Here is a 72,089-nt window from a genome sequence, read left to right as displayed (position 1 = left end):
AGGAGCCAGTTCTTTATATCATAGCCTATGAGTTCAGCAAGAAATGAGAGTTTAAAATTCATTTCCTCATAAGTTAAAAGTTCTGACTGAGGCTTTATTTTGGAAACATATCACAGAAATGCTGAGAATCAAAGGATTTCTTTTGCATCTATAGAAGATAGTGACTCAGCTATTCCACTACCTTCTGTTCTGGTGGCCCCAGGCTCTCAGAACATGCGTTTCTGTCTCAGATGGAGTCCTGAGGGTGGCTTTGGGAATTTCTGTCTTCTGCCTGGAAAATGAGTCACTTTGGACTGTTTTCCCATGAAGGGAAACATTCACCACCTCCTCCACTATAGAACATCTAGGCTGAGTTTAATTTCTCTACAATTATAAATCATGTTTCTGGATTTTGTTGACAAAGTTTTATTTCACGTTGTATCCAAGTCAGATGACTGACATGACAAGATGCTACAGCAAAGATTTGGGGTCAGGAGACTTTGGTTCTTAGCATATGACTTTGGGTAGGTCATTCACTCTTTCCAAGGTTCAGTTTCACTTGTAGAATCAGGATGGTGAGACGCCCATCTTACAAGGCAGTTGACTGGATCAAAAGGTAGTGTTTGTGAATGGGCTCTTTCAGCCTGTGAGGTAGGCTATGGAGGACTTCTGCCCTAGAGATAGGAGACTGGGAGAGAGCCTTCCCAGCATTGCCCTTTGAGGCATTATTGTTTGTATCTCATATTTTCTCTTTGTTTTGATCAAAATTCATTTTTATGTGTATTGTGCACATGCATATATGTGTGTCATTTTATCTGGGATTCAACCATTTTTTTGTGTGCCATGAATTGCTTAGGTATTAGTGAAGGAAGATGAATTTTTCCAGAGAATAATGTTCAAAAGTACGTAAAATATAACAATAGGCTGAATAAGAAAAATTATGTTGTAATATAGTCTTACCTATAGATTTCTTGGGAACTCATGCACTACAGCTTAAAAATTCTGAGAGTGTTTTAAAAATTTAAAATCCAAAATGGAACTTAAGGGTCACAGATCCCTGTGCTCTCACTTTACAGATGGGAAAAATGCAAACCCAAGCACAGTTCCCCAGGACTGGTCCAGAACCACACAGGGAGCTTTGTCCACTGGATACCTACAAGAATATAATACCTCTGTTTACTTTGCATCCAACCACAAACAACCTTTGGAATTATTTGTGCCTTGGTTCTTGTTTCTAGCTCATAACACTGTAGACTTGCTGGGTCGAATGGTATTTGGAGTGATTTACTGACTATTTCAACCCAAAATGGAGATCACAAATGGAGACTTCCTAAATATTCAGTATACCCCACCAAAGTGCATTTGCTCCATCAAGGTTATCCTGGTATTAATTATTCATAGGCAGAGCACTGTCGAATGAATTCTAATTGCAAATAAGTGCAATTGCTATCAATTGCATAATTTATGATTCCATTTGTTAAACTAAGACAATGGGAGTTGATGAAAGGCATTAAGTGGCCCCAAATTAAAGGTAATTTGGGTTCAAAAGCTTATATCTGTGTTAGCATAACGTGAAGTTGTCAGCTTTTCAGAGACCCTCTCTTCACACTGGTGGTAAATACACGAGTAAGTTGTGTCCTATCGGACTCTGGCTGGAGATGCAGCAGTCTGGGCTTCCTGGGGACCTGTGATCCAGCCCATGAGGAGATATTCTCTTGCTCACGTGGGGCTCAGAAGTTTCCATCTTTCTCTGTGGCTCAGGGTCTGTCCTCCGGAGTTTGGCTTCATAAGAGCCTGGCTGGGCAGCTGTGTCTGCATTGCACGCTGATGCTTTGCAGAGGAGAGCTTGGAAAAGATGGTAAATAGGCACTGGGGAGGTTCATTGGAAATGATGTCCTTGAAAATGAGGAAGATGTCTTTCTTTCCATGGGACAGACGCTCCCACAGACCAGCATCTCACAGAGGTCAAGTACCATCTCTGAAATTGCTCACTGCTCTTCCTACAACGCAATATGAGACGAAGACTGTACTAAAGATGGAATCTTTTTGCATACTAAATTTCAAGATAAGTCTGTTAAAGAAAAAATGGGTCTTGGGAAATAATTTATAGTGTGTGCAATGTGGTATTTGAGATTCAAAATATGCATTGTGAGAGTCATTCCACAAGTCTGGCTTCCCTTTCTTTGAAGAAACAGAGATGTTATTGGGAAATATTTAGCCTTCGAATCTTACAGAATTGTTCTCTAAGGGGGAAAGCTTATCTAAGAACAAGGGAAAGGTCTGGAAACAATGAGCTTTGATGTAACTGTGTTTGTATCATGTTCTGTGATTAATTAATGAGCAAGATGATGACTTTGTTGTCTTTTGATGATGTGTCACGTACTGAAGTGGGAAAAACTGCTGACCCAGATGGGAGACTTTGTCTTGCCAGGCATCACAGGGCTGGCAGCTACACAGGGATTCTAGTCCCTCCCTGGGCAGATTCCATGCTTAATGGTTCTCTGACACCCAGGCCAGGCGAGGCAGTCTGAGTCCACCAGAAAGATGGGGAGACACAAGAGAGGTCAGCACAGCTAGAACTTCTGGCTTCCAAGGAACACAGAGTGGAGAGCAAGCATTTCAAGGGAAGGCTGCTGGCAAAGAGAGAGTCCAAGGCCCACCCTGACTGCCTTCTGTGAATCTGAAGGGGAAGATAACATATTCCCTACTGCCTGGTAGTTGTTACTGTAGGAGAATGGATTCATGAAGGGACATGGGAAATCCTTCTGTACTGCCCCACGGCTAGCCATGCTGTGCTCTGCTTTGTGGCCAGTGGCGTTACAAAGATGAGGCTGAGCCCCACAGCCTTGACTGGTCTTCAGAAAGTCCTGTCCATTCTACAAATTGTTATTTAGTGCTAATCACTGGGAATACCAATGTGAGCTAGGGAGTGTTCCGGTGCTTGGGAAACTCACAGTCCCATGATTGACCGTCTTCATCTGCTGAGTTCCCGGTGTGCCAGGTTCTTTCCAGCGTTATCTCACTAAATGTTTACAACTGCACTCAGGATAGGTAAGACTGCTCCCGAGACTGAGGGTTGGAGAAGCTCGCTCACAGCTGGTAAGGGTGATTGGCCTCATGCTCCGTCTTATGACTTTGAAACTAATGCTTTGAAAAGTGCAGGGGGGCAGAGGATGGAGGCTGTGCAGTCTCAGCTGCCCAGGAATGGGGACTTTATTACAGGGCAGGAAGCATGGCCTACAAGTGGGGAAGTTAAGTGGTATGTGCTTGAGAGGGTGGCAGGTGAAGCAGTGTCTCAGCTTCGCCACCCACTAGCTAGGTAGACTCGGGTGAGCTGTCCATCCTCAGCTTCCTCATCTGTGAGAGGGACTGTGATAAACTGGGGTTTAGCAGACAAATGCGTGAAGATCAGGTAAGATAAAGTGCTGATATGTTGAGGGGCCCAAACTGACACTCAGCAGATATTGGTCACATGCCTGGTCTTCAAGGAATCCTTCCACTTGACCTTTCAGTAGCATGTGGCATCTGGAAAGCATAGAAGAGGGGGATGTTAGAGAAGACAGTGCACTTTGTTTGTATGACCTTGCAACTAGGAGCCAGGATAAGCTCGTGTGATCTTGGCTAGGTCCCCTAACATCTCCTGTGGCTTTGTCCATGTGGCTGAGCTTCAGATGTGATGGAATTGGAGCATGCACATTGTGAAGGCTACTGTCCATACTCTAGCACTGGGCTGGTTTTTCTCAAGTGCCCACCCCATCTCTGCTGTGTTTCCTCACGAGCACCCAACTTTTCTGCTCTTCTGCTTCATCTCTAAGGAGCCCAAGTCTCATTGTCTTATTCGTCTATAATGAAAGTGTCTGGGGCACCTTAGTGGCTCAGTCAGTTAAGCATTCAACTTCGGCTCAGGTCATGATCTCACAGTTCATGGGTTCAAGCCCTGCATTGGGCTCTGTGCTGTCAGCTCAGAGCCCGGAGCCTGTTTTGGATTCTGTGTCTCCCTCTCTCTCTCTGCCCCTCCCCCACTCACACTCACTCTCTTTTTCTCTCTGAAAAATAAATAAACATTAAAATTATTAAGATGGCCATTAGCATTAAACTTCTAGAACTAATGAGTACAGAAAGATAGAAGTTTGCTCTGCTCTGCTAAATGTTGTTGATTTGTTCATTTGAGCCAAAAGGATCAGTAGATGAGTATTCTACTTGATTGAGAATGTGGAAAGTGAAAGATAGCAGAGTCTTGGGTACAGAGAGCACAATATATTGGGGGAGCTAGGGAGTTAGGCCAAATCATGGAGGATTATGTATAGCATGCTTGGACTTAGTGTTAATCATTATTTGTATGGTACTTTTAAGCATGGAAGTTGTATAATTAAATTTTTGTTCTGGAAGTATCCCTCTGGATGTCTGTGTAGAAAATGGATTGGAGGGAGTGAGCCTGGAGGCAGAGAAGACAATTTGGAGGCAGCAAACATAGTCCAGGACAGAGATGATAATGCCTAGCCTCGGAATTGCCAATGGTCTCAGAATGGAGAGGGAAGCACAGATGGAGAGGTTATTTGTGGTGTCAAAATGATGGTATGGGTTGGCCTGGCATACCATAAAAAGTTTGGATAAAATCTGTGGGAATAGAAACTAGAGCTTGACCCTTAAGTAGAAGTCAGGGCAGGAATCCCAGAAGAGACAGAACATGGCCCACGAGAAGTTGACAGTGGAGTAGGCAGTCCTGGTGTCCTGGGGCTGGACAGTAGGCCTCTGCCACCATAGATGGAAGCTTAATACTCCATAACTTAATTCCATGAGCTCAGAGCTTGCTCAGGTTCATTTGGCAAGTGAATTACACTCCTTCCTAAGCCCTTGGAGCAGAATGGGAGCTCCTTTTAAGAAATCTGGATTCTGAAGTGACTGGTGGCTGCCTCTTCTGCATTCCTGGTTTGGACTTTCACAAGAGTCCTCTTCATCTTCCCTGGACTGAATTTTTGACACGGGGCTTACTGCTCCATCTTGGAAACAACGCTGCATTTTGCCTGCAGCCTTGGGATGGCATAGCGGATGGATGGATCTGAGGAGGTCACCCCATCAGGGAGTGAACTACACTATGAGCATGTGTGAGTGTGTGTACCTGGGTGCAACTGGAATATTACCCTAGACCCCTTGACTGATGGTCATCTAGCCATCATGTACAGAGTTTGCTTCTTTATTCTAAACAATTTCAAAGTACTTTTCACATTTTCTTAAGTGGTAAAAAAAAAAAAAAAAAAGTGGCTGATCTCATCTGGAGACAGAGAGGGTTAAATTAAGTCATATTGTGTTAGGTCATCCCTGGGACTAATGAACTGATTGTCCCCATGGCGACTTAAGGAGTCAGCTATGCCTAACACAGAAATACTTGATTAATGCATTCAAATGCTATCAGTCTAGTGATTTGCAGTTTACAAGGTTTTTGTTTTTAAATATGAAATTTATTGTCAAATTGGTTTCCATGCAACACCCAGTGCTCATCCCAACAGGTGTCCTCCTCAATGCCCATCACCCACCCTCCCCGCCCTCCCACCGCCCATCAACCCTCAGTTCATTCTCAGTTTTTAAGAGTCTCTTATGGTTTGGCTCCCTCCCTCTCTAACCTTTTTTTTTTTCTTCCCCTCCCCCATGGTCTTCTGTAAAGTTTCTCAGGATCCACATAAGAGTGAAAACATATGGTATCTGTCTTTCTCTGTATGACTTATTTCACTTAGCATAACACTCTCCAGTTCCATCCACGTTGCTACAAAAGGCCAGATTTCATTCTTTCTCATTGCCACGTAGTATTCCATTGTGTAAATAAACCACAATTTCTTTATCCATTCATCAGTTGATGGACATTTAGGCTCTTTCCATAATTTGGCTATTGTTGAACGTGCTGCTATAAACATTGGGGTACAAGTGCCCCTATGCATCAGCACTCCTGTATCCCTTCAACCAACGGAATGGGAAAAGATATTTGCATGGGTTTTAACATTATTCGATCTTTTCAAAAGCCCCAAGGGACAGGTGAGATTATAACTATTTCATCAAGGAGGAAACTAAGGTTCAGGATTAAGCAGTGTGCCTCAGGGGACCCACCAGCCCTTCCCTGCTCCCAAACTGTTGGCCTCTCTCAAGACTAACAAATCTCCCTTTGACCTTATACCAATGTATCAAGCACTCAGTGCTGCTTACCTGCTCTCCTAAGAAAGTTCAACCCCCTTGGTTTTCATGATACCATCCCATCTCCATGCAGTGTGAAGGACATGGTGGGTGAGATGATCTCCAGCATTTCATAAAATTCCCTCCTTCTCTGGCTTAGGAATCTTGGCAGAGAACATTGTCCTTATCAGTGCCTTCTCGTCTTCCTCATCCAGTGATTCTGGAAACTGGACCTCTCCTCAGAAGGCCTTCTGTGTCCAGGCTACTGCTATTGGTATTAACTTTTCAGAGAACTCATTAATAGGGGTTTTGTGCCTGAGTGTTCAATACCAAAAATAATTCTAGCTATAGTGAGATGCAGAAATTTTTGTTTGCTCTTCTGTGAACCATAGATTGCTGAGCATAGCAATGATTCTTATACATTGTGCTTTCAAAAAGTTATTATTCTCAAACATCTGGGGGGATAAACTGGAGAAAGCTTTAATTAGACAAGATGATGGGTCTCACTCCACAAAAGAGGCCATTGCAAATAGGACTGATGTACTGGTGTGGTGACTGATGTACTCAGTGAACTCCTGGAAGAATAAGAAGCAACTGGTGTGCCTGGAAATGCAGCAATACAGACCTTGGGTGTAATTTTTCTGAAACCATTGGTTCTGGACCCTGAGGACAAGAGCCTGTGAAGATCACATCTGAGGTTGATAGATATTTATCTTCCATTAGTAGACATTGTGCTTGACTCAAGGAGGCACAGACAGGAAACCACTTGATCCCATGTCTCAAGACTCATAATCTAGTGGCAGAAGTTGGCTGTGCGCACAAAGGATGCTGAGCAAGAACACATATCAGGCATGCTCCATTATTTGAACAACCTAGTTTTGGTCAGATCCCCTCCCCTCACAGCTGCAATTAACCCCCAAGGTCCCACGTACAATTGGTATATTCACTCATTCATTCCACAGGCATTTATTGATTACCTGTGATACCACACCTATGAGACAGAACACTGTAAAAGAAGGAACTTGTCTATCTTATTTGCATTCCCAAAAGCTAGCAAGGTGGTGGGCACTCAGTAAATACTTGAGAAATGAATTAATAAGTGAATAAAGAAATCAACAGATAAATTCCAGGCACTGGGCCCAGCTAAGCCCTGGGGATGCGGAGCTCACCATGCTAGGAGTATGGGTTGAAGATATGAGTCCAAGACTATGCTATGGGAGCTTAAAGAAAGTAATGACTAACTCTACATGATTGAGGAAAGTAACAGGAAAGAGTGTTTTCAGGGAAGAGATGCCAAAGCTCACTCACTCCTTAGACTGACCCCGTGGCCTGCACTGCCACACACTTGGAAAATATCTTGGAGTCGATTCCATCCAAACATGGCGTTGACCCTATACTTAATGGATTTTCAGTCAACTGTAATGTGAGCATCTTTCCATTCATAAACAAAGAAGCTGAAGCTTAGAGGACTTGTCATTTCTCTGTCACCCACCTAGTTAATGGCAGGTCTTTTCACTCAGAAGGTATTTCTGTAAGAAGAAAAATCACATTTTCATTTTTCTATGAGAAGTCTCCACAAATGACACTATTATGAATTATGAAACTATAATCTAGATGCAAAAGGGAGGTCTGGCAGGGGCATCTAAAAATCATTCTGCCTCTATTGCAACTAGGAAGCCACAGCATGGGATGTCACAGGTTTCTCGTGCCACTGCTGGTGACTTCTTAGGTGCCCAGGCATCCTGATTACACCATGTGGCTCAGATGAATCTGCTTACATTGTGTGAAAGTGAGGCACAGCAGACAGATTCCCCAAAGGGTGCCAGCCATGTTCCAGGAAGTGTCCTCTGTGACCACTTCCTGGGTATGAAAGAGCCATAGAATCATAGGGCCACTGGGGTGGAAAAGATGAAGAGCTTTGGAGTCAAATGGGTTTCTCTCCAAACCCCAATTCTGCCATTTTCCAGTTGTCTAAACATGGCGGCTACCTTACTCTCTTTGACCCACAGTTTCCTCAATGGGAAATGGGGCTGTTAGAAAGTCTTTAAGATAACACATAGAAACCCAAGCAAGGTAAGGATTATGACGACTATCAGAATTATTTCAGAGATGGTGGGGTCACCTCCCTCCAACCCTCCATTCTCACATGCAGAAATTAAGGCCTATAGAGATTATGTTCTCTTTCTAAGGTCACAGGTAAGACTCAGAAAGACTAAGGATTAGGAAAATAGTCTTTTTGTTTGTTTCTTTTTAAGTCTTGCAGTTATGAACTGGATTAATTCCAGTTTTTCCGGCCTAGCTGTGGAATGGAAAAAGCCATCATCACTGAGAAATGATTTTTCTCTTACAAGTGTGACCTCCTAGGACATCCATGGCCCTGCCCCCTCAGATACACAGCTCTGTGTCTTCTGGAGTTCCTGTTGTATACCTGTCATTGCCTCCATGTCGACATTTTAATGGGCCCAGGAATCTTCAGAAACATTAACTGGGGAATATTTAAGGCCCTTTAATCTGTAGATGGTTTTCACTCAAGTGGTGACTGACCCACAATTCATGCGGCTCCTATTGACTTCCCTCCTGCCCATTTGGCCCCGTCAGGTCTCAACCTCTCTGAAAATCACTGATGTCCTCACTCTCCCTTTTCTGCCTTGTACCCACTCTGTTGCTTGGCCTGGGAGGCATCTCTAATTTTGGAGGTGGATCAGAGTGAAGGAGGCTGAGAGCCCTTCCCGTGTAATAATGTTTCTGCCAGATTTTGCCTTGTTCCAAGTCTTCTTAGGCTTTTGGAAGACAACATCTAGAGTCCTTGATGTTCTTTGGTGGCCCTGTCACATCCATTCTTAGATAGACTGTGCACTGAGTGGTGGGGCAGCTTCATTAGGATCTACAGCACCAGAGAAGCAAAATATTCAATATTGATAATAACTGCCATTTAGAGGCTGCTTAGCATGTGACTGAATTGTGGCTGCACTTTCTAGCCACGATCTACTTGAACCATCATGGTAACCAGGTGAGATGAATATTTCTAACCTCATCTTACAAGAGAGGAAGCTGCCCTAGACCGCATAGCTAGTAGGCGGCAGAGATGACACCCAGACTACGGATACAAAAGTCTGGTTCTTTTTGCTGCACCAATATAGCTTTCAGTTGAATATGAGAGAGAGAGAGATTTATGAAATAGAGGTGACATTAGCCTAATGCAAGCTCCTCTAGGCTGCTTTTTCTTTATTGGTTGAATCAAAGTGGTCCAAGCATGTGTGGGAAGTCTGAGTGCTTAGGAGCCTGACACTGGGCCAATTCATTAAATGTGCAAAACTTAACCTAGCAACATTTTTGTAACATATGAGCAGCCTGCATCGATGTGGATGTTCTAGTTCTAGTGAATTAAAAGGATCAGTTCTTTGAGTTTGGGAGACTACTAGAATAAAATATTGGAGCATTCTTCATGAGGGGATTAAAAGAGACACACCAAAAGTGTTTTCAGATGCTGGCATTCTGCAATTCTAAATCCTGTAGATACCCACTTTTTTTTTCTTACAGTCCAGAGTTCTTTTGATACATATATATATATATATATATATATATATATATATATATATATATATATTTTACACCTACTATGCCATGAATTCATAGAGAATGGTTTCCAGCAACTCAGGCACCTTTCCATTGGCTCTCACGAAGTGTGCTTCTCTGGGCAGAGCAGGCTGGTGCTTTGCTTGAATCCAAGTACCCTTCTCTTTGGCTTCCCTCTTTTTTTGATAATTTCCCTGCACATGCTTCAGGAAGCTATCTTGGCTCTTTGAGTGCTTAATATGCTTGATATGTACGTTAATTCTCTTGGCAAGAATCTTGCCCTTAACCTGTGTGTTTACAATAACGCCAAGAGCTTGTGGAGTAATGTAGACTCTTCCAGTTTTGCCATGGGAACATTCATGAGGCATTCCTTTTTGAATAGTGCCCACTCCCTTGATGTCTACAATATTGCATTTCTGGTAGATTCACATGTATGTGGCCAAAGGAACAACTCCACACTTTCTAACAAGACTAGAGAACACTTAGTGGGTACCTCCCCTCTTTCCCTTCACGTTGGACATTTTTGCAAATTACTAGAAGTTGGTGGTTTTCAGATGCCCACTATTATATTAATTTTAATTAAAAAGACTTAGGTCTAGTGAAAATGTGGAGTAGATGTGGAGCCTAAGAAAAATGTGGAGTAAAACTTGAGGTGGAGGTAAAATGGGAGAAAAGAGAGTCGCACACACTACAAACATTGGCTCTGGAATAAAGAAATTTCTGATACTTTGTCCAGAAAGAAGAGGCATAAGAGTACAATTGAGAGACCCAGGTGTGAACAGAAGGGCTAAAATTATAATGGGAAGGATTAGTAGAAGTAAGGGCAAATTTTCAGGGGTGTAGTGTTGAGAACAACCTATAGGATCTTGATTTTTTTCTGCATATATAAGAAGCGCCTTCCCTTTCTTTTCTGGGGGCAGTTGACACCACCTTTGGAGCAGTAGACAAGAAACTGGAGCCTTGACATTCGTGAGGGCTGGAAGTGAGAAGGTCTTCCCTAGTAAGGAACAGAAATAGTGCAGTTGAGGGGGCTGGGCTAAAACAATGCTCTCCTGCTGCAAAAGCACTGCACTCCTTATACCCTACTAGGGCCTCCCAACATGGGTCTGGTTTTGGAGATGCCCTGCGCACTTTTCTTCAAGATTATATCTTACAGGGTTTATCTACCAAGCAGATACCTACAGAACATTCAAACTGTCCAACAAAAGATTTTAAACTTAATGAAAATGAATAATAGTAGCAGGGAGAATGGATAAATATCCACTCCTATCAAAAGAGGCAAAGTAAAACCCCATGAGATGAGAACCAATAGCCCCAGAACAATACAAGAAATTCTGGCTCTCATTAGAAGCATAGCCAGCTTCAAATCTGCCTTTTAAATGGATTTTGTTTTAAGCTAGATTTTATTTTTTCTACTTCCCCTCAAGTCCATTTGTAGGGTGCAGTACATCTCTTCCTAGCTACCAGACAGACACATCTGGGCACAGGGGACTCCTATTCAACAAGTTGGTTGACTTGCACCGATAGACAAGGAAAACATGTGATAGGCAGAATAATGGTTCCCAAAGATGGCCATGACATAATTTGTGGGATCTGGGAATATGTTAAATTACATGGCAAAAGGCTTTGCAAATGTGATTAAGGTTAAAGATCTGGAGAGGGAAACAGCATCCTGGATTATCCAGGTGAGCCAAATTTAATCACATGAGTTCTTAAAAGTAGAAAATCTTTTCAGATTTCAGGAAACCAGAGAGATGGCTGTGTGAGAAGGACTCAGTCTGCCATTGCTGGCAATGAAGACAGAGCCAAGGAGTGCAGGCAGCCTTTGGAAGTTAGAGAAGGCAAGCACACTAATAGAAAGATTCCTTGCCTAAACCTAGATTTTATCCAACTCACACCTGTATCAGACTCCTGAACTACAGAATGATAGGGTAAATTTGTATTATTTAAGCCATCAAGTTGGTGGCAATTTGTTACAGCAGCATTGAAAATTAATGCAGTGTGGGAGCAGAAACTATGTCTGATTCATCTTTCTATTCCCTGTTCTCTGTAGAGTGATGAGTACATGTACGAGCTCAGTGAATGTTTTTTGGAAGGAAGGAAGGAAGGAAGGAAGGAAGGAAGGAAGGAAGGAAGGAGGGAGGAAGGAAGGAAGGAAGTCTAGATTGGGCAAAATCTCATAGCATCTCAGTCTAGAAACCTCCTAGGAAGCTGTACTCAAGGACAGGGCTTGGAGAGGTAAGGAGCTACACATTTTCTTGAGCTGTTAATATTACATAGGAAGGAAGGAAGGAAGTAAGGAAGGAAGGAAGGAAAGAAGGAATACAGGAAAAGAGGAAGGGAGGGAGGGAACGAGGGAGGGAGGAAGAAAGGAAGGAAAGAAGGGAGGGTGGGAGGGACAAAAAACAATTTGAGTTTGGCCAGGAGCATTTCTTATAAGACTCATTGGCATTCATTTCTTCCAAAAATATCCTTTGAAGCTCCATGCACTGAGTACTGTGCCAAATACTAGTGGGGAGACATGCAGGGGTACAAGTATAGTGCACTCCCCCAAGAGCTTCCATTCTAGCACATAAATGAATAAAAGAATAATCAATAATTAGTAATTTGTGCATGCCACGGACATTAGAAAAGGAAGAGGAAGGAGAGAGGGCCTCTGTTCCTCACTGGCTGTTGGCTAGAGGTCTTTCCAAGTTCCTTTCCATGTGGGCTTCTTCACAGGGTATCTTGACAACATGGCAGCTGGATTCCCTCAGAGAGAGTGAGATAGAGAAAACAGGAGAGCAAGAGGGAGAGGGAAAGTGTACTCAAGACAGAAATCAGTCTTTTTGTATCCTAATGTTAGAAGTGACCTTCCTTCACCTTTGCTGCATTAATTCCTTAGGAGTGAGTCACTAGGTTGAGCCCACACTCCAGGGAGGGGTTATACCAGATGTGAATACCAGAATGAGGTAGAGGTTGCCCACCATAGCTGGAAAACTTTAATGCCCCCCCTTTTCTCCAGACAGTAGACAAGAGAACTTCTCCAAAGGCTGCAGGCAAAGAAGTAGACACACCCCATCCTCATTTCTCTGGGAGCCACCCCTTCCGCCATCGCCTGCATGGTCTGCGTCACAGTCCTCGTGGGACATTTAGAAAGGTATTAACTACCGATGATTTTGCCCTGAGTGACAAAAGTCTCTATTGGGCAAAATCTCATAGCACCTCACTCTAGAAACCTCCTAGGAGGCTGTACTCAAGGACAGGGCTTGGAGAGGTAGGGAGCTACACATTTTCTTGAGCTGTTAATATCACATAGGAAAAGAATATTGGCTCAAGAATAAGAGAACTTGCGTGTGAATTCACACGACAGGAATGAATTTAAGCAGGTTGCTTACACTCTCTGAGTTTGTTTTCTCATTTGTAAAATGGGCATCTACCTGTGGTGTAGCCATTTAATATGCTTTGTGGTCACTTCTGTGAATACATGTCTTGAGAATTTCACTAATTCCTAATTCCCTGAGAAACTCATGATCTGAGCTTTCCTGGAAGCTCTGGTACCGGCCTATGATACAGGCACTGCCAGTCAAATGGCTGGACAGACATGCTGAATTCAAAGTATACTCGTGAGAAAAAGGGCCTCAGGAAAAATACATTTTCTGGAGACTGTGGTGGCAGGGATTTTGCTCAAGGATGCCGCATAGTTCTTGTGCCAGATCAGCATCAGTGGTACAGACACTGTGTATTGTGATATGTTAAATGCAGGGGGGTCACCGTTGGCGTATTCTTACAGGGTGGCTTGGCATGGTTTCCAGCTGCCAGGTTCCAACTTAACCTTCTGGCAGGCCTGGAGATCCAGTGAGCTACCTAATATCATAAATTAAATTCCACTTCTACTTAAACCACCTAAGATGTACTATTTTAGCAACTGAGAGCATTGACTGATCCACTGCCTCTCAGGGTATGATGGGGATAAAATGAGGTAATGTATGTAAAGCACTTTTATACAGTAGGCACTAAGCAAATGGTATCTATCTGTTAATGTTTATTTTATTACTATGCCTTTCTTTCAATGTCACGTGGGGACCTCATGAGTGAAAATCGAATCTCAACTGTATGCTTCTACTGCAGACCAGGAATCTCAACACCGGGTGGTTTTGCCCTCAAGGGGTGTTGGACAATGTCTGGAGACATTTGTGGTTGTCACAAGCAGGGGTGGAGTGCTACCGCCATTTAGTGGGTAGAGATGCCAGGGGTGCTGCTAAGCATCCTACACAGGACAGTCCCAATGCAAAGAATGATCTGGTCCACTCTCCAGTTAACAGAGCTCAAAGCCGAGAAACCCTTCTGTAGGCTCAGAAGCAGAATGCAACCTGGCCATCGCTCTTCATTCTGTCAATAGCAACCTGCCAAATTTTGCCAGGACTGGTTCCAGCATGGACAAACTCCAGATGCGGGAACACCAGAGTGTAAATTTAATCACACAATTTCATGTCCCTGGAAAGCACTACCAAGGCTATGAGAGGAGCACATGGAATGGGACAAGTTTCCATAAATATATTCCCAATATCCTGGATTAAGGAATGAGGAAACTAAATAAATAAATTAAGAAATAGCAGTCTCTGCTTGATTGGCCAATAAAGTTGGGACATTTCATTTCTTTGTTCAATTTTGCTGATGCTATTTTAATGACTGGGGCTTCCTATGTCAGAGAATCTTGGTATTTCCCTCACAGACTATAAATCTGTATTACGCCCACATATAGCAATATAGAGTCTATGCAGTTATGCCCTTTTATTAGTGCACAGAAAATTGAAACATAAAACATCAAATAGGCTGTTTCTTTTAACCACAGATACGAGTTGAATTCATTGCCATTTTGTTCTTCAGCTTTATAATGACTATGGCTCATTGCAAATGGCAAATGTGTCAAGAGAAGAAGACATTCGTGATACAGTACCATTGATGAGCATGTGACCTCACCAGACGTCTCCCTCAGCTTCCCCTTCTAAAAGGGTGAACCAGATTGACCTCCAACATCCTCCCTGATTTCTGGGATTCTTAGGGGTTGCCAAGCTCCTAAGGTCCTCTCTGGAGGGAAGCAGTCTTGAGTTTGTTGGAGCATTGCACAATGCAGCTTCAAATTCAAGGTCATGACCTTTTCTAGACATAGACCAAGATCACCTCCACCTGACAGGGTGCTTTTCTGAAGATCACGTGGGACACACTAGTTGTTTTTTTTAGTTCAGGGCCAAAAAAGAGCTTCTAGGAAATGGGAGTGCAATCTTGTATCCAGGTTTTATCTTTCTAGTTGGATTATCAGACCCCCATAAAAGTTTCTGCCTTTTCAGCTAGGATTCTTATACCCCATCTGGTTTTAAAGCCCTCTAATAGGTCAAAATCTCCTGGAGAGGAGAAATGGTGTCTCATGCACTATTGTGTGCTCCCACGCACAGAACCTTCTATATGTATATGTACATAGATCCATAAATGTTTTTCAGAGCAATATTTTATTTAGCCAACATTTCTTTCAGTAAACATTTTTACTAAAGCATAAAATGTATAAAAGTGCACAAATTATAGGAGTACAGATGGACAATAGTCACAAAGTCCTTTATCCTTTTTTTAATGTTTATTTATTTTTGAGAGAGAGAGAGAGAGAGAGTGTGTGTGTGTGTGTGTGTGTGTGTGTGTGTGTGTGTGAGAGAGAGAGAGCAAGGGAGGGGGAGAGAAAGACGGAGACACAGAATCTGAAGCAGCTTCAGTCTCCGAGATGTCCGCACAGAGCCCGACATGGGGCTTGAACCTATGAACCAAGAGATCATGACCTGAGCCAAGATCGGACACTTAACTAACTGAGCCACCCAGATGCCCCAAGTCCTCTATCCTTAAGCAACCACTAATATAGTTTATGTCCCAGGAGATTTGACTGTTATGGACATTTCATATAAATGAAATCATACAGTAAGTGATCTTTTATGACTGACTTCTTTCATTTAGCATAAAGTTTTCAAGAATTGCCCATACTGTAGTATGTATCATTATGTTATTCCTCTTACTTTTAATTCCTTTAATTTATTGCTGAATAATAATTACCTGTGTAGACATACCTCATTTCATTTATCCATTCCTTAGTCAGTGGACATTTTGGCCACTCTGAATAGTGCTGCAGTGAACACTCATGTAGAAGTTTTGAACTGTCTTACGTTTTTAACTCTCTTGTGTATATACCTATGTATGGAGATGCTGGATTTTATAACTCTTAAGTTTAGCTTTTTGAGGAATGGCCAAACTGTTTTTCAAAGCAGCTGCACCATTTTATCTTCCCAACAGTAATATATGAGGGCTTCAATTTCTCTACGTCTTCACCATACTTGTTATTATTATTAGTTTTTGATTCCAGCCATCTGTCATGGGCTGACTGATGTCTCCCCCCACCCACTCCAAATTCATAAATTGAAGTCCTAATCTCCAGTACCTCATAATGTGACTGTCTTGGAAATAGGGTCTTTAAAGAGGTAATTAAGTAAAAGTGAGGTCCTAAGGGTGAGTCCTAATCCAATATGCCTGGTTTCCTTATAAGAGGAAATTTGGACACAGAAAGGTACAGAGGGAAGACCATGTAAAGACAGAGAGAAGAAGCCCATCTACAAGCCAAGGAGAGAGGTCTTAGAAGAAACAACTATGCTGACCCCTTGATCTTGGACTCGGAGTCTCTAGAATTGTAGACTAGAAACTAATCTAGAAAATAAATTTCCATGTGTAAGCCACCCAGTCAGTGGACCTTTGGTATGGTCCCTAGCAAACTAACGTTCCATCCTACAGGATGCAAAGTGGTATCTCATGTTTTGGTTTTCTTTTCTTTAATTGATGTATAATTAACATACAATGTTATACTAGCTTCAGGTGTATGCACACCGACTCAATAATTCCACACATTACTCACGGCTCACCACTGTAAGTGTAATCACCATGTGTCACCACACTTTAGTACAATCTTTATTCTCTGTGACTGATTTATTTTATAACTGGAAGTTTGTACCTCTGTATCCCTTTTATCTATTTCACCCACCTCCCCACCCACCGTCCCTCTGGCAACCACAAGCTTATTCTCTGTATTTAAGACCTAGTTGTGTTTTTTTTTGGGGGGGGGTGTTTTGTTTCTTCCTTTGTTTCGTTTTTAGGATCCCACGTATAAGTGAAATCATATGGTATTTATCTTTCTTTGTCTGACTAAGTTCACTTAACATAATACCCTTTAGGTCCATCTAGTCATGGTTTTGATGTGCTTTTCCCTTACAACTAATGACAAGTTTCCCTGAGCTTTCTGGCCAGAATTTGTGTATCTTCTTTGAAGAACTGCCTACTTGGAACTTTTGCCTATTTTAAAATTAGGTTATCTGTATTTTTATTGTTGAGTTAAAAGTAGTTTTGTTTAAATATATATTTTAGATACAAGCCTTTTATCAGATATCTGATTTGCAAAAAAAATTCTCCCATTCTGTGGGTTGTCTTTTCATTTTCTTAATGGTATAGTGTGCAGGGTAAAAGTTTTAAATCTTTAGGGAGTCCAATTTTTTAAAGTTTTTTCTTTTCATTTGTAATTTTAGTTTTGTATCAAAGAGATCAATGGCTAACTTAACAAAGATTTACTCTTACGTATAAAACTCTATGAATTTTATAGCTTTAGCTCTTACATTCAGGTCTTGAATCCACTTTAGGTTGAATTTTGTGTGTAGTGTGTGTGGGTATCCAATCAGCCCAGAATGATATGTGAAACTTTGCTTTGTTTTTGGAAGTTAAATCATTTTGTATTCCTATGGTAAGTAGAACTGTGTGTGTGTGTGTGTGTGTGTGTGTGTGTGTGTGTGTGTGTTTGTGTGTGTATCGCTGGATATAAATTGCTAGTATTTTGTTTAGAATTGTCCATCTTATGCTTTTAAGTAAGATGACCTGATTTTCCTTTACTATCGTTTCATTGTTAGTTTTTAATATCAAGCTTATGTTGGCTGCATGAAATGATTTGGGAAGTATTCCCTCTTGCACTAACCTCTGGAAGAATTTGTATAAGATTATTTTTATTAATTTCCTCCTTAAGTATTAGGAAAATTTCAATGAAACCACCTTGTCCTGAAATTTTCCCTTAAGATATTTTTAAGGAATATTTAATTTATTTATCTATTTATTTACTTTTGTTATTTTTAAAAGTTTTTATTTAAATTCTAGTTAGCTAGTATACAGGGCAATACTCATTTCAGGTGTATAACTAGAGATTCAACACTTCTATAGGGCACCTGATGTTCATCATGACAAGTGCAGTCCTTGATCTCCATCACCTCTTTATCCCATCCCTCAACCCACCTCCCCTATGGTAACTATCAGTTTGTTCTCACATACAGTTAAGAGTCTGTTCCTTGGTCGTCCTCTCTTCTTTTTTCCCCCTTTTGCTTGTCTGTTTTGTTTCTGAAATTCCACATATGAGTGAAGTCATATGGTATTTGTCTTTCTCTGACTGATTTATATTGCTTAGCATTATACTCTTTAGCTCCATCCATGTCGTAAATGGCAAGATTTCATTCTTTTTGATGGCTGAGTAATATTCCTGTGTGTGTGTGTGTGTGTGTGTGTGTGTGCGCGTGCCACATCTCTTTATCCACTCATCAGTTGAGGGACATTTGGGCTGTTTCTCTAAATTTTTTGGTAGCTATAGGACCATTGAAATTTCCTATTTCATCTTATATCAATATGGCAGGTTGTGTTTTCTTAGGATCTTGTTCATTTCTTCTACTTTTTCAAAATTTTTTCCATGAAATTATTTTTAATATCTTTTTCAATCTTTAAAATTTCTACACTTTTTCAATCACATATTGATAATTTGTGTCTTCTTCCTCTCTTTTTTTTTTTTTTGGATCAGTTTTGCCAAGGGTTTATCTATTTTATTAGTTTTTTAAAAGAATCACCCTTTGGCATTATTTGTTTTTTTAAATTTTACTTATTTAAGTAATCTGTACACCCAACTTGGGATCAAAATCATGACCCCAAGATTAAGAGTCACTGCTCTTCTGACTGAGCCAAGCAGGCATCCCTGTTTACTTTTTTAAAAATTATTTTATTTTTTTTTTTACATTTTATTTTTATTATTTTTGAGAGAGAGAGAGATAGAGCACAAGTAGGGGAAAGGCAGAGACAGAGAGGGAGACTCAGAACCCAAAGCAGGCTCCAGGCTCTGAGCTGTCAGCACAGAGCCCTATGTGGGGCTCGAACTCACCAACTGTGAGATCATGACCTGAGCCGAAGTCAGACACTTAACCAACTGAGCCACCTAGGCTCCCCACCTGTTTACTTTTTCTATTCTTCTTTCGTTTTATATTTTATTCATTTTTGCTATTGTCTTTGTTATTTTTATCCTCTATTATATTTTGATATAATTTTCTGTACTTTTTCTGACTTCTGGAGAGGAATGTTTACATCATTGATTTTTAGTTTTGTGTCCTTTGCAATATATATAATTCAGGTTATAAATTGCAGCAGCCCACAGTTGTTTATATTTTGTGGTTCTCACAATTATCTAATTCAAATTAATTTTGCAAGTTTTTGTAATTTATTCTTTGACCCATGAGTTTAGAAGTATATCACTTAAAAAATAAATAAATATTAAAAAAAAATTTAAAAAGGGGGCGCCTGGGTGGCTCTGTTGGTTGAGTGGCCAACTTCGGCTCAGGTCATGATCTCACAGTCTGTGAGTTCGAGCCCCACGTCGGGCTCTGTGCTGACAACTCAGAGCCTGGAACCTGCTTTGGATTCTGTGTTTCCCTCTCTCTCTCTCTGCTCTTCCCCTGCTTGTGCTCTATCTCTCTCTGTCTCTCAAAAATAAATAAATGTTAGAAGTATATCACTTAATTTCCAAGAATTTAGGGATTTTTCTCTCTATACTTTATTATTGATTTCTATCTCAACTTTCTAGTTATGGCGAGAAAACATACACTAAATGATTTTAATCTTTGAAATTGTTGGTGCTTGCTATGTGGCTTAGCATATGGACAGTTTTAGTAAATATTCCATTGGCATTTGCAACAAATGTGTATACTGTAGATATGCAGAACAGAGTTCTGTCAGTTAGTTCGTATATGTTAATTGTGTTGTTTAAATATTTTGGCTGATTTTTCTGCCTGCTAATCTGCTCTTAAACCTAACATTCAGTCCTTATTTCTGTAATTTATTTTAAAAATCAGGGGCGCCTGGATGGCTCAGTTGCTTGAGCATCTGACTTCAGCTCAGGTTATTATCTCACAGTTGGCGAGTTTGGGCCCTCATCTGGCTTTGTGCTGACAGCATGGAGCCTGGAACCTACTTCAGATTCTGTGTCTTCTTCTCTCTCTGCCTCCCCTTGCTCGGGCTCTGTCTCTGTCTCTGTCTCCATCTCTCTCTCTCTCAAAAATGAATAAACATTAAAAAATCATGATTTGTGGTTTAAACTCGTATTATTTTATTTAAAATACGATGTGTCTTATTTTTAAAATGCTCTTGTATGTTGTTGTAACCTCTGTTTTGTGTAATTGTATCTAATCTTAATCACTGTAGGAGTTGTAACAAGGAGAGTATTGAGAAACTTGATACATTTATTGATACAATTATAAATAACTTGTGCTGATCCCCTGGAGCTACCAGCTTCGGGATCCTTGATTTTGATTAGCATTAGTGATACTAAAATAAATTCTTCCTGGGTTCTGCCTTGTTCTTCCTGAAACGATGAAGCTACCATAGAACCTGACATATACATCATTATCACCATTCCTTTGGAAATTTCCATCTTCACAGAATTTTCTTTTTGGTCAGATTTTGGAAACACAATGATTCATTTCTTTTTTATATTTATTTATTTATTTACTTACTTAATATAATTTGTTGTCAAATTGGCTAACATACAGTGTATACAGTGTGCTCTTGGTTTTGGGGGTAGATTCCCGTGATTCATCGCTTACATAAAACACCCAGTGCTCATTCCAACAAGATCCCTCCTCAACGCCCATCATCCATTTTCCCCTCTCCCCCATCCTCCCATTAACCCTCACTTTTAATTCGAAGGTGAAAGAGTAAACAAGATTGTGTTATATTACTGATCTTTTTCTCCAAATTACAAATGTGAGCTCATTATTTAACAAAGGATAATTTTCCTGATTTTTGGATTGGTTTACTAGAAAACTCTTATGAAGATACAGATTTAACCCACTTAGTTATCATTTTAACAAATTACTACATGGATACGAAACATTTACATGGAGATAGATATAAAACACAGGGTTGTAATGTTTGAATACTGAAGATAAGATGTCCCAGGAAATTGAGACCATCTGGCTGTTGTAAGCATATAGACTGACTTCTACAACACGTGTTGTCAGAATAAAGGTATATACCAGGTTGCACCACGACATTTTACTGTGTGTCAGCATGTGATATGGACAGTAAAGCCATCGGTACATTCACAGGGAAAAAGATAATAAACTTTCGGAGCTATCTGAGCAGTATTTGTGTCTGGAAGTAATGGAAGCATGATTGCTGTCAAGTTGGGAGAACAGCTGCTTCTGCAGAATTGAATCATTTATTCCTCTCCTGTGGTATCACAATGTAGTATGAAGAAGACTGAGTTAGTGGTTCAGGAGATCAGGGTCCCAGTTTCTACTGCTCACCTGCTCTGTGATCTTAAGCAAATCTCTTCCCTTCTAGGTATTAGCTCCTCATCTACAAAAGTCAGGAGCTACCCTACATGGAAGCTCAGGCCAAAGCAAGCCGAGAATGTACACACAAAAGAGAGAGCAAGAAGAGGGAGGGAGTCCCCAGGACTTAAATGTCTGAGTACTTCTCGTTCCAATGAATGTATGTTTTGCTCCAATGTTATCAGTTTTGTTAAAAACGGATGACATTTTTAACACAGTTGGCCATATTTCAGTCAAATTGTTGGTCTCCAAAAAGTGAGCTATATTTATTCCTGTGTCAAAGTGAAGGATCCTGGGCTGCTATCAAGTGGTCACTGGTAGGGGCCCCCACTTTCATTCCTGTGGCCCGACCATTGCAACTGTCCATGTTGCCTTTGTTAACGAGTAAGGCTGATGAGTCAGGCTGGCAGTGGCAGATCAGGGAAGACTGTGTAGACGAAACAAATATATTCACGTTTTCTATCACTCCCTGAAAGACAGAGAGGTGAGTACAAATTTTCAAATACCTCCTGTAGATAGGGAAGAATACTGTACCCTGTCAGAGGGTTTCTGCTGTCTCTCTTAAACCTAGTTGAGTTTCCACACTGGATATACAGGCAGGAAGGAGGGAGCGTTGTGTATATGCATGGTAGTGGTGCACAGAACATGGGGGAACATTGGTCAGCTGGGCTTAGACAGTGACAGCCAGAGCAAGCCGCATCCCATTCAGCCTTTGGTTGGAGACAGATACAACATTGATGGTTGGCTTGCCAAGGTCAACATGACACATTCCAGGAAACTGGCCGGGGTGGGCTGCATACAGCTGGACCTAATCCCTGTTAGTTTTGAGCAAAAACTATCTACCCTCGACTTTGCCCTCCCTCACTTTCCCCTTCCCTCCCCTTGACCTTCTCTTTCCTCAGGAGAGACTGATCAGAAGAGGTGGCTGAGCTGAGTGGGGGCATCTAGGCAGGGAGGCTGAAAGCCTCTTGTTCTCTTGGTCCTACATGAGGACAGCTGGACAGCCCTGCAGATACAAGTATTGCCAAATAATTGGGTCTTTGAGTGAATTAAAAAAAAAAAAAACACCTTTTCTGGGTTTAAGAGGGGAAGTTCATGATTTGAGGTCCTTGCCTCTCAGGGGACATCCTTGTGCAGGGCACTGTCCGAGATCCTGGAGCAGCCCCGAGGCCTCAGGTTTTGTTTCCAATTGGGAAATTCCTATGACAGGAGTAGGGTTGGACGGTCAGCTCCCCCTTTGTCATTGCAGACTGCTTCCTTTCTGCCAAGCTGGGGCATTTGCAGTCATGCTTGGATGTACACACCCACAAAAGAGTTAAGAATTTGGCTAATTCAGTGCATTGTGTTTTTGCTTTTGTTTTTGTTTTGCTTTTGGTTAGGGCAGGAGCAATGACCCACGTTTTTTTCCTTCTGCTTAGAGGGTTTTATAAAATTCTGTTTGTTATTAGCTTATAGGATGGGACTGGTGCAGAGAAGGAAAGCATTTGCCAGCCCGTGTAGGGAAAATTTCTACAGACTGTTGTTAGGATTATGTGCCCTTGGAAGAGCATTAAAAGTTATAGCTGTTTATGTTTAGGGTTATATTCCAAATGTGTTTTGGTTTAAAATTTATAATAAATTAGAGATAATTTTGGTGGATCCTAAGACTTGACCAAAGGAATGCTTTCATTTGTAGTGTGACTAGAAGCAAATGGTCTTGAGGTAAGAAAAAGTGGTTGAGCCAGTACTGATCAGATCCTCCTCTCCTGGCTGAGGCTTAAAAGAAGATGATCTAGTGAGAGACATCCATGTAGGAACGGGGTGGGCGGGGGCAGGAACACGGAGAGTCTAGGCAGGGCTCCGCTTCTTCATGTGACAATGGGGGACACAAGTGGACCCCTCATGGCTTCACTTGGCAAATCAGCAGCCTAAAATATGGGGGGATATAAAAGCCATCAAATCACAGTTCAGGGAGTCATGACTGTCACCTCCATCTCTGACTCAGGAGGGGAGAAATGGTCAGGCCAAAAAGTGTCCTTCAACTCAGGGTCCAGCATGGGAGAATTAAAGAATCGGCAATTGGTAAAAACTTACATTTTTCTCTTTCTGTACATGGTATCCAGTTATTTTTTTGACCTTTCAAAATGTTTTTTGAAGTGCCCGTTGTTGAGATTACTCAATTGTACTAAGTCATGAGGGGAGGCTGGGGGATTTGGAGAGCTAGTCTTCAGATCCTCAAGCTACTAATAAAGCTATTTTGCTATATAAATTGGGATATACACCAAAACCACTCTTTATTTTTTGCTCTCTGATGATGAGAAATGTGTAAGCTCCCCATACAAAAAAAAAAAAAGTGTATCTCAATATGATGCCTGTGACTAATGGAGATAATAGTGATGCTGTGGCTTGAGGAAAATATAAAAAATAGAACCTGTTAAGCTTTGGATTTATGAAATACCAAGATCCCTTGTTTAAGCCATTAACAACTTGACAGATACCCTGCTGTATATACGGGCCTTGTCGTAGATCTCTGTCTAATGAGCATTCAAGGGAATCACTAATCTAAGCCTAGGAATGTCTACAAAGGCTGATTTTCACCACTCTAAGAAATATTCAGAGGCTTTAGGGTCAAATTCCATGTTGAGATAAAATGTGATACTGTCATTGTTCCGTTTTCTGCAGTAGCTCTATTCTGGCTGTTGATGAGTAGGCCATCATGTATTTATGACATTGGTCAGAATGCCTGACTTTGTGTAGTGCATGGTAGGGCTACACATAATGGGTGGTCAATATTTTCTCATTTGCTGATGTAGTTCTCTTTTGAGTGGAAAAAAAGAAATTGTTCTGAAATTGATGGCATATGTGGGAATTCTTGGTGTAATCTACTATCTGAAAGTTTTCCTGACAGGTTGCAACTATTTAATTATGTTCACTAAAGACTTCTGAAAAGCTATGGCAATGAGGTAGACATAACATAACATTATATTTGTATACTATATTGCTTTATAGTTTAAATACAAATTATTTTTATTTAATCAGATTCTTAAAATAATCCTATGAAATAGTTGTTCTTAACTCCATTTTATAGGTGAGGAAAGTGGGGAGATGAAATGGTTAGTCCAAGCATCAAAATAAGGACCAATTTTTTTAAACTTCTTATCTTTTTTTAGATTAAAAAATTTTTAAGTTTATTTATTTATTTTGAGAGAGAGAGAGCGCACATAAACAGGGGAGGGGCAGGGAGAGAGAGGGAGAGAGAGAATCCCAAGCAGGCTCCACACTGTCAGCACAGAGCCTGATATAGGGCTCGAACCCATGAACCATGAGATCATGACCTAGGCTGAAACCAAGAGTCAGATGCTCAACTGACTGAATCACCCAGGCACCCAAAACTTATCTTGTGCTTTTTCTGCCTCACTGCTTTTACAAGACCTTGGCTGTAGTTCAAGAGGAGACATTCCTTGGCTGGGTGGCCCTAAGTAAATCACTTTGCCTCATCGGTCTTAGTTTCTTAAGCTATGGAGTCAGGTAATCAATACCTGTCTCAACAACCTTAAACCCACAGAAATAGCCAAAAAGGCCAAGGCAGGAAAGGCGTTAGTGTCCCTTTTTCCTTGCTAGAAAGATATAAAGTATAGAGACTTCCCATGACTGATTTTCTTCCATCTGCTGCCATCTTTCTGTAAAGTTACCCATAATTCCCTTGTGCTTTCAATATTCTCTGATCATGACTGCTTAGAGGGGTAGAATAGACCTTAGACTATTAGTTTGAGATTTTTACTATCTTTATTGAGTTTGTCTTCCTCTTTTTTTTATAGGCTTATCTCTGCTTTTGAATTTACCTCTGAACTCATTGCCCAACTACATGGCCTCATTCTTCAGTCAGAACCCTGGCTTTACCTAATCCCAAGGGTCTACCTGGAAATTTGATTCTAGACTCTACAAGTATGACCTGTTCTTTCCCTACTATTATCTCACTATACTGCTTCTGATAAACACCTGGTTCGTGTAGGCAATTCTTGGGAGCACAGCCATTGGTATTTACAAACTTCAAACTTTCTGTTTAGTTAATACCTCTCTCTCTCTAAATGGTTCTTCCCATTTGAAGAAAACCCAGAAATATGTAGCATAAATGTTATCAGTTAGAAGTCATTATGTCCTACATGAATAGCTTGGTCTATCCATTACCTCCAGCTGTCCCAGCATGCAGTCAGAACACATGTAGCCAATGCCTTCCCTTTCCAGACTCGGGGACAGGGGAATCTGCACGGAGGTGTCACAGATGGCAAGGGAGGTCCAGTGATGTGATTGTGGGGAAATTGATTTGTAAACATTCCGGTGAGAATGGCTTCCCTTCTGAATGGCTGTTTTGTAAACTGTTTCTGTGAAACAAGAATGTGTTCCATTAAATATCATCTTGATTCACAGAGTGATCTCTGGTCCACCAGCCAAACTGCTTACAAGCAAACAAGGCAACTCAGTGGCTTCCAAAAAGGAGGCAGGTTTGAGCCCAGGTATTGGTATTTTTCCATGTGTATAAATCTAAAAGAAAGTCTACTGGTGACTTTACAATTAATTTGTGATTTTTCTTGGTGACAATAAAAGGTTTATCTCCTGTTGATATACTCTCAAGTGTTAACAATGTACCCACACAGCAATGTAGACTGAGGAAACATGGACACTCTCCCCTTCTTAGAGCTCTCCATATTTGTGAGAGCCTGAAAACCTGCTAGCTGCCCAGACGGTTGGGCCCAGAGAATTAGCTACTATTCTGGTTGCTTATCCTGCCTGAGCAGGAACATTCTGGGACTATAGAGACCTGGATTCTAGTGCTGGACTTCTAAAAGTGGATAAGTCCCTAATTCTTTCGGAACCTCAGTTTCCTCATCTGTAAAGTGACAGGTAAAGGAAATTGGAACAGAAGATATTTATGGCTTCTTCCTGCTCTAAACTTTTACAATTTCCTTGATTCCTTCTCTCCTTTTTATGAAAACATAACTCTCTGTATTGAGAGATCAACTCTCTTTCCCTCACCCCTCTCTGCCAAGTGAGTTGGACAGTTTCTCCCACCTAGGCTCCCACTAAGTAAACAGGTGTTTGGCCAGATCCACCTGGCATCAGATAATTTCAGATATGAAAATGTAACTTCTCTGGATCTTAAAAAAGAGCTATTAAGACAAACCATACAGCTTGAAAAGGACCCACTCAGAATGCTACAGATTCCATTCTAACTAGATTTGCTGACTATTTAACTGAATTATTTCACTAATTACGGATGTCTGACATTTCACCTCTAAGTGAACTGTAGAAGATTGAGTTGAATCCAAGTTTTTTCTTTCTCATCTCTAAGAAATTATTGTCAGTCCTTCAGCCAAGAGAGGGTGACACTTACTTCACCCTCCCTTCCATTTGGATGACTCCCTCATTGTCCCCAATGATCTCTTGAAATGAACTGGCTCTTACCTCCTGAAGGGTCTCTGCCCCTGTCAAGCATGTGACAGGGACTTGCAGACTTCTACTGGCAGATAAGGTGGCCATCATGATCTCTAGGGCACCTGGTTCTTACAAGTTACGCACATCTACCTCCGCTCCCACATACGTTGCTCCTACTCCTGCTCTCTGCACACTGGCTGCTCCTGCCCAGTGCTTTGGCAGAGCATCCTCCCAACTCCCTTTCCCTATCTCCCTTCCTCTCTTCTTCCCTCTTTCCCTCCCCTTGTCCTCCTTCTCTTCCTCCCTCTCTCCCTTCCCCCCTTTCTCCTCCTACCTCCCTTCCTCTTTCTTTCTCTATTCACAGCCACACACAGACTGCAAGCCAGCAGACGCTATCTCGGAGTAGATAGATATCATCATTGCTGATTTCTGCACATGAGAGAGTCTTTCTCCTCCTTTGGAAAAGAAAAACCTGATCTCAGAAAGACAAACATAGCAGTGGTACTTTTCCCTTGGCACAACTCTGATGACAAGATCAAACACATCCAAGTCACTTGTTTAGTCGAGAGTCATGACAAGACACAGAGGACACCCTTGAAGGACCAGTTGAAGGGCAGTTACTAACTAGCCTATTTGTAGAGGAGTGAACAGTGTTAAGGATGCTAATAAAGGATGATGACACTGAGGAGCTAACTAAAAACAGAGGGAACCAGCCATTACCACCTTCAGTCCCAGGGGCAAAGTAGAGCCAAAGTATGAAACCACAGACGGGGCCACCTGACGGGAACTGTGGCTGTAGGGAAGGAGTAGGGAAATAAATACCCCAGCTCCCTCTGCTTCTGCCCTCTGACAGCCCACTGGTAGCCCTCCCCTCATTGCTGAACCTGACAGGAAATCAGAAAGCAAGGAGGTCCAGAGATGCATCTTGGAAGTTGGCCTCCTGGGGATGGCAGAGGATGAAAAACAGGCCTGGCCGTGCCAACAGGGACTATCTGGTATAGTTACTTTTGCTTTTAAACTTTGTTTCTCATTTCATTTACTTAGATATTTGACACTTCTCTGTATCAAACATTTCTGAAAACCAACCAATGGGAAATCTAAAGAGGACCCTATTTCTCTTTCTTTTAAAAAAATCTGGCATGGATGGGGCACTTGGGTGGCTCAGTGGGTTGAACTTCTAACTCTTGATTTTGGCTCAGGCCATGGTCTGAGGGTTGTGGGATCAAGCCCCACCCCTCATTGGGACACTCTCTCCCTCTCTCTCTGCCCCTCTCCCCCACTTGTGCTCTCTCTTTCTAAAATTAAAAAAAAATGAAGTAAAATAAGTTATTTAAAAAATCTGGCATGGCTTCTGCAAAAACATTTATTCAATAGTCTTATATTTAAATAGGGCTTTTCTGGAGAAATCAAGAAGTATATATCTAATACCAAAGTTTAAACAAATTTCTACCTGCACACTGAGAATACTCTCTGTTAACAATGGTTTATTATGCCTACTACACTGGTTGATTGGAAGCAGATTTTACAAAATGCTCTGAACTTGGAGGAATGTTTCTTCTTGAATGCAAAGTCCTATGTATGCAATGAAATAATGGCATGCAGTATCTGTCATTTCAGAACACATTCTTGTTGTTGCAATTATACATTTAAGACATTTCTCTCCCAGGATCCTCTCTGGCCAGAAAGGTGCAAAATCATTCAGCTGAATAAGTATCAGGAATGACTACCTGTTATCAAGGTGAACCAGTGGGGATATTCCTCCCAACACTTTCTTTCTTCCTACTTTCTCCCTCACTCTCCACACCTCCTACCTCACTCCTTCTCTCTTCCTCTCCTTTCTGGGCAGAAAGACAAACTTGATAACATGAACATTCATGTATGAATTCAAGCATCCTAGATATATGTATCTTAATACTTTTTGGACTAGTTTAAATAAATAAATTTAATTATCATTGGAGTAAATTAATTTTCAGCTGAAGTAAATTAATTTTCATGTTGGTGATTCTGATGGCTTCCTATCATTAGATTTCTTCAATTTATTTACAAGTTTGTTATGGTTTTTCTTGTTGTGTCATGTTATTGTTTTACTTTGCTTCCCTTGCTCTTCTTTATTTATTTATTTTTATAGCCATCTCTATTTGCCTGATAGTTTCCTATTTGCTTGGGTTTGGCCCCCAGTCCTCTCGAATCTGGTGTAAAACCACTTCTAGTTCAAATGACATTTTGAGGATCTTATCTCATGTAAATAGTGGAAATGTTACAGATGCAATCCCAAGGCCTCCGAGTCAACAGAAGTTTCTAAATCTAAGGCAGTAGGAGGAAAAGGATAACGGTCTCACAGGCAAAATAGGGGTTGTGCAGATCTTGGCTGCTTCTAGCAGGTGCTCCGATATGCTAGTTTCACCGTGTCTCCATCAGCATTTTAAAACAGTGTGTCATTTCAAGATAAATCTGAACAAAGACATTTCCTTGAAAGTTGCTTTAATTTAAGAATAAATCGGGTGTGAAAAGTTGAAGGAAATCTTAAAGTATTTAGAGGGTTTATTATGAACGGGAGAAAACTGATATTCTATATCCATTTCTTTTTCTCTCCCAAAGAAAGTACAAATGTCAGGTACTAAAATGTATTGCATTTCTTTTGGAAATTTTGGAGAGACCTTAAACTCTATAGGCTAATGAAAGTCTACATATATAGATAGGTTCATGACTTTGCCTTCTGAATCGTGGGAGTCTGATGTAGGAGGTCTCTGACAACTGGAACTTAGGTAGTTTTTGTTTCTATGATATGTGTTCTGGAGTTCTTTGGAACTTTGAGCCAGGGAAGTAGTTTCAAGTTATGATACCAAGAATATATGGCAATATATACAGCTCCTGGGTCTCAGAGGGAAGTAATAGATATTTTTATTCCCCAATTGTAAAACATCCCAGCTGTTGGGCCATTGAATGTTATTGTGTTTTCAAAACCCATTATTTCCCAACAGTAGAATATATCCCAGTTGTTACTTCTGAATAATGACTGAGCTGGTAGTTTTGAGGAGCTATAAACCACATTTTCTTTACCTGCCCCAAACCTAAGAACTCTCCAGACTAAGATATATATGTGTGCATGTGTATATATATGTATATCTTTTACAGCAGGATATTTGGGGGCAAGGTGGGGGGAGTAGGGGAAAGAGTGGAAATTTTAAAGACTTTCAAGATCTAGTGGCAAAAGCCTGTGACTCAGAATACTATATTTCATTGACCTAGTGGCATAAGTCATTTTTAAGAGAATTATTTGTGTCTTTGATCAATCAGTTTCATTTCTACTCCCTGCACACTGCCATTCTCTTCACCATCTCACACTTATCTCTTAGGTTCAGCTTCCCTATTTAGGTATAAAAAGAAAAGTGATGCTCATATTGCTTTGGTTACAATTGCAGCTAATGGAATGCTTTCAATAAATTCCGTCTCCCCTGCATCTTCTTTTATGCTCTATCCCAAGGTCTGTTTGCATCTGCTGTCTTCTTGTTTGACAAGCCAGAGTGCCTTCTCCCAATATCTTGTCACATGGTATCTGTTAGGCTCCAGAACCAATGTGCTTTTCTTTTAAAAACGTTACAGATGTATTTGACGGAATGTAAAGAAGGGCCTGAGGGTTTCTGAAAGGGTGCTGACATAAACAAACGCTGTCAAATGAAACTGCACAGGACCATTTGCATCTAAATCTGAACTCCCAAGCTTTGCTGGTTTTCTTTTGCTCATCTTGGATCCCAGACTGTTCCATGGATTCTCTTTCTCCTTGAATTTTTCCTGTGGAACATCACCTCCAGTGTGACATCCTAATATCCTGCCCTACATCATAATGGGCACCCCTGACCTCCCACCCAGCCTGCTCAATGCCTTTGTCTTTGTCTCACTGAGTCTGGACTTCGTAATACAGGACAGCTCAGCCCTGTCCAGCTCACACTGGGAAATTCTCCTTGGTTCCCGGTTTCTGTTTACCTTTGATTTTGCCATTTAGAAGCAGTATGGGGAAGCTGTATGCTGGATCTCTTTTCTGTTTTTTTGGAAGTATCTCTTTCAGAGTTAATCTCTGTTCTGACTTCGTAACCAAACTGATACCTCCATGCATACTGTATTTCATATCCATATCATTAATTGATTCATGATTCTATATTTTATTGATCTGCCTTCATAGAATTATTTTCAACTAATTATTTGTGTTATATTAGTCTTTATGATCACTGATGGCCCATTAGCCAGCAAATGTTCATTATAATCATTTGTGTGTTTTTTATTGATTAAAATTTTTATTTACAAGTATCATTAATTCATTAAAATTTTTTTTAATGTTTATTTATTTTGAGTTAGTGGGGGAGGGTCAGAGAGAGAGGGAGACACAGAATCTGAAACAGGCTCCAGGCTCTGAGCTGTCAGCACAGAGCCCGCCATGGGGCTCGAACTCAAAGACTGTGAGATCATGACCTGAGCTGAAGTCAGACGCTAAACCAACTGAGCAATCCAGGCACCCCTCATTAATTCATTTTTACCTCTATGTGCTTGCCTTCTGACTTTGCATCCAAGACAAGAAAAATATCAGTTCTATGCAGAATACCTCTATGTCACACAGTTTTTGGTAAACCACCTCTGGGAGGTAAATTGAGGAAAGTTACCCGTCTCAACTGAGTGTTGCCCATTGAGGGGTGGGCATAATAGATATAGTCTTTAAGATTTAAGAATGGTCACTTATTTGTAACTGGAGAAGGTGTCAGATGTTGTGTCTTAGAGAGATGCCAAAGTGTATGCTAGACTCGTGCTAGAACCACGAGTCCACTCCTAGTGATGGTGTAAGGAAGAAGAGGAGTTAAGGTAAAGGCTTAGGATATTCTTGGCTGCCAAAGTATTTCTTGGGAAAGTCCTTGCTCATTTAACTTGGACAGGCCACCTGCTGCACACTCTGACAGCACCATATACCCATCAACTACTGGTGCCACCTCACAGTGAGTAGTATGTATTATTAGTAGGACTGGTTGTGTAATGTCTAGCTTATTCTCCAGACAAAAGGCTCCAGGACGACAGACACAATGCCTCTTCCTCATCGTTGTATCCCTAGAGCCAAGCACAGTAATTGGGAACATATTAGGAATTCAGTGCATCCCTACTGAATGATTGAATAATTGAAGGGAAGAAAGAAAGGAGAATCGTTCCTTCTTGGATGACATGCATCTATCCCCACTCCTCTGTCCAACGAGGACAGATTTCAGCCAAGTATTTTTGGTCTCTTGCTCTGGGTCTTATTCTTCCCTGACGAAGTCAAGTGAATTTCTTGGTTAAGACACAGTGATTGGTACATGTTCCTTGATTGGGTAGAGAGAATGTATCAAAACTCTTAAGCAAATAGAATTCACTCTTCTCAAGCAGTGCATGGCTGTGATCCTGATTGCCTATGGTTGCTCTGTAGACTCAACATTTCCCTCCAGTGTGCAGGTCTAAGATCTGACTTGGAAACAGGGAGTATTAGGAAGTTCATGGTTATCACATTTCTAAGCCATACCATCCAAAATAACTTTTATCAGGAGTTAAGATGACATTTTTATCCTCATCTACCTGGCTCCTTTTTATCTCTCTCTTAATTGGTTTTGAACGTGGACAAGAAAGAGGGGTCTCATTTCTTTGGCTACCTAAAACCCCAGTAGCTCCTGTGCTTAGACAGAATCCAGGAAAAATCAACATAGATGCATCCTGGGTTGAAAAGTTTTGACCCCCAAAGGGGAAAATGGGATTCAAGACTGGAAACACAATAGAGCTTTGAAAAACAAAACATTTTTCTTGGAGTCTGAGAGTCAGTGAGCCTCCTGAAATTGTGTGTGAAATATTCTGTGTATAGGATCCAGAAGTTTCATCAGAGTCTCAAAAAAAGGTTGCTGAACCTCTATTTTAAGGAGCCTTAGATAGACCTTGAGTTTATCTCCTGGCATCTGAAAATTTGGTCCCACCTTCCCATCCTCATCCTTGCCTGAAGTGTCTTGCCGGTCCTCTCATCACACACTTCAGAGCTCAGCTTGAACCCCAGCCCAACTCCTCAGGAAGTCTGCCCTGCCCTACCAGCCAGCAGGGATGTCCTCTGGCTCTGGTCCTCTCACTGACTGTCTGCCTCTTCTGTTCCCTCAACTGAAGCTTGAGTGCCTGAGAGCAGGGTCAAGTTGTTCAATACTTGCTCTGTGTCACCCAAACTGCCTGGCATCTGATAGTCATTTCTGAATTCTACTAATGTCCTAACATGAGACCTAAGAGGGATTCATTAGAATATCTTTTAGAGGAAGGGAGATGCTCCGAGAGAGTAAGTGATTTTCCTCCAGGCAAAAGCCAGGAAAGAGCAGAAGGGGATTTAAACTTGGGTCTCCTGGTCCTAGTTCAGGGCTTCTCCCCTCCCCAGTGCAGCTGCCCTTATCAGGAATTACCCCATACTTCCTACACTGGAGCTTTTCTCCCCAGGAGACATGTCTTTGTTGGGAAGGCATGACCCTGATTTTGAGTTCTCTGGGGTAGTGAGGTGAGAGAGGGCAGGAGCACTTGACTTCCTGCATAAGACAATGAAAGGAATTTGGAGTTGGGTATGCCCCCCCCCAAAAAAAAAACAAAAACAAAAACAAAAACAAATGACTACATTTTGCAAGAGCTAGGGAGGAATTACATATATATGTGACCAGTGAAACATTCCCTAAGGAAAGTTTGACAGAAGAATTTTGAACAGGAAGTTTTGATTTTTCTATCTGTGCATGATCTCCTGCTCTCTGTCCAGCTGGTTAAGAAAAGTTCACCACACACAACTGTCTCAAGGGTCAGGGAAAGGTGATGATTTACATCTTGGGTGAGCGGAGCAGAGGGAAGAGAATTGCTGGAGTGGAGGAGGGTAGAGGATGATAAACAAGAAGCCAGTGGGGACAAGGTGCACAGGGACAACTGGAATGGAAGTGGCATGAGGCTGGCCCTGGGAATTCACCAGTGCCTTGGGAAGAGCTTTGAACCACCCCAAGGTGAGTGCAGAGGTAAAGCCAACTTTATTTAGATCTTCAAAATCAAGGTGATTCCAATAGACATTTGGACACTAACAGGTTGATAGTAGCCCTGTCTACATTTTCAGAATGAGGTATGGTAGGTGGAGGGTAAACAGAGCATGATGTTTTATGAAAGAAGAAAATAATAAGGAACCTTTCCGTTTTCCAAAGTCCTACTACATTTTGGAGGAGGGAAGGCGTTAGCTGAAAACTTTCCTGATGATGACGGTTGAATCATCTGCTGAAAAGCAAACTTGATGGCATTTAAATTGCATGGGTTTTATCTCCAGAGCAGACATATGGATACTCTGAATGCCTCTTTGCAAACTCCAGTCTTTAGTCTCCCGTGAAGAACGGTTCCTGGGTATGAGAGATAGGTGACAATGCACATGTCTGTAAAACAAACCCCTACTCTCTTCTCATTTGGCTGTTCATCTGAATAACAGAAACAGAAAGGGGGTGGGAAGTGAGTAGGTGACAGCTTCTGGCTGCTGATGACCTGAAGAGCCGGCAGAGTGACTGCAGGTGGGTCCTCGTGTTGATCACCCACCGGGACTCACTGAATTGAGATCCTGCAGCTGCTGACAAGGGCCCAGGGAAGCAATGAACAGCAGCTCCATTAATTGTGGTGGGAGTGATTCTTGGTGTCTCTCTGTCCCTTCATCCCCTGAAGCCAAAGCTATGGGTCTGGGTGATCTGCACAGTAAGGCATCTAGCACATCTGATGGACACAACAGTAGAGATCGGATCGCTGATCTAAGGATGGAAACATGGCTCTTCCCTCAGGGACTGATGTCAACAGACCAGCGAGTTATATGCCCTTCAAAAGGACTGATGCTGCAACTGCATCACTGCTGCCTTTCCTCCCATGGCAACCGGCTCCCACTGCTCATTCGAGGCCAGGTGCCGTGTCTACAGGCTCTGACACGCCACCTCACTGAATCCTCGTCAAAACCTGGTGGGATGGGCGCTGTCATCCCTCCAGTTTTACACAGGAAAAAAACTGGGACTCAAGAAATTTAAGTGACTCATTTCCCATCTGAGTGAATTGCTCAGGAAAATAAAAGGAAATTAGCATAAAATTTGCGAGGAAGTATCGCATAATGCCTAAGAGCAAGGGCTTTCTGCTCAGACAGATCTGAGTTGGAAGCCTGGCTCTGAAACTTAATGGGCTGTGTGAGCTCGGGCAAGTCACTAGGCCGCTCTGAGGCTCACTTTCTCCACCCGTACCATGAAGACACTAATAAGACCTATTCCGGGCCTCTTGCATCGCAAGTGATCCTGAAAGTTATCCAATCTTCTTGCTATTATCAAATGATGGTTATTTTTTCTCTGTTTACGAATCAGATAAGGTTGTCCTGTGACTCCCTACAGGGTAAGATGGTCTTTAAGGCCATAAGGATCACAAGTCTTTTTAAAGATTCTCTCAGGATTTGAGCAGGAAGTTGCTCTGGAAGGGCATTCTTTTTCTGGGTTTGGGAGGTGCTGGTAAATGACCAGTGGTCTGGCCTCAGTCCCGCTAAGTTCCATTTTAATCTCTGCTTTTATGATCAGTGCTGTTACTCCATAGCACAGCTAGGACTAGCTGGAGTTTGCAAAAGGAACACAAATAACCACTGTATCAACGATCTACGGCCATGTGACCAAACAACTCAAACTTCAAACTTAAAGCAAAAGTTATTTATTGTTGCTTAGGATTTTGTGGTACTTCTACTGGTCTCTCCTGGGCTTGCTCCTACCACTGAGGAATGGGATGGGATGGTTGGATAGTCCGAGGTGACCTAGCACATATGTCTGGGAGCTGGTGCTGCTTATCAGCCTGGGTACTTTAGTCCTCCTCTACATGGCTGTTCCACCTCCAGTAGACTAACCTCTTGCTCATAGCATGGCAGCCTCAAGGCAGAGTTCCAAGAGGACAAGCGCCAGTGCATAAGTACCTATCAAGCTTCTGCTTGAGTCACGTTTGTTCATAGCCCATTGGCCAAAGCCAGTCACATGGCGAAGCTCAGTGTCATGTGGGAGATGATGTAGACCCTAATGGGTGAAGTGGCAAAGAATTTTGGCCATTTTTAATCCATCACAATTACAAATATAAAACATAAAAAAATAAAGAAGGGGTATCTTAAAGATATAATAAGAATAAAAAGAACCCAACCTGCAGTGTAAGGATTTCCAATCATCCTTACCTCCAAGAGCTTTGGACCCTTTCCCTATCCCACTAGCCCCTGGGCAGGCACACTTGGTGGGCACCTTGTGTCCCCTGGCAGGTTGCTAAAGCACCTTCTTACATCTTATATCTTCTCCTTTGGGAGCTACTGGACTCCTTTATTTCTTAAACCTTGTTCAGGGGACAACTTTACATCTACAGCCTCCCCACCCCCTTCCCCAAGTCCCTTCCAGCCCAGTCACCAGGGTATGCTTCCAGGACTGAGGGATGTAATGTGACTGACAGGTCTATTATTACTACAATAATTTGTGCTAATTGAAATGGCAATGTAATTATTACTTTTTGTTAATCCTGCTAATGTTTTGGAGACTACCTTTTAACTTTATTTTAATTAATAGAGAAATATAAGTATTCCTTATGGAAATGGATTATTATTATACTTAACTATTGCCTAACATGCTTTTTTAATTAAAATTACAAACTAAGCATCTTACTGAATCTCTTTCTCTATAAGTGCTTACATAAATATTAATATAATCAACACACAATATATAGACAAATATTTTGAATTTTTAAGAGATGACTAATAGTGCATGTGTAATGGTGCTAAAATACATTTAATGCTCCTGATGATGAGCATTTAGGTTGTTGTCATTTCTTTTACTAGAATAAACCATGTTGCAATGCATACCTTTTTCCATATAATTTAATAAATTTATTATGATTATTTCCTTAGGATATATTCCCAGAAATGGGATCACTGGGCCAAAGGCTATACACAATTTATACAACTGATTTTATCAGCTTGCCCATTAAATAATTTTATGGGCTCATATTCCCAAGAATTATGTATAAGAACAAGAACACCCCTGTCCTCCCAGCTTTCATATGATTATCTGTCTTTTATTATTTTATTTTATTTTTACTATTAAAATTTTTTTTAATGTTTATTCATTTTTGAGAGAGAGAGTGCAAACCAGGGTGGGGGTGCAGAGAGAGACAGGGAGACACAGAATCTGAAGCAGGCTCCAGGCTCTGAGCTGTCAGCACAAAGCCCGATGCGGGGCTCGAACCCGTGAATGATGAGATTATGACCTGAGTTGAAGTCAGTGACTTAACCAACTGAGCCACTCAGGCACCCCTCATGGGATTATCTTTAAAAGCCCAAATTTTTTGTTTTGTTTTGTTTTTCCAAGACAACAAGCAAAGAGCTAAAAGTTTAGTATTTCAGCCCAGGAAAAGAGGAAAATCCTAAACTAACCAACTTAATTTTCTGACAGTCTGAGAGCAGCGCAGCTGAGAACATCCCAGCCCAGGACTCTCTGGAGACAGAGAGGAGAGAGAAGTCAGAAAAGTTGTCGAAGGAAAAGCCCAGTCTCCTGTCCTCAGTGGAACCCGTTCGCTGCAGGTCAGGCCTCACAGAGGAGCCCCCAGGACCAGGTCAGGCTGCATCCCCAGGGGCCTCCAAGGCCAGGCTCTGCTGACATCAACCCCCTGCAGAAGGGCCCCACGTCAGAGGCAGAGACATTTTTCAAACCTAACTCAAATCCCTCACTGTCCTGAGATGACCGTAATATCCCAAAATAGCCTGGTCTCCTGTGGGAAAGCTATCATTTCCGGTCAGACCTGATCACTGCTTCAGGCTTTGGGATGGCTACAGCCTGGCAGAGAAAAAGTCCTTATTTATCCTTTGACAAGCTGAACAGAAATATTCTAGGAATCCACCATGGACACAACTTTCCCTGCAACTCAAAGCCCCAAAATTGGGGCACCTGGGTGGCTCAGGCGGTTAAGAGGCCAACTCTTGATTTCAGCTCAGGTCATGATCTCACAGTTTATGAGTTCGAGCCCTGCATTGGGCTCTGTTTTCACAGCGTAGAGTTCACTTCAGATCCTCTGTCCCTACTCCCTCTCTGCTCTTCTCTCTCTTTCTCTCTCTCTCTCTCTCTCTCTCTCTCAAAAATAAATAAATGTTAAAAAACAAAACAAAACAGAACCTCGAACTCTATCTCATTGACCTGTTGCTCTCCCCCAAATCTCCCTTCTCATTACACCTAGAACTTTCTCCTACTTGCACTGAGGACTCTGCAACAGAAAATAGTTAAAAGTATTTTGATATTTGGCGGCTCCTTCCAAATAGTATTAGAAAGGGGATTTTTATCTCTTTGCTATGCTTTAAGTGTCCTGATTAATGTCTGAAGTAACTCTGTGGATTATTTTGTGAAGGCCTTCACAGGGCTTTGCCTGGGGCCCTAATTCCAGGGGAATGCATGCACTGAGGCTGGGGCTGGGGCTGGATATTATAGAGCTTCAATTACTTTGCTTCCATAGTCCTTATAAAATATAGTATTTGTATATTTTATAGACCAGGAGAAACTCCTGGGGAAGCAATGTGTCAGCTCAAGCCTTATCCTCTGGCAACCCCTTGGTAAGGTGAGGGCCTTCCAAAATCCTGAATGTCCAAGTAAATCTTTGTTACAATAATATCTTATTTCTTCAGACTTGAATGCAAAAGTTTGATGGCTTTTCATTTATTTATATTATTTATTCATGGTAGAGCAAGAAGTGCCCTCAGAAATAAATCTTCTAAGTAACATCCCTCATTTTGAAAAACTGTAGCCCAGAGAAAGGACACGAGGTGCCTCAGCTCGTATATATCTTCTTGTTACCAACCATGCTCGGGACCAAAGTGTGAGCCTTATGATGCGTGGTGACAGGTATTTCCTTTGACTCCTTTTTAGAGCATTCTGGTTGATCCATTTTGAGCTTATTTCTAAGTGGTCTTTAGGCACCAGGCACAGTGCTGGGCACTTGACAGTTTATCACACCAATTATCCTCATAATTCTATCAGTACCATTATCTTCATTTTACAAGTAAGGTTTTAGAGAGGTTTTATAAGTTGCATAATAAGATGTATTCATCTTGTATGGCTTCCATAAAAAATTACCACAAATTTAGTGTTGTAACACAATTTTATCATCTTACTGTTTAATGGCTCATAAGTCTGAAATGGGTCTCATCAGGACAAAACAGGATGCTGACAGCACTGTTTTCCTTTCTGGAGGGTTTGTGTGAGAATCTGTTTTCTTGCTCTCTCTGGTTTCTAGAGGTCTCTTGGCTCATAGGCTCCTTCCTTCATCTTCACAGCCAGAAACAATGGGCCTGATCCTTCCGTTGTATCTCTGTGATCTTCTGTCTTCCATCTTGTCTCTGATTACAGCCAGGAAAGGTTCTCCACTTTTACGGACTTACGTGGTTAGCTCAGGCTCACTCAGATAATCTAGGACACTCTCCCCATCCTCAGGGCTTGTAGTCCATTTGCAAGTTCCTTTCGGCCATGTAAAGTAATGTATTCACAGGTTGGAGCATGGACACATGGTGGGGGTCATTATTCTGCCTACCACAGTCTACCCTCTGGTCCCCAAAGACTTCTGCCCCACATGAAAATACATTTTTCATATCTCAAGGTCTCCAAAGTCTCAACTCATTATGTGAGACAAGCTGGTATGTGGCAGGGTAGGTCTCTGGCTCCAAAACCCTCTTGACTTCTGGCCAATGGCATATGCTGCCATTTTGCTATAACATGGATGTTATTCTCTTACTGATTTGCATGAGTTCCCAAATCACAGAGAGTTCAACTGTCAGCTCTGTGAAAGCAAGACTGTCTATTTTGTCAGTCATTCCATCACAGCGCCCCCCACATGGCAAGCACTCGGATGTTTGCAAAGCAAATGAATGGCGAAGAAAGCAAGCATCTAAGTAAACCAATCACGTAAGCAGTATATGGAGACATATAGTCATTACTTAGTTTTCCTGTTGAAGAAAAATGTATATTCCTCTCAGTGTTTTTCAGAGCCATTTGAAAACAGATGACAAACTCCACCACAGCCCAGGTTGCTCTTCCGGGTAAACTTATCAAGCTGCCTATGCTCCATCTGGGCTTTAATTACCAGTAAATGTCTTTTCAGGCACTGCGATTCCCACCAAAATTGGATCCCAGCCCATGGATCCTGTTTTAGGTTTAAATATAGCCATTGAACGTATATCATAGATGGCCAAATATTTGTTGTTCTCAGTATACTTGGGCGTATTCTGGGTGTGAGCATCCTGATTATTTTTGTAGACAGAATGCTCTCCTGTAGTTTTTCCTAACATCCCCCTCCATGATGATTGCTCCAATAGAACACACGAGAAAACAGTATTGCTTTCCCAAAAAAGTATTTAAAAAAATAATGTAACTTCAGTTAGTACCAGCCAGGACCGGTGGTTGAAACAGAGATTAGCTGTAAATGAGCACGAGGGATTTTATTGTAGTGATGGAAGTGCTCTAAAACTGGATTTTGATGATGGTTCACAGCTGAGTAATTTCTCTAAAAATTATTAAATTGTACACTTAACATAGATGATTTTTTTAAATTTTTAATGTTTATTTGAGAGAGAGAGAGAGAGAGAGAGAGAATGAGGGGGAAGGGCAGAGAGAGAGGGAGACACAGAATCTGAAGCAGGCTCCAGACTCCAAGCTCTCAGCACAGAGCCTGACATGGGGCGTGAACTCACGAACCGCGAGATCATGACCGGAGCTGAAGTTGGACGCTTAAATGACTGAGCCACCCAGGTGCCCCAACATAGGTGACCTTTATGTTATGTAAATTATATCCCAATAAAGTTGTTTAAAAAGTAATTTACCTGCCATCCACCCAAAAGCACTGTCCACATGTTTTGTGCTAAATGTGATTATTTTTTTTTCCAGAAGCAGGCTCTAAATACATTTTTTATAATAATAAAGCCTAAGCTTCCTCAACTGTATCTCAGGCCATTAATAAGCAGGGCTGGGCATGGTCACACTCAGCTGCTCCAGAAGTAAACATGTCATGCTCGCTTGCCTTTTTCTTCCCAAACAATTTGAGAGCAAATAGACGTTCATTCTTAATCTTTACAAAATTTTGATATTTGGTTTATCTTAAATTTATTGGCATAATTGTTTTGATGTTATTCAGAACCATACATTTTTAAATGTCCCATAAAGGACATTTATAAGGAGAAATTCAACCCCTAATCCATCAGTGTGCTGCTAGGCAGACAAATCAGTTTCCCATGACACAGGCAGCCCGATATGCTGCTATATACACAGTAGCCAGATAAACAAAAAGAGAAAACCTAATACTTATCAGCTTTTCAGCATCTGTGGACTTGAACATCAGCCCCTTAAAAGCATTTATGGGCAAATATATCGAATATAGAAATATGTACACTTTTGCTAATATAAATATTCTTTAGAGAACTACTGGGTTTAGGGGCTCCTGGGTGGCTCAGTCAGTTAAGCATTGACTCTTGGTTTCTACTCAGGTCATGGTCTCATGGTTCATGAGATTGAGCCCTGTGTCAGCTCCACACGGTCAGCATGGAGCCTGCTTGGGATCCCCTTTCTCCCTCCCTCTCTCTGCCCATCTCCCACTCGTGTGCACTGGCATGTTCTCTCTCTCTCTCTCTCTCAAAATAAAATAAACTTAAAAAATAAAGAATTATTGGGTTTAAAACAATGGCACTTCATTTGGAAATTGTGGAAATAACTCAGGAGCTTGATGGAACATTCTATGTTCCTTAGACAGAGACTTGGACTGGTCCTCTCCTCATTAGAGAGAACATATGGCACAAGTTTAGAGGCTCCAGGCTTAATTCCTGTGTGGACCTTTGGCTTCATTTCTTGCACTCTGCTCTCTAGTCCAGTGTTTCTTTTCCATGAGGGTCACCGATGTATCTGCTGGTGGTTGCAAAAGTGCAGATTCTAAACCTACGGAAGCAGAATCTCTGAGGTAGGATTACAGGACTCTGCATTTTAAACAAGAGTTACAGGTCATTATAATGCACGTTCATCTCTAAACTATTTGATCTGAGAATCTTGCCAATATTTGGAAGAGCCAGTATGGACTCTTCAGATTTATTAACATTCCAAGTAAAAGTGTTTCAAAGCAGTGTTTATCAAGCTTTAATGTGCATGTGGATCACCTAGGGATCTTGTTAAGATGCCGACTCTGATTTCAGAGGTCTGGAAGGAGCCTGCATTTTTGCATTTTAACAAGACTCAGGGATGCTGATGTTGCTGGTCCACGGGCCAGACTTTGATTAGCAGGGCTTCAAAGCATATTCAGGCCTTGCTAGAGGATCAGAGCGCCTCCCAGAGGACAGAGCACAGTGGCTGCAGCAGAGACCATTCTGTGCAAATGCCCTTCCAGTAGGAGCAAGGGTGCTTCAGAGAATCCAGGCTTGCGTAGCGGGTCTGATGCCTCTTTCGGGCTGCAGAGAAGGAGCCAAGGTCACTGTGGGGAGGGCAGGAGAGGGGGACCCTGGAAACAGGGCTATTTAGAAGGTCTACCTGATCGCAAATATAAGGGCCAGAGAAACAAGGCATGTAAACAATGGAAATAGAGACTGAAGATGGAGAGCAAAGTCAACATGTCTGGAAAGAACAGGAGGCCGACCCACGGTTCCCTGAAGGCTGAGGGGCAGCTGCAAGGGACGTTTATAGAATGTCTGCGACTTCACCGTAGGTGGGGAGGACGCTACCATGGATTCCGCATCTTCGGTTCAATCCTGGATGCATAATGTTCATACTTTTGGGGGTCATAAATTAACTTATTTTCATAAATTAGTTTTTAAATGATCTAGCCTAATTATATGAAAGAGTATTTCCCAAGCTAAAATATGCCTAAGAATCACCCAGGGAATCTGTTAGAACTAGTCCTGGACCCCACGGGCTGAGATTCTGACTCCAGCATGTCTGGAGAGTCTGTATGTTTAACAAGCACACGAGGTGTCCGTGCTGCAAGTGTCCCAAGGATCACTTTTTGAGAAGAAGGGACCCGCAATGACAAAATCACCAATGTGACCATTTGGCCTTTCTCTGGTTGAAATTCACAGCATTATTTGTCCTCCAGGAAAACTGAAATGCAGTATTGTGTATCTGGAATAATACAGAGTAGCAATGAAATGAAATAAAATGAAATGAATATTATTGATTATGTCATAACTCCTCAGTGCTGTCCTGGTCAGTTTTCCTCGCATACCTTAGTTTTTCTGTAAGAACTCCCCCGTGCAATAATAACTATTCTGTGTGTGTGTGTGTGTGTGTGTGTGTGTGTGTGTGTGTGCATGTGTGTGTGTGAGAGAGAGAGAGGGAAAGAGAGATTTTATAATCATATAGTTAGCGATTTTTTTTTTAATTTCCATTGTCTCACTTACTCTTCAGAACCATCTAGTAGGATGGGTATTGTTATTTGGCCTCATTTTACAGAAAAAGAATCAGACTCAGAAGACGAAGGAATTTGTATAAACTCACCTAACAGAAGGGCTCTGACCCCACATCCTACACTCTGACCACCATATAACGCTGCCCTAGTGACCTCGGCTGGGAGGGCCAAGGAGTCACAGCATTCTTTTCCTCCCATAGCATGTGTTAATGTGAGTTTTATGTCTTCAAGCCTGGTTTTTCTGTGCAAAAGAGATGATTTAGAAGCAATTCTGGTTTTAGATATTAATATTTAATCCTTCATAATTACAAATTCGAAAACCTAGTTCTTTTTTAACATTTTAGGTTTATTTACAAATATTATTATACTATTTATATATTTGGCATATTTAAATCAGTGGTGAGTTTTAACAACTTAATTAAATTTCATTTGTATTTCATACTGCATGTGTTTAATAATCTGGTTTCATTTAGAAGTATATTGATTGTCTGAATTAGAAATAAAACCATCCCAAGTACTTAAATGGCTTACAAATCTAATAAGTTAAACTTATGTTTATAATGAATTTGAACCCTTTTAAATATTCTAATATTGTGAATACAAACTTGAAAAGTTTTCAGTTTTAGAAAGATCTAAATTAATTATTCAATTGTACATTTTAGGTTGAAATTGAAAGCTTCATCTGCAAAAAAATAGGCTAGTTTTTTAAAATTAGTCTTTCTTAAATATAAAAATGTTAACATTTTTAACATTTACATACTTAATTCTAAGTTGTCTTGCTTCAAAGATGCTTACCCACTAATTAAACAATTATATCATCCTGGCCTACTTTGGGAGATACCTTTCCTGGCAATGAGGTTGTACGACAAAAGATTTTGGCCCCCAAACTGACCAGATTTTTTGTTAACAACAATGTCTAGTCCTGTTACACTTGTAACAAGTCCTCTATAAGTTAAAGGAGTGGTCACACAGCTTTCATTTCTTAAAAAGCATACTTGACTTAAGTCTTCTGGCCATTCAAGTAAATCTTCATCCAAACACAGGTGAGATTTTGTATTTTTGGCTCTTCAGACATTTAAACATTTTCTAGTCTAATTCAAAAGATTTTCAAGCATGACCCAATTTAATTATTTTTATTTTTTCCTCTTAATTTTCAGGGCCACATTTTTTCTGGATATTGAAATTATTTTTGAATGAATTTTAGTTAACCTGTCTTGGCTTTGTTTGTCTAGCAACCCCAAATTTCAAGATCATTGTCTAGAGTGTTGGATACTAGTCAGTGAAGGGAGAGGAACCAACTAGGTGTACATGTGAGTGTCACCATTATTAAACCAGAGAAGCTGAACTGAAGGACTGAGCCTGCTGGGTCTGCAATCATGCTTCCTTCCATGTACCTCCCCTCGCACCACACACACTTCACAGCCAGGACCTTGGGACCACATCAGAGGGAGAGTCTGAAAAGCAGAAGCTGGCTCAACTAGCTATGAGATGAGTGAGGGTCTTAGAGCCTCAGGGATGGAAACAGAGTGAGATCACAGTGGGGATTTTTTTTAATACTAACTCCATCCAGGCCACAGACAGGACACCCACCAAAGAGGTACACACTCCTCCAGAGAGGCCAGGAATTTTACTCTAGATAAGAATTCCATTGGTGGAAATAAAAGGACAGAGCATTATGGGTCCCTCTAAAAGTTCTGGGCAGTAGGGAGGGGCGCATGAGTGGCTCAGTGGGTTGAGCCTCCTACTTCCACTCAGGTTATGATCTCGCGGTTCATGGGTTCAAGCCCCACATTGGGCTTGCTGTTTTCAGTGTGGAGCCTGCTTCATATCTTCTGTCCCCCTCTCTCTCTGTCTCTCCTCTGCGCACTTTCTAAAAAATAAAATAAAACATTAAAAATTTTAAAAATTAAAATTAAAAAAATAAAAGTTCTGGGCAGTAAATAGGGAAAACGTTTAAACTGCTTTAAAAATTAGAACGTTGTACTCAATTCGTAGGTTACATCGATTATTGTGTCCAAAGGGCTATGAATGCTGGAGCTGTGTTAGAGAATTATTCAGGGTGAATTCCTTCCTGGCAAGAGGTGTTTACTGTTCCCTATACCTTGAGTGGCAATTTTAGTATACTGTTATACACAAATTAGGGTAAGAGAGATACGTAACATTGAATGGATGCGGAAGCCTATGTTGACTAAGAAAGAATTCACCAAAAATTTAAGCAAACAGACATTTCTTTGGGCAGTTAGAATTACAATTCAGGAGATACAGATTCAAGTAGAAATGACTCTGTTCCAAAGAAGACAACAAGAGGGCAGAGTTAGGGCAAAAGGTCATGAGTGCAGTTCTCACTTAGGTCCTCTCTGCAAAACAGGGATTGAAACTAGGTTAGCTGGGATTGGTTGGGTTAATATGCAAATGAGGGATTTAAAATTTGTCAAATTGAGTTGCTCCTTCAAAGTGAAGAATGGAAACACTTTAGGTGTCCGTGGTGAGGAGGGAGTTAAGTCTAGGCTGAGGACATGTGGCTGGCAACATGTTCATAGTTCCTCTGATGAGGACATGCATAAATTCCTCCTCTCTGGTGGCCTCCTGACCCTCTTGTAGAAGAGACTGTCTGCCTAGACTTGCTTCCTTCATTTTGAAATCTCCTTTTACAACTCTTCAATGCAATAACAACAAATACTAAGTATTTGGATTATCCACAACCTTTCTGCTTCAATAGTGTGGCTAACTGAGAGTTGACATGGATTTTTTTTTTTAATTTTTTTAATGTTTCAATTTTCTGAAGGAGAGAGAGACAGAGTGTGAGCAGGGAAAGGGCAGAGAGAGAGGGAGGGAGACACAGAATCTGAAGCAGGTTCCAGGCTCTGAGCTGTCAGCACAGAGCTGGATGCGGGGCTCGAACTCATGAGCTGTGAGATCATGACCTGAGCCAAAGTCAATCGCTTAAACGACTGAGCCACCCAGGGGTCCCTTGACTATGGAAATTTTTATTTAGCTATGCTTTTTAATCTCCAGGATTGCTAGAAATCAGTGGGAAGTCTGGCTCACACTCACCATTAACTGTATAGGGTTGATGGGCCTTTGGGGAATTGAGTGAGTGTGGTTTTTGGTTTTCTTTAAGATTCTACATCTCAAGTCTTTTGTAAAATGTCTGTATTTTAATTCTGGAACAAGTCTATTGCTGGCCTCAGGTTTGCCCTTATCTCCTTGAAGGGAAAGATGGTGAGGTTTCCTCCAACTCTATCTTGTCACACACCTGACTAGACCCCTAGCATGGGGACCAGGTATTGGATAGGATAAAAATACCACTACCTCCCTGTAATCCCTGATTCAAGCCACAGGCCTCTTTTTCCTGGACAATTACAATAGCCTCCTGATTGGTCTCCCTTTTCCCACTCGTGCTTTTTACAGTCAATTTCCCACTCAGAACCCAGAAAAATTATTTTAGAATGTAAGTCAGAATATATCACTGCCCTGCTCAAAACCCTCCAAATATTTCCTCAAATTTCAAAATACTTACTTAATTTAGTTCACAAACCCAATGTGATCTGGTCCCTGGCTACCTCTCCACTGTCATCTCCCACTATTCTCTTTGCTTACTTTTTCCAGCCATGCCCACCCCATTCACCGTTTCTAGAGCATGATGAACTTGCTTTGTACTAGCTGTTTTTTCTTGTCCCAGACAGCTTCATAACTTAGTTTGTCATGGCATCTAGGTGTCTGTTCAAATGTCCCTTCATCAGAAAGACCCAATGTTTTAAGATGAATTATTCTCCTGCCACAAATTCATATATGGAAGTCCTAACCCCAAGGATCTCCTAACATGACTGTGTTTGAGACCGAGCCTTTAATGAGGTGATTAAGTTAAAATGAAGCTGTTGGACTGAGTCTTAATTTGATTAGACTGATTCCCTTATAAAAAGAGGAAATTTGGGGCAGACAGACACCAGGGATGTCCATGCACAGAGAGAAGACTGTGCGAGGACACAGTGAGAAAGTGGCCATCTACAAGCCATGGAGAGAGGTTGTAGAAGAAACCAACCTTGCAGTACCTTGATTTTGGGCTTAGAGCCCCTAGAACTGTGAGAAAACAAATTTCTGTTGTTGAGGCCTCCCAGTCTGTGGTGCTTTGTTTTGGCAGCCGAGAAGACTAATACATCCACCCTGACCACTCAAGCAATAGGATGCCTCCAATCCCTTGACCTAAATTTATTCCTTCATAGTCCTTATCCTGTGACATTATAGTCCATGTTTGTTTTCGTTTTTATTTTTGTTCTGTTCCTCTACTTTTATGTAAGCTTCCTGAAGACAGGGACTTTACCATGCTTATTGCCCAGCACAGTGCCTGGCCCAGAATAGGTGCTCAATAAATATTTATTAATACGGCACCTGGGTGGCTCAGTCAGTTAAGTTCCTGACTCTTGATTTTGTCTCAGGTCATTATCTCACAGTTTGTGAGTTTGAGCTGCCAATCAGGCTCTACTCTGACAGTGCAGAATCTGCTTGGGATTCTCTCTCTCTCTCTCTCTCTCTCTGCCCCTCCCCTGCTTGCTCTCTCTCTCAAAAATAAATAAGTACTCTCTGTCCCAAAAATAAATAAAAAACGTTGAAAAAAAAAAATTTAAAAAAAAAAAAAAAAGGGGCGCCTGGGTGGCGCAGTCGGTTAAGCGTCCGACTTCAGCCAGGTCACGATCTCGCGGTCCGTGAGTTCGAGCCCCGCGTCGGGCTCTGGGCTGATGGCTCAGAGCCTGGAGCCTGTTTCCGATTCTGTGTCTCCCCCTCTCTCTGCCCCTCCCCCGTTCATGCTCTGTCTCTCTCTGTCCCAAAAATAAATAAAAAACGTTGAAAAAAAAAAAATTTAAAAAAAAAAAATAAATAAGTAAACTTTATAAATAAATTTTACTTTATTTATTAATGGTTATTTATTAGTTAATATTTATTAATATTTACTTATAATAAATGAATGGATGGGATAGATTGTTAAGATTTTTTATCTCCCTGGTCTCTCTCTGTCCATCCATATTCCATCTCTGTGATGCCTTCCTTGACTTCTATACAGTATCATAATGTACAATAGTTTTCTTTAAAGTCCTTGCCTTTAGAATATTAAATATTGTACCATTGAAGAGTTTTGGGTATATAATAATTTTGTGATGCTTTAGAGAAATAATTTTGTCTGAGCACAAAATAAACTTTTTGAGCACTTCAAAAAGAAAACAGACTCCAACATCAGTGCTCTCAGTGGAAGATCCAGGGACAGGTCTTGGCTTGGATTGACTACTGGGCCCAGGGACAGGGTCTTCCATTGAAAGCACTGATGTTGGACTCCCCTTTTGGCACCTGACTGCTCATTGCCTCTTGACTGCTTGGCGATGCTGCGTATCTTGTGTTTACTATTTTCCTCCAGCAAAGAAAGGTCTGCCTGAAAAGGAGCTTTGCACTTGGTCCTAAGTGCTGTACATCTCTATACTTACGACTGAAGTATATATTTCCACCATTTTCCTGGCACTTGAATTGCACAGTCTGCCCATTCCTTATCCTGCTGAGTGAGACTGAGGAGAGGGTTCTCAGACAAATGAAGCTAATGTCTGTCCAGCCCAGAGACTCTAGGCACAAAAGCAAGTGCTAATCAATAACTTTGCCTAGCTCTGCTGCAAACTTTCAATTTTGATGCTCCAAAGACTGTGTTCATTCTAATAGCTAAGTGGTGATGCCACACTCAGACTTGGGTCCATCTGCGGGGCTTGCCAGATTAAGAAGATATGGATGACAGGGTTATTTTCTGTAATGGAAGCATGGGCAGGGGCCAAGAATTTGTGCAAACTCTCCAGACTGGCATTCAAGGCCCTCCCCAAACTGCTTCTATGCCTCATCTCCCACTGTTCTATGTGAAACTTCTGTTTCACTCTCAACAGAATCTTCGCTGCTTCCTGGGCACAACTTTGACTTTCCCATCTCTGGCATAGGCCTTCTCATCTCTGATTCCTTTCTCCCTGGTGATGAGATAAACAGTTGAGTAAGAGCAGATATTACCTTCGCTTTGATGATAGACTGCACTCCCCCACTCCTCATGTTTATCTATAAGAAGTTACCCATTCTCCAAGGTCATCCTCAGCTAATTACAAGTTAATGAGTGCTTACTATGTGCCGGGAGCTATCCTTAGTTTTTAATATTGGATAAATTATTTGATTCTTATAGTGATGTTGTGATATAGGTACATGTATTATCTTCAGTTTACAGATAAAGAAAGGCATAGAAACAGAGATGCTATTTCTACTTCTGCAAGAGACCATTCCTGATCTCACCTATATGCTCTAATTGCTTCTTCATTGAACTCCAACAGCACATATTTCCTCTGTTACTAGCTTATTTAGTCTTGCAGGGTAGTTCTAGGTATACTTTTCTGATTCATGCTGCTGGTCTATGAACTCCTTAGAAGGTAGACACAACCTCTTAATAATCTTTTTATCCATCATACTACTTCCTGTTAGACACAAGTGCTTAAGAACTGTTTCTGCTATTGGCTTGGATTGACTGCTGGGCCCTGGAAGCCCTAGGTTTCCTGTTTGCGTGCCCCCAGAACTCGGACTTTGCTGCAAAGGAGGGGTACGAACCTAAGTTCTTTGGCTATGGTTTTTCGGGGAATGAGTCTTGCCCCAGCATCAGGGCTCTTTCTCAAGAACAGACCCAGACAACCACTCAGGTGTCATTTTCCCTCTTTGGTGATCAAGGAAGCTTGGAATGATTTCAGGAATGCAGTGGAGATGGAACCCATATGAGAAAATTGGGCTCCTCCCATCTGCTGGGCTCCAGGCTGGAGGTATTAAATATATCTCTTTATTATTTTATCTTGTCCTCCAGTCTAAGTCTGAGGGGAATAACCCGACTTATCTCATTTTAAGTCTAGCTCTCCTCTCTAGGAAGCTTCTTCCTTCGCCTCTTCCTCTGATTTCTTCCAACACCAGTATGTGTGCCATGAAGAGAAGATGGCCCTGTGTGGCATTGCACTTCCATGGGTTTGTACATTTTGTCTCTTGAAAATGACAGAAAGCTCCCAGAGACCAGAGATGGAGCCTTATACTTCCTTTGAGTTCCATGGCTGGGTATGGAGCTTGGACGCACAGGTAGCTTTATGATGGACCCACCAATCGGCCACTACATGCTAATAGGCATTGTAGAGATCAGAGAGATATTATGGGATCAGACAATTGAACAAATAATGAAATACACCACGTGCACTGCAAGTATATCTATGATAAATTGAAGAGAATTTCAGGGAAGTGATTGAAGAGTCTGATATCATACCTTAATGATCACTATGGAAATGTTCCATCAATTGTAGACTCAGGCTTTAAAAATGTTTTAGAAACCAACCCACTCATGTTGCCCAAAGAATGAGTTGCAGAGTCAAGACTTGAACTCAGGTCTTTTAAAACCAGCTGTGCTTTCCACACTTGTGACACTTATACATCATTCTTCAAGGACTGTGGAACTGAAACCAGCCCTAAGCTCACTGACAGGGGTAGAGGCTTGAGGATTCCCAGAACTCTGCCTTCGCTCTATAACACTTCTTTCCCCAGAAAACATCTGAAACAGGCTCCCATTTTCTTTAGTCCTTGGCTTTTTCAATGCACAAAGCTATTTAAAATTAATTAAATTGATTCTTATCTTCAAATTGGTCCTGGATAATGCATTTGTAGCTGCCAAAGGAGCTTCCCCAAAGGCATGTTAATGATATATTAGTTTTCCATTGTCTCTCTCTTTTTTTTTTTTTTTTTTTTTTTGCGGGGGTTCCATTTTCTAGGCCTTCCATTTCCAAGAACAACAATTGTGGCTGTTATTATCATCTCATAGAAGGAAGCAAAATGTTCCATCCTCCCAGAGAGATGGAATCCCCATTAGGCTCTACTGACAATGGTGCAGGCTTTGCCCTTTGTCTGTCAGCTTCTCTGAGACAATGATGGGACCTCGGTTTCTGGACATGCTGAATTCACAGTCAGACATTATGCTTATTGAGACATTACCTTCCATGGTGATTGATGAGAGCCTCAGTTACTGCCATTATGCAAAATGAAAAAGGAAATGACAAATCCCAAAAAGCCCCTGAACACAGTTTTATTTTATTTTGTGCCAAAGTGCCTTCATATCATTGTGCGAAACAATAAAAGCTATCGTATGCCCTAATTTGAAACCCCTCTTGATTATAAACATCCTCACGGGTATCGCAGAACTGTTTTGGTGTTCCTTGTGTCACCTTGTTTAATGCTTCCATCTGTAAAGCAAGACTAGGGCCTTTATGATCCGGGAATAAAGGATGTGATGAGATGGAAATGTCAAAGTGACTTGAGAACTTCTCTCCCCAAATTCAAAATACTAGCAAGTCCAACTTTGAAAGTCTTCCTTTGAGATGTGCTGAAAGTACATATAGCACAGTGTGGAGAAACTGGAGAGATAATACATGAGCAGAATGAAGAAGTTAGGCTCGGTTGACATTGCTCTCTGCAAAGCATTAGAGATACAAAGAATACAATACCAACTCCTGGGCCAGGTAACAGCAACTTCTTCATCATGGAGTGGAACCCATTAAATGAGGCTGCTCTCGAACCCCAGTCCCATAGGCTTCCTCAGTTCTGCTAAATCACTTGGGAACTCCTTGAACCACACAGTGAGAAAGACTTTTGCAGACAGAAGCAGAGATGGCTCAAGGAATTCCTGCCTGAATTCAGGGGAAGCCCTTCTGCAAGGGCCAGTGGTAGAGTCTGGGCAGGAGAAGGCCAGTCCACCTAAATTGCCAACGCTTCACTTCAGTCAGCTTCTTGTTGGCTTGAGATGAGTCCCCGCCTTTGGCCTGGCCATGGGGCTGGTGATCAGTGTAGCCTGGGTGTGAGCGACATGGTATTATTAATTCTGGTTCTACCATCATCTATTTGTAGACTTCTCCAATCTGTACATGAATTCTTCTGTAATAAGGATATTGGACTAGGAAATCTCCAAGGCCCCTTACATTACTAAAATGTGATCTTCTGACAAATTGCTCTTTTGTGACAGCATGAACTGCTCTTCAGCATTTTGTTATACAGTCTCCCATGGTGAACGCCATTCGTGGTCCCTCGGAATATAGACTAGATCAGAGGAAATCCACAAGGTTTCTTCTATCCCTCTTCCTCTCTCCTTAGCTTCCTCTCCCCTTCTGTGTTCTCATTGTTCTATGGATACTTGTTTGTCTGGGTGATGCTCTGCTAGCTAATGTGAACAATGAAGCAGATCTTTTTCAAACTTTCGTTTTTGTCTCTTCTCACTCCTTTTTAAAATTTTTTTTTATGTTTATTTATTTTTGAGAGAGAGACAGAGTGTGAGCGGGGGAGGAGCAGAGCAGAAGACATGGAATTGGAAGCAGGCTCAAGGCTCTAAGCTGTCAACACAGAGCCCGATGCAGGGTTTGAAGTCATGAACTGCAAGATCTTGACCTGAGCCGAAGTTGGATGCTCAACCTAATGAGCCACCCAGGCGCACCTCTCTCCTCACTCTTTTTTTAAAAGCTTATTTATTTATTTTGAGAGAAAGAATGTGTGTGTGCATGAGCCGGGGAGGGGCAGAATGTGAGGGAGACAGAGAATCCCAAGCAGGCTCCATGATGTAACAACAGAGCCCAATTCTGGGCTCGATCTCATGAACTGTGAGATCATGACCTGAGTACAAATGAAGAGTTGGGATCTCATCCGATTGAGCCATCCAGGTACCCCTCTTTCTTCTCACTCAACACTTTTCCTTTTACTTCAAAAAAGGAAATTGGAACAGACGTAAATGGAAACACTACAACTTATTTTCATCCAATCTGAAAACTCATCTGTGCTTATCCCATCTTTTCTCCTGTTTTTATTGCAATAGAAATGTCCCTTCCTTCTCTTCATGACCAGTGTCTCCACTGCTGTTCTATAGCCCAGACCCGGCAACTTGACCTTTGATCATTCTCTTTTCTCTTCTGTATATTTGGTCTTTCCTTCTTGAATTGACCTTCTCACCAACATTTCTTTCTTTTTTTTTTTAGTTGTTGAATACTTGTCATTTTTATTTTTAAAATTTATTTATTTTTAATTTATATCCAAGTTAGTTAGCATGTAGTACAATAATGATTTCAGGAGTAGATTACATCCCCTGAATGGTTCATCCCCTATGTATAACACCCAGTGTTCATCCCTACAGGTGTCTTCCTTCATGCCCCTTACCCATTTAGCCCAACCCGCCACCCAAAACTCCTCCAGTGACCCTCAGTTTGTTCTCTGTATTTATGAGTCTCTTATGTTTTGTCCCCATCCCTGTTTTTATATTAGTTTTGCTTCCCTGCCATTATGTTCATCTGTTTTGTATCTTAAATTCCACATATGAGTGAAATCTTGTGACATTTGTCTTTCTCTGACTGACTTATTTCACTTAGCATAATATGCTCTAGTTCCATCCACGTAGTTGCAAGTGACAAGATTTCATTCTTTTTGATTGCTGAGTAATACTCCATTGTATATTTATACCACATTTTCTTTATCCATTCACCTGTCAATGGACATTTAGGCTCTTTCCATACTTTGGCTATTGTTTATAGCGCTGCTATAAACATTGGGGTGCATGTGCCCCTTTGAAACAGTACACCTGTATCCCTTGGATATACACCTAGTAGTGCAATTGCTGGGTGATAGGGTAGTTTTATTTTTAACTTTTTGAGGAACCTCCATGCTGTTTTCCAGAGTGGCTGAATCAGTTTGTATTCCCACCAGCAGTGCAAAAGAGATCCTGTCTCCGCATCCTCACTAACATCTGTTGTTGCCTGAGTTGTTAATTTTAGCCATTCTGAGTGGTGTGAGGTTGTGTTTCATTGTGGTTTTAATTTATATTTCCCTGATGGTGAGTGATGAACATTTTTTCATGTGTCTGTTTTCATGTGACATCTCTATATCTTCTTTGGAAAAGTTTCTAATGTGTATTCATGTATTTTGCCCATTTCTTCATTGGATTATTTGTTTTTTGGGTGGTGAATTTGATAAGTTCTTTATAGATTTTTGACACTAACCTTTATCTGATATGTCATTTGCAAATATCTCCTCCCATTTGTTCGTTGCCTTTTAGTTTTGATGATTGTTTCCTTTGCTGTGCAGAAGCTTTTTATCTTGATGAGGTCCCAATAGTTCATTTTTGCTTTTGTTTCCCTTGCCTCTGGAGATGTGTTGAGTGAAAGTTGCTCTGGCTGAGGTCAAAGAGGTTTTTGCCTGCTTTCTCCTCAAGGATTTTAATGGCTTCCTGTCTTACACTTAGATCTTTCACACACTTTTAAGTTTATTTTTGTGCATGGTGTAAGAAAGTGGTCCAGGTTCATTCTTCTGCATGTCGCTGTCCAGTTTTCCCATAATCATTTGTTGAAGAGACTGTCTTTATTTCATGGATATTCTTTCTTGCTTTGTCAAAGATTAGTTGGCCATACATCTGTGGGACCATTTCTAGGTTCTCTATTCTGTTCCATTGAGCTAAGTGTCTGTTTTTGTGCCAGTACCGTACTGCCTTGATGATTACAGCTTTTTTTTTTCTTTAACGTTTATTCATTTTTGAGAGACAGCATGAGTGGGGAAGGGGCAAAGAGAGAAGGAGACACAGAATCTGAAGCAGGCTCCAGGCTCCGAGCTGTCAGCACAGAGCCCAACACGGGGCTTGAACTCATGAACCGCAAGATCATGACCTGAGCCAGAGTCAGACGCTCAACCGACTGAGCCACCCAGGTGCCCCAATGATTACAGCTTTGTAATACATCTTGAAGTCCGGGATTGTGATACCTCCAGCTTTGGTTTTCTTTTTCAGAATTGGTTTGGCTATTCAGGGTCTTTTCTGGTTCCATACAACTTTTAGGATTGTTTGTTCTAGTTCTGTGAAGAATACTGGTGTTATTTTGATAGAGATTGCATTGAATATGTCGATTGCTTTGGGTAATGTAAGCATTTTAACAATATTTGTTATTCCAATCCAGGAGCATGGAATATTTTTCCTTTTTTTGTGTGTCTTCTTTAATTTCTTTTATAAACTTTCTGTAGTTTTCAGTGTATAGATTTTTCACCTCTTTGGTTAGGTTTATTAGTAGGTATTTTATGGTTTTTGGTGCAATTGTAAATGAGATAGATTCCTTGATTTCTCTCTCTGTTGCTTCATTATTGATGTATAGAAATGCAATAGAACTGATTTCTGTGCATTGATTTTATATCCTGCAACTTTGCTGAATTCATGGATCGGTCTAGCAGTTTTTTGGTGGTCTTTTCGGTTTTCCATATAGATAGAGTATCATGTCATCTGCGAAGAGTGAAAAAGTGACTTCCTCCTTGCCAATTTGGATGTCCCCACCAACATTTCAACATGCTCAAGCTTTTCCCATCTTTTTTTTTTTAATATTTATTTTTGAGAGAGAGAGAGAGAGAGAGAGAGAGCGAGCATGAGCAAGGAGGGGCAGAGAGATAGGAGACATAGAATCTGAAGCAGGCTCCAGGCTCTGAACTGTTAGCAAGGAGCCTGACACAGGGCTGGAACTTGTAAACCATGAGATCATGACCTGAGCCAAAGTCAGATGCTTAATTGACTGAGCCACCCAGCACCCCAAGATTTTTCCCATCTAAACACAATAGAATTTAACTTAAAAAAAAGTTTATGTATTTTTGACAGAGGGAAAGAGAGAGAGAGGGTGCACACAAGCTGGGGAGGGGCAGAGAGAGAAGGGGGACAGAAGATCCAAAGTGGGCTCTGTGCTGACAGCAGAGAGCCCAATGTAGAGCTTGAACTCGAAAACCACAAGATCATGACTTGAGCTACCCAGGTGCCCCCCAAAAAACAGTCTTTAAAAACAACCTTTTCCATGAGGCCACTTTGCCAGCCTGTTATCACATAATCTCTTCTTATCCACAGATACCTTCTCTAAATAATTATCTGTACTCATTGCCCTCCCCCCTGCCCCCCTTGTTTCCTCATTTCTTGCGTACCTCTTATCCTGTGCCAATCTCTTTTCATTCCCCCCATTAACCCAAACCTTCTTTTGTTAAATTATTGTAAACATCTATGCCATTAAGAAGATAGCTGCTATGGGGGAGTGACTAGAAATAAATCCACACATTGACTTGGATTCTTTTTTTTTTTTCCTGACTTGGATTTTTATGCATATGTTTTTGCTTTCCTTTCTAGCAGATGGTCTTGCTCCAAGTTAAGCCCTTACTCCTGAAGCCCTGGGTTCTGTCACCTCCTTGGAGACTTAATCTCTGCAATGATTCTCCTCTCTATTGAATTATTCTCATTGCATACCTTCATGCATTAAAAATGACACCCTTTGGGGCGCCTGGGTGGCTCAGTCGGTTAAGTGTCCGACTCTTGATTTCAGCTCAGGTCATGATTTCAGGGTTCCTGAGTTCAAGCCCCTCATTGGGCTTTGCACTGACAGTGTGGAGCCTGTTTGGGATTCTCTCTCTCTCCTTCTCTCTCTCTCTCTTAAAATAAATAAATAAACTTAAAAAAAAATGAGCCCTCTTTTACTGCAAAACTTTAACTTCTTTAACTGAGTTAGCCAGCAAAACTACTCAAAAGAGTTCTATATGCTCAAGCTTTCCGTGTTTTCACTTCCTAGTTGTGATACTGTGATTTATAATAAGAAATATGTGTTTGGTCTTGGACCTAGTTCCTGGCACAAAGCTCCTCAAACCCTTGGAATTTCCTAAGTGATGAGAGCTATAAGGGTGTCTTTTGTCTTGTTAATGAGGTGATTTTTGGAAAGCACCTAAGGGTGGGGGCTAGTTGCCAGTGGAGCTGAGGAGGAAAATCAGATGTGATTTCCCCGGCCTCTAAGAATGTCAACGTTCACCTCTAGCTTCTTGCTCTTGGCGTCCCTTCACCTCTTCAGTGCAGATGGCTCCTCTCCAGCTCTTTCTTTCCCATGTGGCCCACATTTAGTCCACAGGAAACATTTATATCCCCTAGAAAAGTAGGCCATTCCCAACACAGCTGTACTCTCCTGGATCCAATATCCAATCTAGACAGAACTCTGACGGTTTTATCCTCTAAATACATCTCAAATCTACTGTTTTCTTTCCCCAGTCACCTTTCTCCAAGACACCAATCTCACCCAGGACAGTGTCTTTACTGGTCACCTCACACCTACCCTTACGTATGCCCTGTTCCCCCCCAGTCTACTGTCCATCCTGCAGCCCAAGTTCTGGGGTGTCAAGAGGAGGTGGGGTTGGCAGCTTGGATGGTTGGGTCAGTGAAGAGAAGCAGAGATGCACCATGCGGGTGGTGTCTTCGAGGGGATTACTACAGACACTCCCTCCCTAGAAGTCACATGCTTTTCTCTCTCTTAGTGCCTGTTTGGCAAAGGGGTTTTAGTTAGTATGAAGAGGCAGGCAGGACCACATTACCCCTAAGCAGTGATCCTGCTCCGGAATGAGGGGAGAGCCAGTGTGTGCTCCCAGAAAATGCTAGAAGTATCAGAGAACTGCCGAGTGTTGGGGCTAAAAGGCACCTAACTGTCTGCCCGATTAAAAAAAAAAAAGTGGATCATGTGATTCCAGTTAGCATGGAAACAATGATCCCTTATTTTTTTGGTAGGTTTCTTATGAGTGGCCCAGCCTGTGCATTAATATCCGCGTCCTTGTTTTCCGGAGGCCGCGTGTGAGCCAAATGGCAGCCCAGCAGCCCTCACATTTAGGTGTGCATTAGAATCACGTGCAGAACAGCTCCTGAGTTCACCACCAGGAACTCTGATTTCGAGGATCTCGAGTGGGTTGAAAAATCTGCATTTTTTTTCTGTTGATAATTATTGTTAAATTGTAGTAAGCTACACATAACTTAAAGTTTACCACCTAAACTGTTTGTGAGTGTACAGGTCAGGGGCATAAGGCGCATTCACGCTGCTGTGCAACCACCACTACCATTCATCTCCTGTTGTCTTGTCATCTTGCACAACGAGAACTTCGTCCCCGTTAAACACTAACTCTGCGTTCTCCCCTCCCCCTAGTCTCTACTTTCTGTTTCTATGTATTTGGCTGCTCCACGTGTCTTGTATAAGTGGATCATAAGTATTTGTGTGTTTTTCGTGATTGGCTTATTTCACTCCACATAATGTCTCAAAGGCTCATCCATGCCGTAACATGTGTCAGGATTTCCCGCCTGTTTAATGCTGAATAATATTCCCTAGCATGTATATACTACAATTTGTTTATCTATTCACCTGTGGATGGACTCTTGGGTCACTTCGGCTATTTTGGCTATTGTGAATAATGCCGCCATGAACAAGGGTGTATAAATCGCTTCGAGACTCTGCTTCCAATTATTTTTGGAATCTGCATTGTTTACCAGCTTCCCAGGTGACTCTGGTACAGATGGTCTTCAGCCCACACTTTGAGAATATAGATGTGGTAGAAAGCACGAGATAAGTGTGGATGCAAATTCTGGCCCACACACCTACTGCTGTGTGTCCCCAGGCAGTGACCTATCCAGGCATTCCTCAAAAAGTCCTGTTTGAGCTAGAGCATGTAATGTTATGTCTCAAAATGAAAATGCCAGAACCTAAATTATAATCTGGGGGCTAAGCTTTTGAAGGTAATATTTGTCAGAGTTGTGAAAAGTACATTGTTCACAGAATCAGGGTTATCTCCCCCACTGGACAAGGAAAAAGCTATTATTTCACTAACCAAAGATGCTCTTAGCCTATTCCAGACTTAGTTAGGCAATTTTATATATGTCTTTCACTAACCCTCATCACAGCTCTGGAGGTAGGGCATTTATTATTAATTTTCCCATTTTCCAGTGTGGAAGTTGAAACTTAGAGAATCTATATAACTTGTATAATGTCCACAACTGGTCTTGACGAGACTCTGACTCAGAGCACTCTCCTCTATATTAGAACATAAATGGAATTGGAAACAATGCAACTTTGATCCTTAATGCTCCGGAATCTATAGCTGAAGAAAGTATGTGGGCTTGGCGAGAGTACCTGCTGGTGAAGGCAGGGGGCAGCACTGAGCAGACCTGGCCGAGGCAGAAATGAGAGCGGTTGGGATGGCCACACACGCAGGTTGGGAGCCAACAGGGCTTCCCAAGGCAGAAGCTATGAGCAAGACAGGGAGGCCGAGGGGCCGCAGCTGGATGTTACCCAAGGGAGACGGAGCAAAGGCGTTCTGGGTGGGCAGGACCTCCCTGGTCCGGCCGATGAGGCTTGGCGGGAATAGCCTGGCAGAGGTGCTGGTGGGAGGGGCCAGGGCAAGTGACAGGTGCATTTGCATTGCCCATTGCATTTGCCTTTATTCTGTCCTGCCCCCTATTATCCTGACTTCTTTCCTCTGTCCTTCCTTGAGAGAGAAGTTGGAGGATGTGCTGCTCACCTGCTCTGGCCTGGAAAGTCACGCCCCATTCTGGGCCTCAGTTTCACTTTGGAGGGAACCTTAGAGCAGCAGCTCCAGCTGCTGAAAACCCCCTCACTCTGCAATGGCACACTCCTTATGCCTTAGCAGAAACCTCCTTTTACCTGAGATGCCAGATCATGAAGACCTCGAACCTCTTCTGAACTATGAAAAGATTGCGAGGTGATCAAAGTGCATGTGTGCTTCCTACAGGCAGCAGATGCAGGGGCGGGGTTGGGGGGGGGGCATGGTACATGTCTCCTCTGATCTGTCCCCTCGGGACAGAATATAAGGAAATGTCTGGACTATATTTTTAGAAATTAAATTATGCTTTTAAAAAAATGAAGAATGTACTAGGATTCATCCGATTCACCAGATTTAGAGATTTAGCTGTTGCAGAAGTCCACTGCCCTAATCCAAATACCACTTGGAACTCCAAAGTGAAGACCATTTCATCCTGAGGCTCCTCTTCCCCCCTGGGCTGCTCTGGCTCTTGTGGCCCCTTCAGGTGGCCCCCAGAATACTGAGGCACCAGTGTAACCTGAAAGCCCCCCTGGGCTCCTGCCAGCACAGGACTGAGGTGCGCTACGACTCTCCAAATACTGCAATGAAGCAGAGAGAGCTCTTTAGGGAGACAGACACAAATGGCAAGGTGTATAAAGCAATAGGAATCACGTAATAGGGTTTGTTTTTTTTTTTTTAGCTGAAACTTTATTTTTTTATTTTTTTTATTTTTATTTTTTTAATATATGAAATTTGTTGTCAAATTGGTTTCCATACAACACCCAGTGCTCATCCCAAAAGGTGCCCTCCTCAATACCCATCACCCACCCTCCCCTCCCTCCCACCCCCCATCAACCCTCAGTTTGTTCTCAGTTTTTAAGAGTCTCTTATGCTTTGGCTCTCTCCCACTCTAACCTCCTTTTTTTTTTCCTTCCCCTCCCCCATGGCTTTCTGTTAAGTTTCTCAGGATCCACATCAGAGTGGAAACATATGGTATCTGTCTTTCTCTGTATGGCTTATTTCACTTAGCATCACACTCTCCAGTTCCATCCACGTTGCTACAAAGGGCCATATTTCATTCTTTCTCATTGCCACGTAGTACTCCATTGTGTGTATAAACCACAATTTCTTTATCCATTCATCAGTTGATGGACATTTAGGCTCTTTCCATAATTTGGCTATTGTTGAGAGTGCTGCTATAAACATTGGGGTACAAGTGCCCCTATGCATCAGTACTCCTGTATCCCTTGGATAAATTCCTAGCAGTGCCATTGCTGGGTCATAGGGTAGGTCTATTTTTAATTTTCTGAGGAACCTCCACACTGCTTTCCAGAGCGGATGCAACAATTTGCATTCCACCAACAGTGCAAGAGGGTTCCCATTTCTCCACATCCTCTCCAGCATCTATAGTCTCCTGATTTGTTCATTTTGGCCACTCTGACTGGCGTGAGGTGATATCTGAGTGTGGTTTTGATTTGTATTTCAATAGGGGTTTTTTTAGCCTGACCATGGCTGGCAGATGTAGCCCCTAAACTTGCATGTCCTCTGTCATCGCCCCCCTCGGTCTGGGCCAGTTTCTAGCTCCTGCTCAGAATGGCTGGGCCCACTCTTAGACCCCATGAGGCCAGCAGACACAGACCTCTCTGATGCTTCAGCGTCTTCACCATCAGGGCCGAGAGAATGTTCTAGCTTTTCTGGTCTTTCCCTCAACTGTTGTCAGACCTGGCAGCTGTCTCAATGAACAACTCCACCTTTCACATGAGACCCGAACCCCATACGTCTAGCGTGTTGCCTGGTCCCTGATATGAAGTAAAAATGTCTCAAGCCTCGGATGACTCTGGACTCTGTACTCCAGCATCACTGCACAGGTTCTGTGGCCACAGGTCCTTCCCACGCAGCGACACCATGCCTGAGCATTTTGTCAGTTCAGACTAAAAACGGATCCGGCTTACCTTACCTGCAAGTATGTTTTGTCATCTGTAAAACACTAGCTGGCTAATATGGTAAAAAAAATATATATTACAGTGTGTGACCTATTTAGTTCTGTTTAAATCAGCCTGTGAATGAGTTTTGGTTACAATGATTCTTTTCTTTTTAGCAGGAATGAGAGATGAATGTCTTCTTGCAGATGAAGGTCACACTTTCTTGCCTTCATCAGCAACTGGGGCAGATGCAAGAACAATTAGCTGGTTCCTCAGGCAGGAAAATTTGGGCCTCTGAGACTCAGATTTTCGGCATAAGGCTTCAGTCCCTTTGCCCATCCTGAGCTGGTGCGGGTGGGGGGCCTTGATAAGCTCTTGATTAATTCCGTTCCCATTAGGATGCTGGTAGTTAATGCTAAACAAGAGTGTGGGGGCTAGAAAAATGAGCAAAGTGCAGAGTCACTCTGGATTTTATTTCTGGATTTCTCTCCAGGTAACCTTGGGGAAAATGTTCACCTCTTTGAGCCCCAGTTCTGCCATCTGTTTTTGTTTTTAATGAGAAAAAAAAAAAAAAACAGCCTACTAAATCTCACTGCTTTATACGAATACTTCCTACAAAGTATTTTAAACTAGTTCACACTAAAGTGTGGGTGACTCATCAATTCATAGTTCCTCCTGTTTTTAAAGGAATCTGAAGTATCTTGATCTTTCAGTTTCTGGAATTATATGCCAGGTTGAGCTCTTTATAGACTTAATCTCATTTAAGGGTCAAAATAACCCTCTAAGACAGTGGTTGTCAATCTTCACGTGTAACAGAATCATCTGGAGGACCAGGGAACACAGATAGTTGGGCCATACCTCCAGAGGTTTCTGATTCAGTAGGGGTGGGATGGGGCCTGAGAATCTGCATTTCAAAAAGGGTCCCAGGTGATGCTGCTGCTGTTGGCTAAAGACCACACTTTGGGAACCATGCTGTGATGTGCTAGTCCTATTATCTCAATCTTACAGACGAGGTCCCTGGAACAGAGAAGAATTAAGAGCTTTGCTGGAAGTCCCTAAGATTTGCAGCCAGGTTTGACAGGACTCCAGAGACCTGTTCTTGACCGGTGAGCCACATGGTCACCAAAGAGTGGCCTGAAAAGGACACGTAGGGCCAAGAGATGAAACAAATCTTTTCCTTTCATGATTTTGCTGGATTCTACAGAATCCCTAATCTCCCAGGGTTCACTCCCCTATGCCCAGTGTTCACCAAGGAACCCTTGCCTTCATTTGAGTTTTTCTGATGAAGAAAACACATCAGGATTTGCAGGATAAACATTACTTCAAAAGCAAATTTTCCAGAGGCCTGAACTGAGAACTCCTGACCTTGGGCAATGACTTAAATTCTGGCTCAGCCATTTATTAACTGTGTGACCGGAGACAAGTTACCTAGCTTCATTGTTCCTCAGTTGCCTCATGTTTAACATGAGCACACTAGCATCCGTGTCATAGATTGTTATGGGGATTAAATTAGACTAAAGACAATAATGAGGAATAGCACGTAATAAACAATGCCATGATTATGGCAGTGCTCACCATCATTGTTAAGCCAAATTCACTGTGAAAAAATCATTTGCAAGATCCAGCTGGAGAGCTGGCTGACCCAGGACTAATCCTCAGGGGCTGAATAAGAATTGCTAAAGGGGACCAATGGTCTGGATGGCTGGGGATGCGTCGGGAAGGTGGGGCCACCAAAAATCTAGCCAGATGAGGTTTCTGAACTGAGAGGACTCTGATGTTGGAGAACTAGACATTCTGACACTAATCATAAACTGAGGCCAGAACATTCGTTGGACTGAATTAGTCTTCCATTGTCCTTGGTGGGCATAAGAACAGAGATGGAAGTGTTACCATTGGCTTCAAAGAAGCTGGTGTTGAAATACTTGGGAACATGGAGAGGGTGGGGAGTAAATATAGTAGCTCTGCTCCCCACTTACCACCAGGTGAGGGGATGTGGCTCTAAGTTTTTCTTCCTTACAATCTCTTGCATGAGTGATATATCACAGGGAACTGACACATCAGGGAAAGGGGTCTTGCTTTGAGTCAGATTGGAGGTCGAATCCCCACTCTGCCATTTCCTGGCTGTGTTACTTTGAATGAGTGACTTAGCATCTTTGAGCTTCATTCCCACACACGTTATGTCGGTATAGTGGAATCCACATTACAAGGTTGGTATAAGGATGAAATTAAGTCATGTACGCCAGGAATCTGGTACAATCCCTGGCATATGGTAGGCCTCCATAAATGGTCTTTTTTCCTCCTCCTTCACATGATTCTCACAAAGTCCTCGGAAGAAGGCTAAGGCAAATGGCATTATCTCCATTTTTTAGAGAAAGAAACTAAGGCCTAGAAATGTTAATGATTTGCATAAGGTCCCATAGCTAAAAGATGGTATTTGTCCAATTCCAGCTCTGTGGTGGGCCCTCTGGGCAGGGATAATAAAATGGGTTTCACTTCACAGGCCAAAGCCAACTAATTGGTCCTTGTGCCTAAAGTGAAGGCTTGCAAATCTACTTAAGATCTGAGGAAAGATCCAGAATGGCTTAGCCATGCTTGTCAGGAGCCTGCAAATGGGATGGTGACCCTTGGGCTGTGCATTTGTCATGCTGATCCCAAGGGGAATACTTTCCCAGTAAGTTTTGGGGTAGACAGAATGACCCCTCAAATGTGTTGATAGTCGAATTACTGTTATGTTAGATAGCAAAAGGGATTTTTGAAGATATAATTAAGGGTTACAGGACTTAAAACAAAGAGATTATTCCGGATTACCCAGATGGCCCAATCTAATCACATGAGCTCTTAAAAGCAGAAAGTTTTCTCTGGCTGGAGTCAGAGAGATGAGGCATAAGAAGTTGGAGAAATTAGAAGCATAGGAAGGATTTGACCTGCCCTTGCTGGCTCTGAAGATGGGAGGCACCAGCAAAGTTTTTCTGTAAGGGCCAGAGAGCAAATATTTTTGGCTTTGCAAGACATGCAGACTCTGTCACGACTACTTTGCTGTTGTAGAGGAAAGTAACAGTAGATAATATGCAAAGAATGGGTGTGCCTCTGTTCCAATAACACTTTATTTACAAAAACAGATGGTAGGCTGGATTTGGTCACAGGCTACCATTTGCTGAGCTTGATAGTTGCCAGCAGGGCCGGTCAGGGAATTTGTAGGATGTTCTTCTATTGGAATGTGCCTGATGTCTTTCCTCATGACTTTATTGGAATTACAGGTCTGGGGGGAGGAAGATCGCAGAGGTAAAGTTCCTCTTACTTCAGTTCATATCAAGGGTACATACATACTGGCCACACGATTTGTGACTATTGATGTTGACTTTGACCGCCTGGTTGGTGTAGTGTTAGTCAGATTTCTCTCCTGTAAATTTACTCTTTTTGCTTTCTTTTCCATACTGTACACTTTGGAGAAAGTCCCTATGGGCAGCCCACACGTAAGAAATGGGGAATTATGCAATATGCTTTGGGGGATTTTATTTACATAGCATTTTTTTTTAATTCTTCTATGTAGAGTTGTCTCTTCCTCCCATTTATTAGCTCTTTTAGTCATTTACTTTATGTCAGTTTGGACTCATGGATACTTCATACTAGGGGCCAATACTGTCATTTATTTTGTTGTTCAACTTTTTCCAGCTTTTTGACCACCTTTTAAATTTTGTCAGTCTGCTTGATTTGAAATGGTGTCTCACTGTGGTGTTGACTTTTACCTGATTAATAAATAACTCTAGGATCTTTTCATAATTTTGTGGGGTTTGTATGTATGTGTGTGTGTATGTGTTTCCTCTATCATGAAATTCTTGTTCATAATCCTTTGTTCAATTTTTTTCACTTTTAAAATTAATTTGTAGGAGTTCTGTAACCTGGGTATTGACCTTTGTTAGTTATATCTTCTATTTGAGGCTTGTCTTTTCACTTTTTACAAAAAAAAGTTTATACTGTCTTTTTATGAAAAAAAGTTTACTTTTTAAAGTTTATATAGTTTTAACATTTATTTATTTTTGAGAGACAGATAGAGAACGAGCAGGGAAAGTGCAGAGAGAGAGAGAGAGAGAGAGACAGAATCTAAAGCAGGCTCCAGGTTCAGAGCTGGAGCATAGACCCTGACATGGGGCTCGAACCCATGAACCATGAGATTATGACCTGAGCCGAAGTTGGACACTTAACTGACTGAGCCAACCAGGCATCCCAAAAGTTTATATTTTTAACCTTAGATAAATTGAATCAATCTTTTCCTTTGCATTTTATACGTTCTTGTTTTAAAAACCCCTCTTCCCTCTCTCTCTGTCCCTTCCCCACTTGTGCTTTGTCTTTCTTCCTCTCTCAAAAATTAATAAACATTAAAAAAATTTGTTAAATCCCTTCCTATCACAAGATCATAATGGAATTCTCTGACACTGTCTTCTGAATCTTTTACAGCTTTCTCTGTACAACTCAGTGTTTAGTTAACTTGGAATAAATTCTGGATACAGTGTGAGGTAGGGATCCAGCTTTGATTATTGTTCCATATGAATAACCAAATACTACAGTATTTACTACAGGATAGTCTCCTTTGTCCACTGATGTGCAGTTTCAAATTTGTCATAAAGTAAGTTTATGACCCTTTTTTCCTATACCTGAACCAGTACGTTTTCTTGTAATTTCTACAGCTTTTTCCTTCCCTCCTCTTCTCCTCCTCCCCTCCTCATCTTCCTTCTCCTCCTTCTCCTTCCTATCAAATCTTGCTATCTGGTCCTTCACTTGACCCCTTTCAGGAGTGTCTGGATATTGCCCTTTGCTCTTCCATATTCATTTTAGAGTCGTTTTTTCACATTTGACACACAACTATATATGGAGTTTAATTGCAATTGCATTGAATCCTTGAATATATTTGGGGAGAATTGTCAAGTTGATAGTATTGAGTCTTTTTTCCCCAAGGACATTGTATATCTCCCAATTTTTTCATTGCTCTTTAACAGTCTTTCAAAACAATGTTTTAATATTCTCCATAAGGATCCTGAGTATCTTTGTTAGATTTATTCCTAAATATACTCAGGGTTTTCATTGTTGCTATTATAAAGATATGCTTCTTAGAAAAATTAAACTTTTAGATTTTTATTGTGACATGTAGATATAGAATTGATTTTTATACTGATTTTATATCTAGCAAATTTGCTAATATCTCCAAATATTCTAATAATAAATCTGTAGATTATCTTGCATTTTTGTTTTTTAAACGTATTTTATTTATTTAGTTTTTATTTTAGAGAGAGAGTTAAGACAGTGAGTGAGAGCCGGGGAGAGAAGTTGGGGGGGGGGGGGAGAGAGACAGAGAGAGAGAGAGAGAGAGAGAGAGAGAGAGAGAGAGAGAGAATCTTAAGTAGGCTCTACACTCAGCATGGAACCTGACATGGGCTCAGTCCCACTTCCCTGGGATCACGACCTGAACTGAAATCAAGAGTCGGATGCTCAACCGACCAAGCCACGCATGTGCCCCATGTTATTTTGCATTTTCAACATAAACAATCATGTTATCCACAAATAATGTATTTTTTTCTCCTCAGTTTTTATATTTATGACTTTCTTTAAAGACAATAATAATAATATAGAAAATAGTAATTCTACCATATATGTGCAGATAGTAAAAAACCTTCTGTGAGATCCTAGGGTGCCTAACCTAACCTAGAAACATCACACATCCCTCCCTTGCAGGACACAATTCAGGCAGGTATCGGAGCTCAACACTTCCACTCATTTCTTAAAAATCAGGAAAAGACTGAACTAATAGGACATCTCCATAGAACTCAGAGGTACTGGAGGTAAAAACTAAAAGAGAAAGGGTGCAAGGTTACTCTTTGCATCCTGACACCTTGGACCCTTCTGTTGCTCAGCCTGGCCCACCTGCGTACCTACTTCCGCAATCTGGCAAATATCTGCCACTTGCTCCCAGATCACACAGCAGTGCTGCTCAACTTTTCCTTGGATGCCATCAACTCACTCTTAGATCAGTGCCTCTCAAAGTGCTGATTATTGCTCTATAATGAGATACATACAGAAAGTGAGAACATGCATTCAGAACCTTTTCTAGCAAGTTGCCATTGTTTTGACAGTTTTACTGTATTTATCAAAACTATCAGTGCATAATAGATTTGACTTTTTTTGTAATGGTCTTTTATTGCAGTGTCCCTGACATTCAGCCCATTGTTTTGGAAGAATATGCAAGTAGAAAGCATGGTCCCACACTTTTTCCTGTTTCTTCTGACTGTAGCACTGACTGAAGAATTTACTCTTGAACTTGAAGGCTCAAGGGCAATTGCACATTCAGATATGTTCCCTGACTACCCCTCCTGGGCCAGAGTCAGCTGTTCCTTTCCTTATCCTCCTCTACTCCTTCTGACTTTATTTGCTATTATTTCACTCTGCTTTGTTTTACAGATAACTGTCTGCACGTCTGTCTCCACTCCACATTAGACTGAGAGCCCCCGAGGGTAATCCCATGTTCTGTTTCTACCTGTCAGAGAGCCTGTATTGTCGGCCTCCCCAGCTTGAACACTGCGATTCCGTCTCTTTGGTATCTCTCCGTGTGCGACACATTGGAGGCTCTAACAACATCTTTGCAGAATACATGTGCAGGTTCTCTAATCCATTCTGGATGCTGATTCTGTGTCAGGACTGCTGTGGGAGCTGGGGAACAAGTGACCAAAGCCCATTATGTTTCTGTCTTCATGCAGATTGCGTTCTGGTAGACAGGAATAAATGAATTATAAAGTCTGTTCGAGGAATATCTGAAGAAATACAACAAGGCTCCACGAGAAGCTAATGTACCTCTCTAGCTTTATCATCTCGAGACAGCTTCTCCTTGGCTTGGTGAGATAAGTCATCCAAGAACAGTCAGTGTGGCTTCAAAAGAATCAGACAGAGAGACTGCACAGAAAGTGCCTCAGGAATAGGCACCAGGCGCAGGACTGTTCATTTTGGAGCATTCATTCTGTGGGCCCAGGCATGAGGTCAGAAACACTGCCTCGTGGTCTTGGCATGTTGACGACACTGCTTGAGGGTGGGGGTGGGGGGGCCTTATCGTTGCCTCTCAGCCTTGCCGTGGGAACTTACAGATTGTGCTGCAGAAAAGGATCTTTTAGAAACCAAAATGGGGGAAGGGACAGCAACAATTGCTTACTCCTGAAAACCAGGGTCTCTGTTTTGGATTGAATCCTGTCACTGCTGAGGTTAGAGTCCGTGATGCCTAATATGGAGCTATTATTTCACAATGTTTCAAAGTGACGGCCTAAATTTGTCCAAGCAACAGCTTCTGTAATTTAGAGCAGCAGTTTTTGGCTTCACTGTTTCTTAAGGAGCAGCACCCTTTATTGGATAAAAATCCTTTAAAAAAAGGAGAAGCTAAAGTTATAAATCAGATTAACTTATTCACTCAAAAGATATTACTTGAGCACCACCAAATGCCAGACACGGTATTAGGCACTTTTTCAACAGTAGTGAACACAAGACGCATAGGTCTGGTTTTCAAAGGGTTTACACCCAAGTGTGAGGAGGATACAGCAGCAGCAGCAGCAGCTATGTGCGGTGGAGGACATAAAGATGGGAAATAGAGTTAGGGAGTGCTGGGTTTGATACCATATGTAGAGTGGTTAGGGAAGCCTCTTTGATAAGTTAACGTTGAAGAAACCTGGAGCAAGTGAGGAAGGGATGTCAGGGGGAAGAGCATTTCAAGTAAGGGAGCAAGTGCAAAGGTCCTGAGGTAGGTATGTGCATGCAAAACTCAGGGGATAGCAAAAGGCTAATGGGGCCTGCAGGCAGAAGGAATAAGGGGGAAATGAGTCTAGAGGGGTAGTGAACGTGTGAAGGAGGGGAAGATGATGATGAAAAGCTTTTGCTTTTTTTGTGTGTGTGTGTCTGAATCTTGAATGAGATATAAAGCTGTTAAAGAATTTTGAGCAGAGGAGTGGCATAATTTGGCTTACATTTTAAACTGTGCCTGAAGAAGCAGCACAACTGACTGGAAGGAGGGCAGAGTATACGGTATGAATGCAGATGTCTGGAAGTAGAAACTCTGTCAGAACAAGCAGGCCGCTTCTAGGCCATCTCTCCACCCACGCCCCCGTCACACCCCATGGAAGAGCGATTGGGAGGCTGCACCGCTCCCTTCCACCTCCTTCCGAATTCTTCCTTCCAAGACCCTGATCAGGCTCCAAGTCCTTTAGAAAGCGTCTCAGAAAATTGTTTCCTTTTGCCGAGCACTCGGTTGCATGGTACCACATGATCGATTTACTGATCGTCTCCTGGGCTTCCGATTGCCTCAGACACAGCACAGGCTCCCGGAGGGCAGGGGTGAGCGTCTAGAAGCAGCCAGTGAGTGCATCATCGGCACTCGATTTGTTGGCCTTATCTGTTTCCCCCACTGGGTGGCTGATGCCCAGATTCTGCACAGAAAGCCTCGTGCGCAGTGTAGCTTGTCTTCTGCTGAGGCCAAAGGAGGTGGTTGAAATCACAGCTGGTGGAGAGACCTGCCTGTTTTCAGCTCTTTGCTCCAAAGCTTCTAGGGGACCATGGTCCCCTAGCCTAGAATCTACTAACCCTGTGTGACTTTTCTCACCTGTAAAATGGAGAGCAGGACTCACCTAGTAGGGTGGTAGTGGGGATTACATTAGACAATACATGCAACATGTTGGAATAGGGTCTGGAATAAAGTAAGAACTCAGCATACATCGGTACTGTGATACTTGGCTCCATTTTTCTGTTTGATTCCTGATCAACGGCCCTCAGCAGGTCGTAGCTTGGGAGGTTTCCCGTCTGCAGTGGTGTAAGGTTCCTTGTTGCTGCTGTAACATCAATTCAAGCTGCTCATGGCTGAGACATGCCCCTAGCTTCACTGTTGGGATTTGTGTATTCCCTTGGATGTCTGGAGCAATAGCTATGATGATTATAACAGCCCTTTACAGTTTATAAAGTGCTTTCATACCTTTATTCCCTTGATCCTCTCTGAGCGCCAGGGCTGTCACATACGGTTGTGGAGGCTGTGTATCGCTCAACTCCAGGGGGCACTGTTTACCTGGTAGTCTATGTGAATGGCGCCCCCTAGAGCTCTGCACGGCACTGCGTTCCACTTCGATGTAGTGGTGAACCTGTTCGCAGCTACCCTGTGAGGTCAGTGTTATTATTCTCATTTTAAAAATAAGGAAATGGCGCTTAAAGAGATGTTCTTTTTTTAATCTAAACTACAAAGAAAGAGGTTTCCCAACAAGTCCGTGACTGCTCATCACAGCCTGTGAATTTTGTCAGTTGCCAGGAAATTACCCTGGAGAGAAGCAAACGATCAATTTCAAACTGTTTGCCTTGATTGCATCTTCTTCACCCCCACACCAAGAAATGGAAAATCCAATAACTAATAAAGAGCACAGTAAAGACCTTCCCCTTTGTTGGAAGGATTTAATCATCGGAGTGAACTCCACAAATATTTGTGCAGTGGATGAGGGAGTGAGTCAGCGAATGCGGTGCTTCCCTGTGCCAGGGCTTCTTGGAGCTCCCTGCCTCTGGGTGACAGGACAGCTGTGACTTGGGTACATCTGTCTGTTGGGAGGAATGCCCCCAGAGTGCTCAGTGATCCCAGCACAGGGGCTAAGCCAAGCTTCTGAGAAATGAAAGCATCCATGGATTGTGACTGTTGTGCATGCAGCTGTCTGTGGTCCCAGGTTCTATCTCTGGTTGCCAGGACTCGTTGGGACGTCGACTGAGACTTGAACAATCCACCAGGTGTCCATTTTCCAAAGGAAAGCCTGTCGATGTGCACAGACGCTTTTTTCAGCACCCATACCTTTAAGAGACCCTCCCTCCTTTTGCAGTTTGCCTTTGAGTGGGGTTCACCAGGGTCTTGACAGTAGGAACTGTCTCTCAGCTTTTTCTGGCATCTGGCCTGCAGCGTGATTCCACCCCTCCACCACCACCCCTGCCCCCCACCATCCAGCCACCACATTGCCTGCCCTAAAACATAGCCGGGGGGGGGGGCACTCCACACCCTATGAACTTTGCCAGTGTTGATTGCTTGGGGGGGGTGGGGTGGGAAAAGCAAGTTTCTCAACAGAGCCTCAAAGCTCTCCATAATTCCTAATCTGACCTCACCCATAATCTGCCCCCCTCCTTCGCAGCCTTACCTCTCCCCACTCTCCCACAGACCCCCATAGCACCAGACTGCAGTGGCTCTCATTCTGCCCGCCTCTGTCCTGCTCCAGCTAATTGTTGTGCCTGGGGCACCCAGCCATCTCTGCCTGTTCTCTCCTGCAATGGTGCTTCCTCTCATACTGGGTTTGGTCAGCACCTTTCTATGTGGATTTCACTCCAGTTTAGAAAACATCTTTTTATTTTATTATTTTTTTTTTATTTTTTTTAAGTTTATTTATTTGGAGAGAGAGAGTGTGTGAGCAGGAGAGGGGCAGAGAGAAAGGGAGAG

This window comes from Panthera leo, chromosome A3 (genome assembly GCF_018350215.1).
Source record: "Panthera leo isolate Ple1 chromosome A3, P.leo_Ple1_pat1.1, whole genome shotgun sequence".
Classification (NCBI taxonomy): domain Eukaryota; kingdom Metazoa; phylum Chordata; class Mammalia; order Carnivora; family Felidae; genus Panthera; species Panthera leo.
Note: the sequence above shows the minus strand (reverse complement) of the source record.